At 50.0% G+C, this 70,800-nt stretch overlaps 2 protein-coding genes across 3 annotated transcripts; both read left to right on the top strand.

Annotated features, from left to right (window-relative positions):
• Positions 1 to 27,339: 27,339 nt before the first annotated feature.
• Positions 27,340 to 29,423, top strand: ID3 (inhibitor of DNA binding 3). Its single transcript, XM_080656986.1, has 3 exons — positions 27,340 to 28,197; positions 28,317 to 28,399; positions 28,935 to 29,423. Exons 1-2 carry the CDS (start codon positions 27,898 to 27,900, stop codon positions 28,374 to 28,376), a joined length of 360 nt encoding a protein of 119 aa, XP_080513112.1. The 5' UTR covers positions 27,340 to 27,897; the 3' UTR covers positions 28,377 to 28,399; positions 28,935 to 29,423.
• A 21,944-nt stretch (positions 29,424 to 51,367) lies between these two features.
• E2F2 (E2F transcription factor 2) lies at positions 51,368 to 68,760 on the top strand (the record flags this gene model as incomplete). Of its 2 annotated transcripts, none has more annotated exons than XM_080658437.1 (7): positions 51,368 to 51,619; positions 56,904 to 57,009; positions 59,207 to 59,426; positions 60,243 to 60,401; positions 62,572 to 62,686; positions 66,109 to 66,301; positions 68,495 to 68,760. In XM_080658437.1, the coding sequence occupies 7 exons, from the start codon at positions 51,368 to 51,370 to the stop codon at positions 68,758 to 68,760; spliced, it is 1,311 nt and encodes a 436-aa protein (XP_080514563.1). The 2 variants fall into 2 exon arrangements, with proteins under 2 accessions (XP_080514563.1, XP_080514564.1); XM_080658438.1 differs by having other exon boundaries at positions 60,243 to 60,403; positions 62,574 to 62,686; positions 66,109 to 66,330; positions 68,518 to 68,760.
• Between the last annotated feature and the right edge of the window lie 2,040 nt (positions 68,761 to 70,800).

The raw sequence follows: 70,800 nt of genomic DNA, 5'->3' as shown, positions 1-70,800 counted from the left end.
GTGCAGTTGCCATGTGATCCAGCAATCCCACTTCTGGTATATGTATAAGCACTGCAAGCAGGATCTCAAAGAGATATCTGTACAGCGATGCTTATAGCCGCATTATTCACAATAACTAAGCATGGAGCAGCCCGAATGGTCCCTGACCACTGAAGGGACAAACAAAAGGTGGCACATCACATAATGGAATATTATCAGCCTCAGAAAGGAAGGAAATTCTGACACATGCTACAACATGTGTGAACCTTGAGGACATTGTGCTAAGTGAAATAAGCCAGTCACAAAACAGCAAATACTGTTTGATTCCACTTATATGAGGTACCTAGAGCAGTGGTCAGCAAACTGCGGCTCTGTTGACTGATGAGTTTGCCGACCACTGACCTAGAATAATCACACTCATAGAGACAAAAAGTAGAATGGTGGTTGCCAGCAGCTGGGGAGCGGACATGAGGAGTTATTGTTTAATCGGTAGAGAGCTCCAGTTTTACAAATTGAAGAGTTCTGGAGATGAATGGTGGTGATGGTTGCAAATTATGAATGTATTTAATGCCACTGAACTGTACTTAAAAATGGGTAAGATGGTATATTTTATGTGTGTGTATTTTTACCACACACACACACACACACACACACACACACACACACACAAAGGCCAAGATTCACCAGGGCATGAGGGAGACAGCTGGATCTGGGACTGGTCTGTCAGCCTGCAAAGCCCTTGCCTTGCCTGCACCCAGCACCCATGAGCCTGGAAGATGGGGAGCATTGGCTTGGGGGAGGAGGGCCTAGAGTGGGTGTTGGGTGGGGGCCTGCGGCAGGACTGGTTCCAGAACTAGAGGCAAATGTGGGTGCAATGAGTGGAGGTGAACAGCCTGGGAGGCCATCTGTGACAAGCAGTGAACTTCCTCCCCCTCCCCTCACTTCCCAGACAAGGAAACTGAGGACCTGTGCTGTCCCCGGGCCTCCGGGCCTCCATACTGCAGTGGGCTGGCGCATGGCTGGAGCAGGGCTGAGGGAAGAAAGAAGAGGCAGGTTGAACAGCAGTTACCCCTCCCCCTGCCCTCCCCACCCCTCCCAGGACCACCCTCCACCCCCAGGTTGGGCCTGGTCACCTGACTTACAGGTAGGAGTGACTCAGGCTGGGGGCCTGCCCTGGTGGCCCTGGTCCCTGGGCGACAACAACTCTGGGCCTCTCAGCTGTGATGTCAGGGCCCTTCCTTCCTCCCACATCTGCTTGAAAAGGTCGCCTATTTTAAACTCTTTCTCACCCCACCCTGTCCCTTCCCCTCAAGAGGATGAGTTTTTCTAACCTGTGTCAACAGCTCCTTTCAATATCCCAACAGCTTTTCCTTCTGGTATCCATCACCAGCACCTCCACCACCAGAACCCCGAGCCCTGGCAGACTCCCCTAGATTGCGGGCACCCACCCTGGCCATTTCCAAGTTCATGAATGATTCCTGAGCATCTGCTACATGCCAAGCACTGTCCTAGGCCCCCAGGGATAGACCCTGCCTTCCTGAAGATTAATTTTTGAAAAAATTCTTGAAATTCTTGGCAGTATTACAGCTATCCCTACCCCCCCTCCCATTTATCCCCTTCCACCCAGCCCCCGCCCCGCCCCAGGCCTTTCCCACACTATTGTCTGTGTCCCTGGGTTCATCTCTGTCCCCATTCTTTGGTTAATCTCTTCCCCGTCCATCCCCCACACTCCCCTCTGAGATCTGTCATTCTGTTCCATGCATCCATGCCTCTGGATCTATTTTGTTCGTCAGTTTATTTATTTTTTTCTTAGATTCCACAGAAGTGAGATCATGTGATATTTGTCTTTCTCGAACTGGCTTATTTCACTTAGTGTAATAATCTCCAGATTCATCAATGCTGTCACAAAGGGTGAGTTCCTTCTTTTTCACAGCTGCATAGTATTCCATTGTATAAATGTACTACAGCTTTTTTATCCACTGATTTACTGATGGGCACTTGGGCTGTTTCCACATCTTAACTATTGTAAATAATGCTACTATGAACAGAGGGGTACATATATTCTTTCTGATAGGTGTTTTGAGATTCTTAGGATATATTCCCAGATGTGGGATTGCTGGGTCAAAGGCAGTTCCATTTTTAATTTTTAAAAGAATACATTTTATTGATTTTTTACAGAGAGGAAGGGAGAGGGATAGAGAGTTAGAAACATGGATGAGAGAGAAACATCGATCAGCTGCCTCCTGCACACCCCCTACTGGGGATGTGCCCACAACCAAGGTACATGCCCTTGACCGGAATCGAACCTGGGACCCTTCAGTCTGCAGGCCTGTGCTCTATCCACTGAGTCAAACTGGTTAGGGCTCCATTTTTAATTTTTTTAAAAAAATTTTATTGCTTTTTAGAGAGAGAAGAAGGGAGAGGGAGACAGAGAGAAACATCAATGTGAGAGTGGAACATCAATCTGCTGCCTTCTGTACCTACCCCTTACCGCCCCCCTCTCCCCCACCAGGGATCAAGCCCAAATTCCAGGCATGTGCCCTGACCAGGAATCGAACCAGCAACCCTTTGGTGCAGGCACAACACCCAACCATGCCACACCAGCCAGAGGAAACTCCATACTGTTTTCCACAGTGGCTTGCACCAGTCTGCATTCCCACCAGCAGTTCCCTTTCTCCACATCCATCACTTGTTGTTTGTTAATTTATTTTTTTAAAATATATTTTTATTGATTTCAGAGAGGAAGGGAGAGGGAGAGAGAGATAGAAACATCAATGATGAAAGAGAATCATTGATTGGCTGCCTCCTGCACACCCCCCACTGGGGATGGAGCCTGCAACCCGGGCATGTGCCCTTGACTGGAATTGACCCTGGGAACCCTTGAGTCCGAAGGTCAACGCTCTATCCACTGAGCCAAACCAGCTAGGGCTGTTGATTTATTGATGGTAGTCATTTTTGGCAGGTGTGAGGTGATACCTCATTGTAATTTTAATTTGCATCTCTCTGATGATTAGTGATGTTGAGTTTTTTTCATATGTCTATTGGCCATCTGTATGTCTTCATTAGAGAAGTGTCTATTCAGTTCCTTTGCCCATTTTTAAATTGAATTGTTTGTTGAATGAATTCTTTGTATATTTTGGAAATTAACCCCTTATTAGATGTCTCATTGGTGAATACGTTCTTCCAAAAAGTGGGTTCCCTTTTCATTTTATAGATGGCCATCTGGGGCCAGGCTGGCTCGGGGGAGGGGCCAAGGGAAGTTGAGGGGGGTCGATCAGGCTGGTTGGCTGCCGCAGTGCACGTCATAGTGACTGGTCCTTCCGGTCGTTCAGTCATTTCGGTTGCTTGGCTTTTATATATATAGATTATATCTCAATAAAAGAGAAAATAAAAATATAAGAACGGCCCTGACCGGTTTGGCTCAGTGGATAGAGCATTGGCCTGCGGACTGAAGGGTCCCAGGTTCGATTCCGGTCAAAGGCACCTACTGGGGTCACATGCCTGGGGTTGCGAGCTTGATTCCCAGTAGGGGTCATGCAGGAGGCAGCCAATCAATGATTCGCTCTCATCATTGATGTTTCTCTCTCTCTCTCCCTTTCCCTTCCTCTCTGAAATCAATAAAAATATTTTTAAAAACAAAAGAAAAAAATATAAAGGTAGAGTAAAAGACTTTCTTTTCATTGATGCTAATTTTGGTGTCTATTCATTCATACATTTCTTCACACAGACATATAGATGTACAGAAGTTTGAGATTTATTTTGTGTTTATTTTTTTTCCATACGTAAATGGAATCATATAGGTAATTATTGTTTCACAACTTCTTGTCTTGGAGATCATCTATGTCAGAACTGCTGTATTGTGTTCCAAAGTATGAATGTACTGTTATTTTGTAGTCATTCCCCAAATGTTTTAATCCTGTTTCTAATTTTCTCTGTTTTTTGATGGTTTCACATCCTAGGGCCTCGGTAATCCGGTAATCCGGGAGAGACTGCCCCTCCCAGGGCTAGCTAATTCCTAGGGATAGTAAACAACTTGCCTGAGGACACACCTTTCCCATTCAGAGCCCATATCCCAGGCACCTCCTTCATCTAACTCCATGCACCAAGTCAGCATTTCCCCTGCCCTAAGTCACCCGCCAGGTCCTGGAGAGCTTGAGACAGCCCCCTCTAGCCAGAGCCGGCTGACATTTTCAAACTATGCAATACTAAACTTGTTTAAACTTGCCTACCCTACCTGGCCTGTTCTGCCGAGAAAACCACATCCAGGCCACGCTTCCCACCCCCTCCCCCCACTCCCGGCTCCTTCTGCCTCCTGACCCGACCCTGGTGCTTGCCCGTGTGGCCTCCTGTGGTGGGAGATGCCCCTCCTCTTGAGAACTATAAGTAATAAAACTTCTTTCAATGTGATCGGCCTCACTGTGTTGTCACTCGGTCACCTCTATAGATTAAATCCCAGATACCGTTAAAACACTGAATGATGGACATTTAGAGGTTTTCCATTTTTCTCTGTTACAGAAAAAGCTGCAATGATCATCTCTATATATGCTTCTTTGTACATATGTGTGTGTGTGTTCCTCCAGGAGGTGGAATGCCAGGTGGTAATTACCTAATTGCTCACTGATCTCCATGGGCGATGCCCCTCCCCCGCCCCGCCCAGCCCCTGCTCCCCTTGCCTTATGGGGTTCACAGCTACTGGATCACAGAGCGAATGAGACACCCTCAGAGGTGGTCCTGGAATGGCTTGGTAAGCACCAAAGAGGCTCCGTGGTGTAAGACATCTTCCCTGTCATCAGTCCACCCTGTCCCCTGAATTTCCCCCCTTTTGAGTCTTAGCATCACCCAGTCCAGAGAGATGTCCCTGGGAAGTAGAACATAGCCTTGTCAAAGTTGTGATGCATGGAAAAAAACATGGATTTTGGGGTCAGAAGATCTGTCTGCATGATGCGGGGCAAGTGACTTCACCTCTGAGTCTTGGCTTCCTCCCTTCCCAGAGCAACTGTCAGAATATATGTCATACGTATAATCTAATAGTGTGTGTACAGCCCTTCACACACGCAGGTGCTGAGCACAAACACAAAGCCTGCTGTGTATTATCCACGTGCCCCTCCAGATTGCCCCCCCCCCTCCCCGGGGAAGCACCTGGGCTTCTCTGCTCTCTGGCTTCCACTTGGGTTTGTTCAGTGGAAACACTGGCAAAAGGCTGGTGTGTAAAGGAAGAGAGAGGGGACAGGTTTTTATTGCCCTGGCTCCCTCCTGCCCTCTGGGCTGGGTTGACTGAGTTCAGTTCTACCCAAGGCCACACCTTCCCCCTAGAACTACAGCTCTCACCACTCCTGCCCCTCACCCTTCAGGCTAAGGGTGGCCAGAGCTTTCTGCTGTGGTGCCCCTCCATCCCTTTACTTTGCCAATCCCTTGAGAGATGAAGGCCCCTCATTAAACTCTCTCTCCAGTTTCCTCTTCCAATGAGCCATCTGGTTCTTGCTGGAATCTTGACTGAAGCAAGAAACCAGTGTCCCTATTTTTATCAAGGTGTTCTTTTCTGTCCCTCACCCCACCCAACTGCAGAAAGAAGGTCCCTGAAGGTCTTGGAGGAAGACCCCAGTTGAGAGGAGAGGCCTGGGAGAGAGTGTCTGCAGGGCTGCCTGCCCAGCTGAGCCCCACAGGTAGCAGCCCTGATGCCCGCATCTTCCTCTTGAACTTGGCAAGATCAAAGTCTTGTCCGCCCAACCCCCTTCCACCAGCCCAGGTGTCCTGACTCACACTAGTGAACTCATCCAGGACCAACTGAAACCCGCATCTTCATGGATCCTGAGGGAGATACAAGGCTGGCCAGAAGGAATCCTGAGGTCAGCTGCTCAGGAGGTTCTCTTTCAGGAATTAGTAGTAATAATAACAGTGACCAGATGCTGAGCACCTACTATGTGTCTGGGCACTGTTTTAGTGCTTTCATTCATTCACTCATTCAGCAAATATTTATTAAGGGTCTATATGCCAGTACTATTCTAAGCTCTGAGGATGCAGCAATAAAGACCACAGACAGCCCTGGTTGGTTCTTGAACAAGGATATTAAGGTCCAGAAACTTGCCAAGGGCACTCAGCTGGTAAGTGGCTGAGCCAAGATTCAAACCCAGGCTTCCCAGCATCATCTTAGAAAACTACAGGAGGATCAGGTCGCAGCTTGGGAAGAGGCAAATCGAACTGTCATAGAGCGAGGAGGATGCCTTGAGCTTGGGGGGCGGGGGATGGGGTGTGTGCAAGGCTCCAATCTGTATTCCAGATGCCTGCAGTGACTCAAATATAGGGTCAGGGCCCAGGGTGACACAGCCAGGGAAGGACGCTCTGTGAAACGATGCTCCTGCTTATTACTTGTTTATAATTCCCTTCTTGACGTAAAATTTGTGAGTCATGGCCTCAGAACTTGTCTAGGTTTCACAATCTACACAGATGATTGCAGACACCATGCTGTCTCCTGCCAGCACATTTTAACAGTCATTCCCCACTCCCGTACCCAACCCCCAGCTGGGACATGGGGGATTTCCTTTGGGAGGTTGGTAGAAGCAAGGCAGGGAAAGGTAAGCACAAGACCCCATGCGCCACTCAAGGGCCAGTCGTGCCAAGGGTCCGGAGTGGCTGACCAGCTGGTCAGAGCTCCTGCTCCCCAACCCATGCAGACATCCATTTCACTGAGCACCTACGAAATGGTGCAGATGGTGGATTAGGCAAAATTGGGCAATATTTAGAACCACAGACCTTGGATCGACTGGATTCAAATTCCAATTCTACCACTTTCTGGCTGTGTGGCTTCAGAAAAGTCTATTCACCTCTCTGAGCCTCAGTTCCCTTATGTGTAATAAGGAAAACAATAATGTCTATCTCACAGACAGGGTTGCTGGGACAGTTAAGTGAAGCAACGCATCTAAATGCTTAGAAAAGAACACAGCACGTTGTGAGTGAGCGAAAAATGTTATTGCCTACGGGTAATAACACACGCCAATGCACACATCACATTTGTAGAGTTGTAATAGTAATTCGGTTGTAATACGGATGGAGGCTCATGCACATCGTAATCGATTTAGTCCTCCACGTGTTGCTCTTCAGCATTAACACAGCACCCTCATTAGCATCAGTACGATAGGTACTCACCTCTTTGAGGTCTCTGTTCAAATATCATCCCAGTTCAAATATCGCCTCTTTAGAGGATCTTCTCCAACCGCCCAATCTAATCAGGCATGTGCTCTGACTCTATATCACCTCCCTTTTTATTTTCATCAAAGAACTTACATTCTCAGAAATTTTCCTATTGACTTGTTACCTGTTTATGATTGGCTTCTTCCATAAAAAATGTAAGTTTCCATGAGATCAGAAACCTGGTATCTTGGTCCCTCCTCAATTCTCTCTAAAAAAAAAAAAAAATATATATATATATATATATATATATATATATATATATATATATATATATTGATTTCAGAGAAGAAAGGAGAGGGAGAGAGAGACAGAAACATCAATGATGAGAGAGTGTCATTGATCGGCTGCCTCCTGCATGCCCCTCACTGGGGATGGAGCCAGCAACCCAGTTTGTGCCCTGACCGGGATTTGGACCATGACCTCCTGGTTCATAGGTCAATGCTCAACCACTGAGCCACACCGGCTGGGCTCTCCTCAATTCTCAAAGCCAAGTACTATGTCTGGCACATAGTAGGCGCTTAAAGAAACACACACTTGTTCAAAGAACAACAGCACATTTGATGTCCCAGCAGCCCTCTTTAGGCACCAGTCCCTCCTTTTACAGAGAGAAGTGACAGAAGCTCAGAGAGACAAGGTGATTGGATGTTGAGCCTCCAGCTTGCTTATTTTAGTCACCGAGTTGGCTCCGCTTTGTATATGAGCTGTGCCCCAGAGAGTGACAGGACGGGCTGAGGCGGTGACTGTCAGATGTGGCAGTCAGAACTGTCTGCCCTCCCCGCACTCCTGGTAGCACATGGTGTAGAAACAGCATCTTGCTGTAGCGGAAGGCCTGGTTCCTAATTCTATCACTAAAGCATTGGGCTGCTTCTGACTTTAGCTTCAATCTCTCATCTAGCTTCAAACCCTCATCTAGACCGGAGGGTTTTGTTGTTGTTTTTGGGAAAAAAATTATGTTTTTATTGATTTTAGAGAGAGAAAAAAACATTGATTGGCTGCCTCCTACATGCACCCTGACCAGGGATTGAACCCACAGTCTGGGTATGTGCCCTGACCGGGACTCACACCAGTGACCTTCCAGTGCACAGGATGAAGCTCAACCAACTGAGCCACACTGGTCAGGGCTGTTTTTTGTTTTGATTCATATATATATAAATATAATATATATAATCAGAGAGGAAGGGAGAGGGAGAGAGAGACAGAAACATCAATGATGAGAGAGACTCATTGACTGGCTGCCTCTTGCACGCCCCACACTGGGGATCGAGCCCACAACCCGAGCATGTGCCCTTGGCTGGAATAGAATCTGGGACCCTTTAATCTGCAGGCCAATGCTCTACTCACTGAGCCAAACCAGCTAGGGCTGTTTTGATTTTTTTTTAACTGAGATACAATTCACATTCCATAAAAGATCAAGGTTTTTAAAACTTCCTTTTAGTTGCAGAATCCTTTTTTTCTAAAATTAATTTTATATGAAGATCCAATCTGTAAACCAGAGAAAAGGGGCTGTTTGGAGGATTGGAGGGGGTGGCTTGAGAACCCCACCTGCTTAGTGTACCCCTTTCTTCCACCGTGCTCCCCCGTCCACACCCTCAGAGCTCCCTGAGGCACTTCCACAGAATCCCAGGGCTTGGAGGAACCCAGTTTGAAAACCACTAGACAAGAGTCACTCTTTAGGGTCCCTCCCAAGGTGCAGGAGCCCTGGGGAATGGTGGGGGGCCCCTGCTCCCCCAACTTGCCGATGAGAGTTGTTCCTTGAGCAGCTGTCCAGCTGTGTCCCCAGGGTCATGAGAAAGAAGGCAAGGGCAGGCCCAGGGCGCAGGAAGTAGAGCCGGCCAGCTGGGAGGCAGTGACAGGCGCTGGTACCCTGGCCTCCTGGACAGGCTGGTGACATCACAACCCCAGGAAGCAGCTGCCTGAGAGGCCCTCGCTGTCCCTCAGTCCTTCTCTGGGAAAATCAGCCACCAGCTGCTGCAGTCCTCTTCTCACTCGCTGGCTGTTCTGAATTGTCCCCTCCTGAGTCATCCTTGGCAGCAGCCGCCACTTCCTCTTGTTAACAACCTACTAAGTGTCAGACTGCACTGTCCTTTATGGAACGATCTGTAATTGCATGCATTCCCTTTTATCATTTAATTCCAACATCACATCAACGTTAGGAAGTAGGGGACAGTACCATCCCCATTTTATAGGCAATGAACCTGAGGCTCAGAGGAGCAAGACAGATCGCACAGTTCACCCAACTGGTAAACATCACAGCCAGGATGGGCCCTGGTTCTGACAGACTCTGCCTAGGCTCTTTTCGTGAATTATCCCATCGTCAGATTCAAAGCAAAACAATGCCAGGTGGCGTTTTCTTCATACATGGCAAGGTAATTGTAAATTTCAAACCCAGCTTTCAAAAAATTAATGGTGATTCCTGGCCTGTTATCCAGACCAAGTCACAGGACGAATGGAAAGGGCTTAGTACACTGCCTGGCACTCTACAGATGTTAGCTATGACTATAATTCTCCCCATCTTACAAAGAAAACTAAGGCTCAGAGGAGAAAAGTGCCTTAATCAAGACCATAGAACAGGTGGGTGCCAAAGCCAGGTTTCTGTGACCCAACGTCAAAGCTGTTTCTCTTTGAGCCCTGCATTTCTTTTATATATATATATATATATATATATATATATACTTTTTATTGATTTCAGAGAGGAAGGGAGAGGGGGAGAGAGATGGAAACATCAATTATGATACAGAATCATCGATCGGCTACCTCCTGCACCTCCCTCTCCTCCCCCTCACCGGGGACCGAGCCTGCAACCCAGGCATGTGCTCTGACTGGGAATCAAACCCTGACCTCCTGCTTCATGGGTCAACTCTCAACCACTGAGGCACACCGGCCAGGCAAGCCCTAAATGTCTTAGCCAGGATTATCCTCCTGCTCAACCCCTGTCTCCTAGAGCTGCCGTCACAAACCGGGGGCTTAAAACAACAGAAATTTCTCCTCTCACAGTTCTGGAGGCCAACAGTCCAAAATCAGGGTGTCAGCAGGGCCGGTTCCCTCTGGCGGCTCTGCGGGAGAGCCCGTCCCGTACCTCTTCTGGCTTGGGGGGGTGCTGCCAGCAGTCCTTGGCGTTCCTTGGCTTGGAGCTTCAAGACTCCAATCTCTGTCTCCGTTTTCACGTGGCCTCTTCTCTGTCTCTCAAATCTCACTTTCCTTTCTCTTATAAGGACACTAGTTCTTGGATGTAGGGCTCACACTAAATACAGAACGTTCTCATTTTGAGATCCTTAACTTAATTACATTTGTAAATACTCTATTTCTAAATAAGGTCACATGCACAGGTACCAGAGTAAGAACTTGGGCATATCTTTGTAGGGGGCATAATTCAACCCACTACGTCACCAGTCCATTCAGCAAATCTTCATTGAGCATGAACAATGTGCCAGCCAGGGACATAGCGGGCACGTTACCTTAATGCTGCCCACACTCCAGTGGGAGAGGCGGGCAGTACAGGTAATGGAGGAGTGGTTTTAATAAAGAATATGAAGTCACAAAAGAGAGCAACTAATATCTGGGATGAGATGAAGTAGGGAGCCTGATGGATACCCTATCAATCTATAGCTGTTTATTAAGCACCTACTATGTGCAAGATACTTTAGGGAAGCATATATAGACTTGGAAAGAAGCAACACAGAGTAGAAGAACAGCCTGAACTTTAGCTTTGGGGACTGAAAGACCTGAACTTCAGGCTTTAACCTGTCTGTGCTTCCGTGTCCTCACTTCTAAAACGGGAACACGAAAAGCATTTGCCTCAAAGAATTGTTATCAGGTTTAAGTGAAATCGTCCAAGCATTCAGTCAGCGAATATTTATTGAACATTTTCTATGTGCCAGGTCCACAATGTATAGTAAGTGGTGAGCAAAAGGCCTGGCATCAAGAAAGCACTTAATAAATGTCAGTTCTTATCCTCTTTCCCCTGATTCACAGTTAGGTAAAAGTTGAGGACAGAAATGCAAGAGAGGTCACAAGGCAGGACAGGCGACAGGCCAAGAAAAGAGCACGAGTTCCGTGCGCTAAGGAATGAGTGTGGCCAGAGAGGTCTGCCAGTGCTTCCTGGGGGAACGGACTTTGAACCTGACCCTGGAGGACAGAGCAGGGGAAAGGGAAGAGTCCAGGTAGGCTTCCTGGTGTGAACATAGGATTGGGCCAAATGGGGACCCTTTCTGCAGGATTCTGGGGAGCAGCAAACTTGAAGCATCAGTGAAAGTTAGACGTTTTCTAAACCTCCGCCCTGGCTGGGTAGCTCCGTGGGTTAGAGTGTCGCCCCATATACCAAGGTTTCGGGTTCGATCACGAGGCAGGGCACACCCAAGGAGCAACCAATGCATGCATAAATAAGTGGAACAACAAATCAATGTTTTTCTCTCTGTCTTTCTCTTCCCCCTTCCCCCTCTCTCAAATCAAAACATAAAAATTTTTTTTAAAGTTTTCTAAATCTAAAACAAAAAACAAGGGTAAGCACAGATGAGAACATACTTAACAATACCAAAGAGGATAAGAACTGACATTTGAAAATGCGTTTGCATTTCTTTACATTTTGCTCCAAATTTGATATCACTTTTTATGCAGGACATTTCCTATAGGGAATTGTTTCATATGCTTTTACGAGATTTAACTTGTCTGCTTTTTCTATTCAATTCCTATTCCAATTTCCTTGAAGGCAGGGGCTGTATCTTAGCAACAGTCCATCTCTGGTGCCTAGCCCAGTGCTTGGTATATAGTAAGTGCTCAATACGCATTGCATTGAATGAATAAATTACTTTTATATTTCTGTTTTACACAACAGCACGACACTTTGAATGGTGTGCTAAAATTCGTGTTTCCTGGCCTGGGGCAAGCATAATATTGATATGTACGGTACACAAGCCAGGTAGGATTGATTAGTTGGAGACAGCTATGGGAATCACCAGGCCGGAACCTAGTAAGACAGAGCCTGGCTAAACAAAACTTACAAACTTGAGGTCTGTGTTGTAAACCCATTAGGCTCTGTTGCTTTAAACCCGGGTCAGCCAACCAAAGGTAGATGCAAAAGACTTTCTTTAAACAAGCCAGCAGCTTGAGACTTGAAATGGAACAGAAAGAGAATTCACAGGACTCAACTCTGTCTTCTGGCCGGAGCCCTTGAGACCTGGGGATGCTGGCTAGGCTAGCTCTGTGTTGAGATAAGAAATGGCAGCTTCTTTAAGGTTTATTTGTTTTTGGAGCCACCAGATCCAGTGGGCGGATCATGCCTTGAAATAGAAGCATCTCAAAAGGCCTGTGAATCATTTCTTAGCGCCGGCCTGCGAGGTTTCATATCCTGTTCTCAGAGTTACCTTGGGTGCTGTGTGTGTGTGCCCGCGCGTGTGCATTGTTTCCAGGGTGTTTGCTTAGGATTTGGTCTTGAAACTTTCACTTTCTTTTAATAGCCTTTTTCATAAGCTGGAAGAATTTTTCAAATGGCTTTTGCGAGAAAGTTCAAACCCTGGAATGACTAAGTCTCTGAAAGAATTTGGACTTTCTGAGGGGAATGTGTATTTGGTATGAATCACCCAGGCACTGATTTCTGCAGGGAGAAGACTTTTTGGAAAGCTTTTCGGTCAACCCCCTCATTGTACACGTGGGGAAACTGAGGCTCGGGGAGGAAAGGCCAAGGCCACACAGCATGTGAATGGGGGTGATGGGACCCAGATTCAGGTCTGACTCCTAGAACCAGCTTCGGGGGTGCGGGAAGCTCTCAAGCACCCAGCCTACATTTAGCTGGGCCCACCTTCAAGGTCAGAAAAGGAACAGAAAGAAAAAAGGCGTTCTGAGGAGTCAGAATTCACCGAATACGGGCACAGAAGGATGGGGAAAGGAATGAATGGAGCCAACTTATATGCGTTACCTCACTTAATTTCCCCCAGGTCCTGTTAGAGCAGTGGCTCTCAACCAGGGTTAACCTGACCCTCCAGGGAACATTTGGCAGGGTCTGGAGACATTTTTCTTGGTCACAGCTTAGGAGGGAGGGTTGCTACTGTCATTTCATGGGTAGAGGCCAGGATGCTGCTAACCATCCTATGATGCTCAAGACCGCCCCGATAACAAAGAATTATCTGACCCTAAATGTCACAGTGCCAGGGCTGAGAAATCCTGCTAGACGGAGGGCATTCTTATATACATCCCAATGTAACGGCCTGAGAAAGCTCAGGCTCTGAAAGTCTACCCACTCCCTAGCCATGAGGTCCTGGGCAAATGACTTACCCTCTCTGAGCCTCAGTTTCCTCATCCATAAAATGGAGACAGCTACCACTATCAATGGCTGCATTGAGGATTAAATAAATTAATATCTGTAAAGCACTCAGAACAGTGCTTAGCACATATTAAGTATTCTATGAGTACTTTGTACAAATAAAAATAAACAAAAAATCTGGCTCAGAATACACAGAAAATAAGTGGCAGAATTGTCATGAAAGCCTGAGGACATTTAAGGGCCCAGGGACTGGAAGATGGGAGACCTTCGGGGGGTGCGGGGGCCTGAGAGCAGGTGAGGCATGTGGCTGTGATGAAACATCCTACAGCCCCTGGCCATGAGGTTTCTTTCTCGGACAGTGCTATCTTAAATGCCGCCCATGGCACCTTTTTATGTTAAAGCTGAACTGTTAAACATGAAGAACTTCGGCAAGTGTGTCACAGTAAGCCACTGTCCGTCATCAATCACTTCTCAGGCGCTGGCCAGGTAGCTCAGTTGGTTAGAGTGTCGTCCCCATCAGTCATGCCCACACCAGCCAGCACCACCTAAAACAGCCTGGACCAACCCTGTGCCCTGCCCACCTTGCCGCTCACTTCAGGGCCTGCTCCTGATCCTGCCACCTGCAGATCTGATAGCCCTATTCCCAGCCTGGGGCCTGTTCCTGCTTTTCTGTTTTGACCCTCTAATCCTGTCTTCAATCAGGGCTCAGATTCCTCCACTGCCTGCTGACACCTGCCACCTCTCTGAGCGATGGCCGATTGTTGATTGCCGGGTGCAGCCCCCAAGGCCTAACTGCTCAGCCCCGCTCTCTCAGCGAGCCCTGGGCTCTGGGAAGGAAACCCGGGAGAGGGGTGTTATGAGAACAGAGGGAGAAAAAGCCAAAGCAGGAGTCACCCATGTCTTCACAGAAGGTGCCATTTATGGAGCATTTTAAGCTAAGTATCTTACATGCAACAGTTCTCACCAGCTGTACGCCACTTCCCAGCCCCAGATCTCACTGAACTAAAATCAAGCTGTCCGAAGGGCTGTGGCTTTTTCTGGAGGCTCCTTGTCTTCTCCACCTTCTAGACTAGGCTGCCGACATTCCTTGGTTCCTGGCCCCCTTCTCCATCTTCAAAGTCAGCGACATGGCACGTCTATGACCCCGTCTCCATAGTCACATCTCTCGCTCAGACTCTCTTCTGACTCCCTCTTCCCCTTTTAAGGGCCCTTGTGATTACATTGGACACAACAAGCTAATCCAGGATCAGCTCCCTATGTTAAGATCAGCCGATTAGCAACCTTAATCCCCTTTTGCCATGTAACCCAACATTCACAGGTTCTAGGGATTAGAATGCAGACATCTTTGGAGGGGCCCTTAATGTGCCTACCACATTGACTGACCGGGTGTGATGGGGGCCTTGACAATCCAGAGAGCACATACTCCTTCTCGAGGGGACAACTGCCACTCAGCCCCAGCTGGCTCCATCATGCATGAATCCAGGGGTAGTGGGCTGGATCTGCCAATATTTCAAAGGAAGCTGGGAAATCGGATTTTCAGGGAAAGTTTTCCCATTTTGAAATCACTGTGCAAAGCCCCCCTCCCCCCTTCCCCGCTGCCAACCCCCTCCCCTGGCAAAAAAAAAAAAAACAATTCTCATGGACTAGATTTGGCCTGAGGCCACCCAGGTGTGACCTCTGGGTCCACCTCCACCCCTTCAGCCATGGGGAGATGATGAGATGTTCTGTGGCATTTACAGGCTCTGTGGGCCCTGGGGGATGAGGAACAAGCAAGGGCCTGGAGGTAGGAGGGCATGTGGTCAGGAGCATAATGGGGACTGGAGGGGGTTCCTGGGGGAAAGTTTAGAGGGAGAAGGGACCAACCATTTCCCTACGGGACCAAGCATCACCTGCAGGAAGCAGTGATGCATTCAAGGGGACAGGAAATCAGGCAGAGGCCAACCTGCAGAAATCAACCAGAGTAAGGTAGGCTTTATGCCTGGTGGCTCCAGAACAAATCAAGCACAGCCTTTCTAATTTCAAAAAGTATCGGTTCTTCCCTTCACCCTGAAAAAACGAGCAATATTGGCTGGCTGTGGGGAGACTGGCAGACTGGGGAGGTCTGGGTGGGGGCGGGAAGGAGGTTTTCACCTTATGCCTTTTCACGTTGTGTTTTGTTTTTTTAATTTTGAATCGTGTGAAGGCGTTACCTACTTAAAACATTAAACTGAAATCCTCACGTTCATTTTGAAACATTTTAAAATACAATAGTTTACATTCAACATACATCCAACAGTTGTTATAGTGACTCTACTGCACTTCCATTAAGAGGGTATAGGATGAGATGTCATTGCAGGGCAGTTTAGAAATGGTGAGATGTTAATAAATTTGGCCAATTACTATGGGTCTGTTATCTTTTTTTTAAAGAGACTTTTTTTTTTTTATTGATGAGAGAGAGAGAGAAACGTCAATTTGTTGTTCCACTTACTTATGCATTCATTCGTTGATTCTTTTATGAGGCTGACAGAGGATTGAACCTGCAACCGTGGCATATCGGGATGATGCTCTAACCAACTGAGCGACTCAACCGGGGCCTGGATCTGTTATCTTAATCGATTTTCTTTTCCTTATCCTCACACACCAGGTCTTGAATAAATCAGATTGATGTCTTCTTGAGTTCTATTCTATTCCACTCTTAGTGGCAAAGGTTAAGGTTCTAGAGTCAGTCCGCCTGCCCCTTCCACACTGGATGACATGGAGCAATTATTTAACCCTCCGAGCCTCACTTTTCACCTCTGTAAAATGGGGGTAATAATGATACCACACTTCATGGACCGTTACAAAGAGTCACGAGTTAATGCACTTGAAATGGCATAAAGTCAGTGTCCATAAATGCTGACTCTTATCAACTATTTTTAACAATTCCCATTTAACTTCGTTTCTTTTGAGTTATTACAACTGTAACAACCTAAAACATGTAATGTAGGTGGCATAAAATGAAGTGAATTTCACCTCGGGTGCCCTAACTCCTTGCACCCACCCTTTGAGAGGGTATCATTGTCTCCATTTCCCAGATAAGGAGGCTGAGGCCTGAGAAGGTTCGTGATTGTTCAAGCACACTGAGTTTGGCGATAAGATAGGGGCCTGAACCAGGCTTTCCAGACTCTAAGTCCCACGACTTTAAACTCAAGTCTGTCCTCTGGTGTGAGTAAAAACAACGGGGCTGAGTGGGAGAGTTGTTTTTCGGTTTGTTAGTTTGGTTTGGGGACAGTCCCTCCTCCTTCATGGCCTCAGATCCAGTAGATTCCAAGGTGGGGGTCAGGTCAGAGCTCTGGCTCATACTCTGCCCTCAGCTATGGAGCCAAGTTCCTTGTCCCTTGGGACGGAGACAGCGTTGGGGAGGGGGTGTCAGAGCCTGGGGGTTGCTGGGATGACCCTGGCCAAGCTGCTGCCTGAGCTTTCTCACGAAGGAGGCTCTCCCAGTGTCCCAGGCCCTCTGCCACCTCCCCCTGACCCCCGGCATCTAAGAAGCAGTCGTTGCAGCTTGAAAACATGTCTGGCATCAATCTTGTGAGCTAAATGCCCCCAGAAAGAGAGGGCACTGCCCAAGCAACTCCCAGGAAGTGGGAGAGCCCAGCGGCCAGGAGCCCAGCTTTGCAGTTTGAAACCTGGCTCCTCCATGCCCCAGCCTTGGCCTCCACCTTTCTGAGGTTTCTGCAACTGTAAAGTGGGTTAATAATAGTATCTAGCACGAAAGTTGTTGGGAGAATTCTCTTCCTTTTTTTAAAGAGCTTCATTGAGATATAATTTACATATCATAAATTCACCGCCTTTAAGTACACAATTCAATGATTTTTTTAGCATATTTACAGAGTTGTGCAACCATCACCACATTAATTTTAGAGTATTTTTATCACCCCCCTTTCCTCCAAAAAACCCTTTACCCATTAGCAGTCACTCCACTTCTTCTTTCCAGCTTTGGGAAACCACTAATGTACTTGCTATAGATTTACCTTTTCTGGAAACTTCTCACAAATGGAATCTTACAGTATGTGGTCCTTTGTTTCTTTCTCTTTTCGCTGAGCATACTTTTTGAGGTCCATCCAGTTGTTGCATATGTAAGTATATGCAATAGACCACATTTTGTTTATCCATTCATTAGTGAAGGGAGCTTCGGGCTCTTTCTACTTTTTGGCTATAATGAACAATCTCTCTGTACATTCTTGTTGTTGTTGTTGTTGTTGTTCATCCTCACCCGAGGATATTTTCCCATTGATTTTTAGAGAGAGTGGAAGGGAGAGGAGAGACATAGAGAAACATAGATGTGAGAGACATCAATGGTTACCTCCTGCACTCACCCCAACTAGGGCTGGGGAACCGGCAACCAAGGTACATGTCCTTGACCAGAATTGAACCCGGGACCCTTCAGTCCGAGGACTGACGCTCTATCCACTGAGCCAACCAGCTAGGACTCTCTGTACATTCTTTAAAAAAAATTTTTTAAACATATTTTATTGATTTCTCTACAGAGAGGAAAGGAGAAGGATAGTTAGAGACATCGATGAGAGAGAAACATCTATCAGCTGCCTCCTGCACACCCCCCACTGGGGATGTGCCTGAAACCAAGGTACATGCCCCTGACCGGAATCGAACCTGGGACCCTTCAGTCCGCAGGCCATCCACTGAGCCAAACCAGTTAGGGCATCTCTGTACATTCTTTAGGTAGACATTTGTTTTCGTTTATTTTGGGAAGGTACCTAGATGGATAATTACTAAACCATATGATCGATTTTTGCTTAATTATTTAGGAAACTGTCAGAGTGTTTTCCATTACCTTCAGCAATGCATGAGGGTTTGTTGAGACATTTAAATGAAATAATTAACATAACTTAGCATAGTGCCTGGTCATAGTGAATCTTCAATAAATGGTGGTTAGTACCCACAGTACTGCTGCCTCCTTTCCTGAAAAGAGAGATCTCAAAGAGACAGTCACTCTGAAGAGTTAATGCCCACATTCTGTGTGCTCTTAGCCTGGTATTCAAGGCTCTCCACAAACCCTACCTCCAGCTACTTATCCAGTCTTCGCTAGCATCCACCCCACGCTCTAGCTTCTGCCCAACCAAGTTGATCAACATCTTTGCCCACACCATTCTCTGTCCTCTCCCTTCCTCCTGACTTCATGTGTTAAAATCCCACCTGGCCTTCAAGACTGAGCTCCGATGTCCTTTCCTAAGGTCTGTCTTGGCTTCCCAACTAACTAGATCAGCACTGTCCAATTAGTAACCACTAGCCATATATGGCTATTGAGCACTTGAAATGTGGCTAGTCTGAACCTCCGGAGATGTGCTGATGTATAAAACACGCCAGTGGATCGTCCTCACCTAGACTAGTAAGAGAGGTGCAATTTCTTTGTATTTCTGGATGCCATGTAATGTAACTGGAGCTATGCACATGCAAAACTAGCTAAGAAGGCTATTTCATTACCCATAAAATTAAGGGGGGCTCTAGAAATTAAAGTACATTTTCTGCTTTTAAAATAAATAAATAAATAAATAAATAAATAAATAAATAAATAAATAAATAAAACACATGCCAGCCCTGGCTGGTGTGGCTCAGTTGGTGGGAGTGTTGTCCCATACACCAGAGGTTGCCAGTTCGAATCCCAGTCAGGGCACATACCCAGACTGTGGGTTTGATTCCAAATCGGGTTGCACGTGGGAGGCAATCAACCGATGTCTCTCCCTCCCTCTCACTTCCTCTCTCTCTATAAGCAATTAAAGTATTTTTTCAAATAAAAATAAAATACACTCCAAATTTTGATGACTTAGTTGTAATTTTGATTTATTCACACCAGGTGGCTATTGTTGTGCTGGCTGTTATTCTTATTTTTACTTGACAATGTAGGGAAAAAGCGGTAAGTGCCCCTAACTAACTAGTCAGGTATTACATGTTTTAAAAATCATTGTAGCATACCTGTTGAAAATCACTGTATAGATCACCAACATGCTAAAGTTGCTATTTATCAGGTACCCATTCCTTACAATTTTTTTAAATGTTTTTATTGATTTCAGAGAGAAGAAGGGAGAGGCAGAGAGGGATAGAAACATCAATGGGGGAGGGAGAATCATTGATTGGCTGCCTCCTGCAAGCCCCCCCACTGGGGATCGTACCATGACCTCTTGGTTCATAGGCTATTCCTTACACGTTTATGCCTGTTATCTGACATAATGCTCAGCACAGTTCGGGAGGGTGGATATTATGAATATCTCCTTTTTACAGATAAGGAAACAGGGAAGCTGTGACCTCCTCAAGGTCACACAGCTGGACACCAGCAGATTCGGAATTCAAATGCAAGTCTTCCATGGGAGTTTGCTGCACAGATGAGTAAAGCACCCACGGTTTGGGGGGTCTCCCTGGGAGGTGTCTTTGGCTGGAATTAGAACCGCTCTGCATGGTAATGAATCATGCTAATCAGAAGCTCTGACTGAATGCTTGTCTTTTATAAACACAAAACGAGAAGGCGGATTAATTAATATAAGCAACACATTTGGAATAAATCGGTTCTTGGGATCTGTGGGTGGAAGAAAAGGTTGAGGGCGAATGCTGATCTAAACAACGACCTCCTTTTACAGGTGGGGACACTGATGCCCCAAGAGGAGGACGTGCCCAGGGTTGTCCGTCAGTGGCAGCGCCGAGTGCAAACCCTGGTTTCCAGGATCCCAGGCTGAGCTTCCCCCCGTGTACCTCGCTGTCTTGGCAGGGATGGTCCCTGCCCCCAGCCACCTGGAAGCCCTTTGTCTTGAACCAGCCCCCCTCCCTCCAGCCTGCGGGTCCCAAGGACTAGAGAGGAGGGGCCCAGGAGACCCAGCCCATTTCCCATCAGGGTCCCAAGGCCACCATCCGGTCCTGGGCCAGGAATTCCTTTCAGAGACTGAATTCAACGGAGCCGAAAATAATTCTGACCCCTTGGAGGCCTCCAAGAGCCCCTGTTTCGACTCAACCCCGGTCTAGGGGGCCAGGCCTCCCCAAGTCTCCCTGGGGCTTTCTGGGCTCCCCGCAGACTTTCCCTGCCAGCTCCCATCTGCGCTCACACGTGTGCAGAGCCAGGGATGTTTAAACAAACCGCCCACATTCCAGGTGCCCTCTTCCCAGCCCTCACCAGGAGGGAGGGAGAGTGACAGAGACGCTATGCGGCCGCATCCCTGAGCCAGCGAGGAGAACGGCCGCAGGAGCCGCCGAGACAGGCACGCACAAAGAGGCAGGGAGTGTGTCCGAGACAAAGAGCGAAGATAAAGGATGGGTGTTTAGATCAAGATAAAGAGACGGAGACGGACCGAGAGAACAGAAATGAGAAAAAGAGAAAGAGGGGGCTCGCGAAAAGGAAAATTAGAAGCGAAATAGGAAGAAGATAGAGAAATCAGAGTTTGAGAAAACGGACTGTGGGGAGAGAGACTGGGAACCAGCGCACGAGGAGACGCTGGGCGAGCAGGGGGCGCGGCCGGGCGGCTCCGGGGCCGCGGGGGACTCGGGGTCCCGGCGGTGGGCCCTCCTCCCGGCGGCTCGCCCCGCCGCGCCGGTCCCAGCAGCCGCATTCCTCCGGGTTTCCCACACACTCGCCATCAAAGAGCCCCAAAGCCCCAGCTTTCCCGCGCCCCTCCCCCGCCAGGGCTGGAGCAGCTATTTTTCACCCCCTCCTGGTCTTTAATCTGTTGTGGGGAAAGAAAGCGGCTTTTGTTGGGCGAGGGGCTGCGCGGGGGGCGGGAAGGGGGCGCCGCGATTGTGTGTCCCGCAGCTGCGCGCCTGGGGCCGCCGGGGGTGGGGGGCGCGGGGCGCGGGCGGGGAAGGCCGGGAGGGTCGTGCCGGGCCGGAGTGGGGGACTCTAGGGCGCGGGATGCGGGCGGGGAGGGTCGTGTTGGGTGAGGGAGTGGAGGAAAAGGCCACCCGGGCGCACAAGCCCATTGTCCTCTTGGCCCTGTTCTGCACCTGGCCCGGAGATTGGGGGACGATGCGCGCTTACTGAAAGCGGGTACCCAGGCAGCGCGCTCGGAGGAGGTCATACACTCAGGCAGGGGGCCACAGCACTTGGGGAGACACCCCACTCACAGGCCTCAGGGAGGGTTCCACACTCAGAGAGGGAGGTACACACACAGAAGAACCCCTCACTCAGAGACTCACACACACCCACACACACCCACACTGCTTGACACCATCAGAGCAAAATGGAGTTCCCATATGAATCTATTTCTTCTTCCATCTCCAATTTCTCCTTAGTAGTGTCCCATTCTCCAGCGTTTGCTTCCTCTCTCCCTGCAGTTGGTAGTCTGGCTGCAGAGCACAAGCTCTGGACTCAGGCAGCCCTGCCCTGCCTCTCCACACTGTGTGACCTTAGGCAAGTCACCTCACCGCTCTGTTCCGATCGATATGAGGATTGAGGGAGATAATACCCGTGAGATGCCTGGCTCCTGGTTGGCACTCAGCAAAAATTATCCTTTACAAGCTCGCTGATGCTTGGCCGCTGTAATGATTACATTTAAGGACAGCTTAGGCCCCAGAACTCACTGCAGAGTTCCGGCCAGGCTAGGGGTGGAGGAGCCCTTTCCTCTCTGGCAGGGTCAGCTGGGTCCCCAGGCCAGATCTCTCCCCACTACCTCCCTACCTACTATCCTCCAAGCCTTTGAATTGCTGCTGGGACCTAGGCCAACACAAGATAATATCTAGGCAGGGTAAACATTGCTTTCCAAGGCCCTTTTTTTTTTTTTTTTTTGCCTTCATCTTTTCTTGCCTTGGACTCCATCATCTTTCTAAAGAGTTTCCTAAAACCTGTTAGTGGGAGTCCAAATCCAAATGTCAGCATTTGTCTGCAGCAAAGAACACTATGCCTGAGAGTCACAATCAGAGTCATCCGGCTTGGATTTGAGTTTTAAATCCCCCTCTAAGTGGTCTCCCCAAAGTGATGACTGTGGTGGAACCTAATTCAGTACATTTTCCAGGCACCATGACACTGAGACCAGGGAGACAAGACTTGACTGACACTGACTGAGACTGACACTGAGACCAGGGAGACAAGCTCTCTGCTCCTTAGGGTATTTGGGAGTGTTCAATGAAACCATGAATGTATGTGCTTTGGAAATAGCAAGACCACTTTCTATAGCAATATAGTCTTGTTAAGTTAGAGTTAAACTCTCACGTAACCTACTGATGCTTTCCAGAGTCTAGAAATTCCAAACTTTTCCTTTAACAGAGAAAGGAGGCTGTCTGGTGTGTCCTAGTTTCCTCCTAGGGCGAGGAAACTAGTCCTTGTGTGTCTGGATACTGTGCAGTTTGGATGTCAAGTCTCCATCCTTGTATGTGTCAATGTTTCAGCCACAGGCCTGGGTTCAAATGTTGATTGTTGGAGTTTTTTCCCTACCAGCTGTGTGGAAAAATCTCTTTGAACTTCAGTATATATGAACTTCATAATAATACCTACCCCTAAAGACTCTAGAGAAGATAATACAAGATAGAATGTATAAAGCACCAGCACAGGATAGGGTCTCAGAAAATAAACCCCCTTCTTACTTCCCTATGGGTGGCCAACCCCCACCCCACCCCAGATGCCAAGCTAGCTCCTGCACATTCCATGGTCACTGCCTACCAGCTGAAGCAAGGGGTTCGTTACTTCAACTTTCTTTGAGTCTCTGCATTAAAAAAAAAAAAAAAAAAAAAAAAAATGTTGGCCCTGGCCCTGGCCAAGTAGCTTAGTTGGTTAGAGCATTGTCCCAATATGCCAAGGTTCTGGGTTCGATCCTGTACAAGGCACATACAAGAATCAACCAATGAATTCATAAGTAAGTGGAATAACAAATCTGTTTTGATGTTTTTCTCTCTCTAAAAATCAATTTAAAAAAATTAAAAAAATTAAAAAAAAACAAACAGCATGGGCACAAAAGAGGATACTTTGAGGACAGGCAGACCTGATTGCAAACCCTAGATCTGCCACTTACTAGCTCTGAGACCATGGTCAAGCACATTAACCTCTTGGAAACTCAGTCTCCTTGTCCATAAAATGGGTCAATGAAATAAGATAATGTGAGAGAAGGCAAATAGAACGTGGCAAACAGTTAAGAGTCACTAAAGTATAATGATGATGATGATGGCACCAAGTATTTCTGAACTGTAGAGTAGCCCATCTTGGAGGCCCCTGACATCCCCACCCCTATAAGGACTCATGCCTGAGCTCCAGATGCTCCCCACACTCTCCTTCTCAGTATGGCCCAGATTCCTGAAAACCCAGGAGGAACCATTAAACTCACCTGGCACCATCTATCCCACTCAGCAGGGGACTACTTTACATCATAACACATAAAAATAATGACAGTTCCCACAGCACTTTCCATCCCTTGTCCCTTTTGACCCTCCCAGCTGTGAGAAAGATGGATATTATTCTCCTCCCCCCATTTTTCAGAGGGGACAACTGAGGAACAGTGAGGGAAGGCAGTCCATGCAAGGATTTGAGCCTGACCTGGCTTCTGAATTTCCTGTGCTTTCTTGTGTAGCACTACTCTCAAGCAGTGCTTTGAGGCGTAGCATTGCTGGGGTGAGAAGGTATGGATATATTCTACGTATACAGCTAGGAAGTTTCCAGCAAACCTTTACAGGTACTTTGTGAGCAAACAGGTATATGTTGGGAAATGCACAGTCTGGGGATGTTGAGACCACAGCAGACCACTCTAATGCTAATGAGAGTTAGAGGGCAGAGGGGACAGGGAGCCAGAGGAGGAGGAGGTCTGGGCTTGGCCACAGGTGGGCAGCTGACATCCCAAGTAACCTTGGGCAAGTTTCTGATATTTCCTTGATCCTCACTTTCAACATAAATGGGGGGGGGGGGGGTAAAAAAAGATAGGTAGATAGATAGCTCAGTTTAGGTAAAAAGACATCTGCAACTCTCATCATCATTACTTTGGCTTTGAAATCACCAGCTCAGAGACCCCCCACCACTTTAAAAAATTTAAAAGACAAAACAGTATAACTTAATAGTTCTGCCAACGCTTCAAAAAAGAAAAAAAATCAGAGAGCACAACACTGATTTTCTTCTCTCTCTCTCTCTCTCTCTCTTTTAAATTTTGGCAAAGGAAGATTCGGTTCCTGGAAATGCTTACAAAATAATTCCTGACACTGGGAGGAGATAGTTAAAAAAGGAAGAAGATGATGACTACGAAAAACTATATACATATATAGATAAAGACGGTGGAAAGAAAGAGAATAAACAAAGAAAGAAAAGAAAGGGGGGAGGGAGAGACTTTAAAAGACACCAATTCAAGGAACGTTATCAAGTTCTCAGCATCTGCGATTCACAAGCCGCTCCCCGACCGGCGGCGCAGACTCCGCCCTTTCTCGGGTGTCGGACGCTGATTGGTGGGGGAGGCCGTCGCCGGCCGGTGACTGCCCGAGGAAAGGTTGCCTGGGACACGCATCCCTGTGTGAACGCATGACGTCCCACCCTGGCGCCAGGCTGTCTGGGGCTGAGTCTTAGATCAACACAGCTGTGGGACCGGGACCCACAGCTGGGCAAAGGAGCGGATTCCTCAACAAAAAATAGGATTGTGAGAAAAGTTCTGAAACAAAAACAGTGCAGACAAAAGCCTTAATGACATCCTTTCATAAAAATAAAAAATGCAAGAGGGGGGAAAAAGCTGGTAAAAGAAGCAGAACTGGGAACAGAAAGTTCAGAGACATTTGGAATAAGAGGCTGAGGCCCCGCCACCGCTAAACAAGTTGCAGAAGGCCTGAGCTAGCCCTCCAGTCTGCTGTTGGGAACAAGAAGTCTTTGGGGTTCAAACTTCATTCAGTGTTCCAACCTTAACCTGCTTGTTCAGAATTAGAATGTTTGATTGGAAGGACCCTTAGAGGTCATTTGCTCCCCCCACCCCCAATTTTACAAAAAGTGAGGCCCAGGAAGGAAGGAAATACATCTAGGGCCACACTGCAAGTAATGGGCATGGCCAGGACAGAATTCAGCTTGCTTCCCCCACTGCATCCCTCTCTTGCCTTATGTCACACAGCCCAAAGGCATTTCAGTCTGAAAGCATCTTGGGAAATAATAAATGTGAAGGTGTTTTGCAAATGGCTTTACAAGCCTGAGGAGAACCTGTGAGGACCTGTGGACCGTGCACCTACCACACACCTGGCCCATACTGAGTCCCCAGGCACCAAGGAGACTAGCAGATCTGATGGAGAGAGCATGCCAAGCGCCTCTCAGAGAAGAGGCATTCAACCATTATTTGTTGAAAGGAATGAGGTTGGTCTAATTAGGTCAATTTTATAAATTAGAAATTGAGGCTCAGAGAAGTGACCTACCCAAAGTTCACATCATTAGTAAAAGCCAATGGGGATTTGAACATAAATCTGCCTGCCCCTGAAGACCATGATTTTTCCAGAACCTCCTGGGCTTTGCCATTTTGCACAAACCACGGAAATCTGCATGATAGAAAAGAAAGGGGCTTTCTATTTGGTCATTCAGGAATTTCCATAGCCACCATTTTCCCTTTCTATGACCAAATAGCTGACATGCTCTTCATTTCATGTCTGTAAGTATATATAGATTGATTTGTCCATTCACTGGTTATTTTCCTCCTTTTTCTTATATTAAAGAGGCTAACCTTGAAAATATTCATATCTTTCAAAGATCTTTCTTGGCATACAAGCCCTGTGGTATGACAGCAAAGAGCAAGACTTCAGGTCTGGCTCTGCCATTATTTGTGGTGTGACACTGGACATGCTTTATAGCCCTTCTCTGTACCCTTTATCACTCCACACCTGCCCGCCCCAAATCATAAAGCCTTAGACTTCTAGAGTTGGAAAGAATTTAAAATAAACACTTAGCACCATCTCCCCCTTTTATTCATAAGGCAAATGAGGCTAGAGTAGCTGGACTTGTTCAAGATCACATGACAAATTTTTGGCAGGGCTGGGATATTGAACCTAAGGCTCCTGATATCCAGTCCCATGTCCTTTTTACTATGACTCTTTTGAGACTCTCCTAGCTCTCAGCTTTCATTGTCCTGTTAATCAGTGCCACATACTATAGAACTCTTAATTGCTTCCTGTGTTAATCTTGTCTCCCCAAATTGTGACATTCTTGAGAGCAGAAGCCACTGCTTCCAAATGGTTAAGGAAGCAACCATTGGGGGATCCCACTTGGTCAGTGTCAAGATGGAAACCTGCATTTTAAGGCTGCAAATTCCCAAAAGTTTTGGGAAGTGATAAGAAGACGAGCAAAGAATCCTGGATGGAATGTCCTTTTGCAATACAGAGCTTAACTTGCCTGTCCTCTGGTTCCTTTCCTGGGCTCTCAGATAGAGCTGGAGCTCTTTTAGCAAGGCCTAGAATAATCAAGTCCAGGTGGCTTGCCTTTCCATAGCAGAAAGGGATAGACAACAGAGCTTATGGTATCACCAAACTATTGTTTTCTGCATTGCATAGAGCTTTTTGGAGAGTGGGGAGAAAGGAGGAAGCAAGAGTTAAGAGATTCTTGCTGACTCCATGGGGGGCTCCTAAAAGGTTATATGGAAATCATCCCTTCTGTCACACACACACACACACACACACACACACACACACACACTATTCAAAACCCTGTCCAAAATTCTATTCAAACTCACTTCCAACACATAACTAGGCATATATTTGGCTCCTTATGGAGTGCATGGGGCCAGAAGATGGGAGCTCTTTTCCTTCCCCAGGCAAAAAACATGGATTCAGGCTTTTTCCCCCCCTTCTTTTTCTCCCCCCCTGTTGCTCAAATAGTGTTTTTTGCTCAAACCCCTTCTCCCTCCTCCTTCTGTAATCTCAGCGCCTAGCCCAAATCTGTTTTCTTCATTGTAACCTCAGCTTCACCGCAATTAATTTTTTTCCCCTCTGGTCACAAGATAATTCCTGACGCCAGTGAGTCTGGAGGTCAGACAACAGCAAATTGGGGAACAAGGCGGCACTAATTCCTTACAAGTTTCCCTTGAAAAATCTTTTGCTTTAAAAAGAAAGAAAGAAAGAAAAGCTTCTTTGCTGTTCAGGGATTTATGACCTCGGAAGAACTGTGGGTTCGAAGTAGTGTTGGGCTGTGGGTGGACTGGCAGGGGGGCAGGGGAGCTCAAAGAGTCTGAGGCGCTGCCAGGAAAAGGCAAATTCTTAAAGTTAATGGTTTTAAGTGATTTTTGAAATCCTTGCTGGCAATGAGGCCCGCCTCTCCCCAGTATCAGCGCTTCCTCATTCTTTGAATCCACGACTCCGCGGTATTCGGCGTCAGACCAGCCGAAGAAAGCCTGTTTGCAATTTAACCGCGTTGTGAACGCCCAGGGTCGGCGGAGGAGGGGCCTCGGCGGACTGTTTTGCATAAAGGGGCGTGCCTTCTAGGCAGGCTCTATAAGTACCGGCCGCGGCGAGCGTCCACACAGAGCAAGCTGCTGTAGGAATTTCTTCGGCTTATCCGACCTTGGGCACTTCCAACCTCATTCCTCAACATGAAGGCGTTAAGCCCGGTGCGTGGCTGCTACGAGGCGGTGTGCTGCCTGTCGGAACGAAGCCTAGCCATCGCGCGGGGCCGCGGCAAGGGCCCGGCAGCCGAGGAGCCGCTGAGTCTGCTGGACGACATGAACCACTGCTACTCGCGCCTGCGGGAGCTGGTACCCGGAGTCCCGCGAGGCACTCAGCTTAGCCAGGTGGAAATCCTGCAGCGTGTCATCGACTACATCCTCGACCTGCAGGTGGTCCTGGCCGAGCCCGCCCCTGGACCCCCAGACGGCCCGCATCTTCCCATCCAGGTATGCGTGGGCGTGCTCGGGAGCAGGGATAGGGCTGAGGTCGAGGGCTGGGATGCTGCTGGACCCCTCGAAGTCCCAAGTGCCATGCTTAACTTTTACCTCTTTTTTTTTTCTCTCAGACAGCGGACCTCTCTCCGGAACTTGTGATCTCCAACGACAAGAGGAGCTTGTGCCACTGACCTGGCCGTCCTGGCGCCTCCAGGTGAGTATTCACACCTTCTCGGGAGTTGTGGGGATGGGGGCGCGGTGCTGATTGAACAGTAAATCTTGGAACTGGAAGGCCTTTTAAGGGACTATACGCTCTCTGTTTAGAGAACCCAAGGCCAGAGAGGGGCAAGTAACTTGACCGTGGTCACATCAAATGAATGACGGAACCAATTTTCACCCCTGTGTGCGTTTCAACCTTAAACGCACGTTGCTATTGCCCTCCCTCAGTGGCCAAAGATCCAAGAAAGGACGCGCAAGTCCGACTAAATAAAATAGGCGTTCAGTTAGTAGTTTGGAGTCGTAAAGGGAGCCCTCCCAACTAGTGTCAATTCCAAGAGGGAGGGGTGGTGCAAGCTCCGCCTGTGGTCCTTTGGCGCCAACTGGGTGGGGGTAGCGTGGGGCGCGGAGTTATCAGCTGGAGGTAGAGACCAAGTTTCCTCCCTGGCGCCGGCCAGTCTGCGGACGGCCCCCGCCTCGGCGCGCTCGGCGGAAACTGACGGCTCTCTGGTCTTTTTTCCTCCCCCACCCAGAACGCAGGTGCTGGCGCCCGTTCCGCCTGGGACCCCAGGACTCTGTGGCCGGAAGCCCAAGGGCATGGATGGACCCCAGCCTCTCCCTGCCCACTTCACTTCCCAAACCCCTGCCTCGAGGCTGGACCTGGTGCCCGGGAGCGAAGGACTGTGAACTTAGGTGGCCTAAAGAGCCAGAGCAAGCTCTGGGCACCGACTGGGCAACGTCACCCAGCCCCACCCCACCCCCAAGTTCTAAAGACTGTCAGTGTGGAGGGGTGTGTGGTGGGGAAGAGTGGCTGCTCCAAACTCTGCCAAGGCCAGCAGTAGAGCTGGTCTTCTGGTCTCGGAAAAAGGCTCTGTTGCCCTGATTATGAACTCTATAATAGAGTATATAGCTTTTGTACCTTTTTTGCAGGAAGGTGACTTTCTGTAACCATGCGATGTATGTTATTAAACTTTTTATAAAAGTTAACATTTTGCATAATAAACGGTTTTTAAACACTTGTGTATATAGTTTGATTCCATCAGTGCTAACATTCTCACAAGGCTGAATTTAGGTTAAATAAATGTTCCTGGAGCCTGGGAAAAGCATTTATTCTCTTAAAAGAGAGATGGGAAAATTCGCAGCTAACAGTGGGGTGGAGGGGAAATAGTATAAGGGTTCAGGGCGGCAGCTCTACATTCATTGAGGGTGCAGAGACTATCCTGGGCCCCTGGCTCCTCACTTGACAGATGAGGGATGGCCGAAGAGGGGCTGTGACCCAGCACTAGATCACCCAGCAAGTTGGGAGCTCAGGATAGAACTCAGGTCTGCGGTCCCAGTTAAGTCCCTTGGGGTTTTGTGCTACAGAGGCAGATGCCTGTGGCCTTCAATCCATTACTTATTCACGCCTTTCTAGCAGGGGATGTGGAAGAGCAGAGCCTCACCTGGTGACCAAGCAGGTGGTGCTTCACAGACCCACTTCAGAGATGAACAAACGGGCCACTGGGTCTGGTTTCACTTCCCTCCTCATGCGCTCTGGTTTGGCTTCCTCTTGGGCTTCCCAAATTGGGAGACAAGGGAGAGGGGTTTCTTCCCTCAAGTCCCCAAACATCCTGATCAGGATTTCTGGAGCTGGTTGGGAAATGCACCAGTCTCTCCTCTACCATCAGGTAGTTGGAGACTTTGACCCTGAACTGGGAATTGGATAAAGAGGCCCTCCAGCCTCATTCCTTCTGGCATTCCCTTCCCAAACACCTGCATTGGGAGCCTTCTCTGAGAGCAAGCATCTTTATTCCTATTTCAGAAATGGAGAAACTGAGGTTCAATGGATAATGGGTCGGAGCCAGACTATCACAGCCCCTTGAGAGGCAGAGATGGAATTTTAATCTTAAGTACAGTGACTAACATGGTGACAGGAGCAGGGCCTGAGACTGGATATTCCACCGGGCCAGGCCCCCAACCCATGCCCCTTTGCCCCCTACCTGGCAGCTCCCCAGGTGGGTTCCACAGGCATCTGGCCTCACTAGATTCCCGTTTATGATATGATGTCATCTGTGTGTTGGCTGCTGGCATGAATTAGTTCAATATTTCATAACAAACAGCTCACGTCATCACCGCCCATTAACGCCTTAACCCTGGTGAGCTTTCAGGGGTGAACAGGGGCATGTGGTGGGGAGGCAATCACTCTGTCTTTGCCAGCCATCCTCCCAGCCAACCAGTGGTTCTCAACCTGTTTTCTGGTCTCCTCTGATGATCTGATGGAAGGTATGAACACGCTTCAGAACATAAAACACATACAACTTTGCAGAGCAATAGCAGATCTCCAATCCCCTGGGAAGCCCTCAGTCTTCATATGAGGAACTCTTACCTCAAAAGGAGAGGTACAAGACCCAGGCTGGGTCTGTCTACCTTGGATCATTAGTTGGGTAGAGCCCAACTAATGGGCTCCAGTGCTGTACTGGCTCTGGAGACAGCCACACCAGGGTGCAAATATTTGCTCTGCCACATACTGGCTATATAACTGAGCCTCAGTTTTCACATCTGTATAAACTTGCTGATCTTGAGGACACATTACACCATTAATTGCAGTAGAGCCAGGCACTGAACTCAGCATTCTGTACCTTTTTTTGCCCCAGTATGCAGCTTCCTGCTTGCTCAGAAGTTTGGGGCTGTGGAATGCTAGAAAGAGCAAGCCACTTCACCTCTCTAAGCCTCTCTCCTCCCTTGCCCAGCAGCTGGTGGTTCTTTTAATGCTGCCTCCCTGGACAGAAGATAATGGTGGGAAAGTTCTTTGAAATGCATCACACACCTACAAGGTATTATTAAGCTAATTCCAAGGAAATTGCCTGTTAGGTCTGCTGAGACTGAGCTGTTCAGGTGGCTGAGACAAAAGCTGAAACCAGCACACCAATTCATTAGTCCTTAGAGAGTGAAAGCAATTTAGCCCTAAGGTCAGAAAACGCTGAGCGTAGTGTCTTCTGTCATAATCACCTATGCAGTGCCTACCAAGTGCCAGGCTCTGTTTTATCTTAAAATTTTTCTAATCCTTATCAAAATCCATAAAAGCATCATTATTTCCACTTTACAGAGAAAACAGACCCAAAGAGGCTGAATAACTTGATCCAGGTCACACAGCAAGGATTTGTAAACCCATCTCCATCTAGCTTCAAAGCCATGTTCTCGCCTCTGCTCCAGGCCAGCTCTTTGCCCTCACCATCCCCTGGGCCTGGCACAGACTTGGTCTCCAGAGGGTGCTTGCGGAACAAAAGACCTAAGACCACCCTAGGCCTCCTTTTCATTTGTAAAAGGATGATGCTACCGCCCTTGCAGGTTTTGGTTCATATGAAAGATAACACGCCTACAGCATCTACCAGGCTCTCTGAAATACAAAGTTCACTCTTAATTGCGTGTCTTAACGTGCAGCAGCTCTGATATGCGGACATTTGGAAGAAATTTTTACTTTGTAAAAAAAGCCCAACCAAACACCCACACAAAACATACAAAAGAACAGACTTGGAACAGGCAAAGTAACTTGCCCGCGTCCACATAGCTCTTAAGCCACAAGACAGGGGTTCGAATCCATGTCTGTGACACGGGACATGGTGGTGCCCACTGGAGAAGGCCATTTATAGAGCTCCTCCGAGCCGGGGATGCGCTGGACAACCTTCAATTATCTGTCTCCCAGGCCTCACCACCTCTCACAGCCACCACTCTTCTCCATTCCCCAGGCTACACCCTAAAACCTCCTGTCGCTCCTTCCCTCAGCGATGCTGCTCAGGGTCCCCTCCGGCCGCTCCCTGCCCAGCAAGAAGAGAGCCACTCGGCACGGAGGGCTGCTCGCAGGCGGGCAGGGGCGGAGCCTCGGCCACGTGGCCCCGAGCCGAGCCCAGCGGCCCCGCCCCCCGGTCCGCCCCCGGCCCGGGGACCGCGCTCCCCCCGCGGGCCCTGGGGGCCGCTCGCAGGTGTTCGCTGGCGCCCGGATGTCTGAGCTCTGGCTCCGCTCTGGCTCCGGCTCCCTCCGCAGCTTGCGGGCGGGGCTCCCAGCCCATCCGGAGTCTCGCGGCGCCCCCGCCGCTCTGCCAGCAGCGTGGCCTCCCGGTTCCCAGCCTCCCAGCCTGGGGGGCCCCCCACCCAGCGGAGTCGCTGACCCAACTGCTCTCCCGCTGCCCCCAGCTGCGCCCGGGCCGCTGCAGCCTCGGCGCGCCCCCACCCTGCTTCCTGCCTCGGCAGTTTTGCAGCTTTGCCCAGGCCGAGCGGCGGCCCTGGATCGCACCCCGTTCCTTCCTTCCTTCGGTCAGGCAACTCGCATTCCTCGAGCGCCTGCGACGTGCCCCGCACACGGCCTCTCTGACCTTCCTGAGTGTGGCCGAGGCCCACGGGGGTCCTGCGGGAAGCCTCTGCTCCCCACCCCGACCTCCCTCCCCACCCGCCTCGGTCTCCTCTCTCTGAGGTCCTATTGCACTCATAGAGTTTAGGATTTAATTGCTATCTGATTATTTCTCCTGTTAGGAGTCAGTTAGTGGCTGGGCCGGGGGGCCGGTTTGTGACCAAAATCAGGGGTCATTCTGAAAGAGTGAGGGCCAGAGTTGGGGTTCAGCCTGACTGAGGCGGAGTTCGGGGGTAAGTGTGGGCAGCAGTCAGTCTGTGGCCAGGGTTAATAGGGTGTGAGGGTTAGTCTGAGTAGCTTCAGTGGCCAAGGTTAGTGAGTCAGTCTTTGGGTAGGGTCAGTGGACGGTCTGGATCAGGGTAGTAAGTCACCCTGAGACCAGGATTTGGGGGTTTCCTTTGACAACCCATAAGGGGGAGGGGGGCGCTGTAGCACATCCTCCATAGTCTCCCCCTGCATCACCGAAGCGGTGGTGGAGCTGACCTGCCATCCGGGGACCCTCCCTCTGCTCCTCAACACTATTCTGCTCCTGCCTTGGGCCAGATTGTGGCTAAAGCGAGCCTAGACTGGCAGTAACACCGGAGACCTTGGGCTTCCCCGGACCCAAGCCTGGAGCCACCCATATTTAACAGTGAAGTAGTGCCCTTCCTTTTCCCTTGTCATTTGTTCATAAATCTAAAGTCTGTCCGGGATGGGAGGGCCCTTAGGGGTCCTAAGTGTGATCGGAGAGGGGAAGGAGCCTAGTCAGGGACACACAGCAAGTTAGTCCCGGGAGGACTAAAACCCACGCCTCCTGGCTTCCCGTGATACCCTGCCTCCCCTGAGCAGGGGTCGTTATTCCCCGTTAGAGATAGAAGGCAGAGCGGAGGCCTCACCCACAGCTCTCACAGAGGGACTGCAAGGGCTGGTGGGCTGCACGGCCCCTCCCCCTGAGGCTCTGGAAAAGTGGAGGCAGGGAATGGAGATTCCCTAAGCCAGGCATTGTCTCCTTGTCATTGCCACCCAGCCCCCTCCCTCCCTCCCTCCCCTTCTCATTAGGAGTAAATGAAACAAGGGTGGCCAAGCATGAGTTTGGAAGCCTGGGAGGGGAGAAAACACTTTTTAAGAACTGCTGGGGAAAAGCTTAGCTGGTTTCTTATGGAAACATATGGAACTCATTATCCTAAATCGAGGTGGTCGCTGGCCAGCTGGCAGTCGGTTGGTTTGGGGCTGAGTGTGTGTTGTGTGGCAATGAGGGTACCTAAGGCGCAGCAGACTCCCCAGATAACCCGCCCACTCCCTGACCCAGGTTCTTCCTAGACGTCGTTTTGTTTTCAGCCTCTGCCGCCTCTAGTCTTTAAAAAGGGGGGAGAGGGAGAAAGGGGTGTTCAAGACTGGGATATGGGACCTCTAAGTTATGCAGGAGGAGATGAAGACTTGGGGACCATCAGGACAGACAACTCCCACCCCCCACCCCACCCCACATACCCTGAGTCATACCAGGGGCCCTTGGCAGGGTTTGCTGTGGGTCCAAATGTGTGAAGGGTTGATCCCAGCTTCCATTGAGGATTCATCCAGACGGACCTCCCGGGACCTAAATGTTGGACCTGTATTCTATCAATTATATTTTCCACTACAGATTTGACTCCGTATACAAAGTGAGTGGCAAGAAAGTGTCTATTTGGTAACAGGGCGGGTGCGGTGGGGTGGGGGGCTGCCTCCATTTCACCCCTGTGAGGTCACAGATATGAAGGGACCACCAAAGGTCACCCTGGAGTAAGTGTCAGAGCCCAGGTCTCCAACACAGCCTGCACATTCAGAGCTGTTGCCGTCTGCTGCTCATTTAACACTCCGTACAAACCGATGGGTCATACAGAGTTGGCCTGTCCTAGCCACTGCAGCCCTCCTGGAACTTTCTGTGAGTCTGAGAGTCAGAGAGATGCCGATGGAAATTCTAGCTTTGTCCCGCATCAGCTATGCCACCTCAGGTAAGTTACTAACGGTCCGAGCCTCACATGATTTGCAGTGGGGATTAAATGAGAGGACATATGTAAAGCACCTGGCACTTGGTAGGTGCTGGCTGTGTGACCCCAACTTCATTCCTACAACTATGGAGCTGGCTGGGCATCATTGTCAGATTCCTAACATAATTCCTTCCTCAGTGTTGTTGGCATAATCCAGTCACAGCACCTCAGAGTGGCCTGGCCAGCATCTGTGCTCCTCGGAGCCCTTTCAGCCGCACCCAGGACAGCCTGGTGCCTTGAGAAATAGCACAGGACGAAAGGGGGTGGGGGGCATGGCCTGCACTCCCAGGCTCCGCTGCCGTGGCAAACTCTTCACCCCTCTGAGCCTCAGTCTCCCCTTCCCCCCAATAATACTGCCTGGAACCTGTCCACAGAGTGAGGATTTAGTGAGGAACTGATGTCAAGCACCTAGAAGGCTGCCCGCATGTGGCCGGCACTCAGTAAGTCACAGCTCTTCCTATTTCACAGATGGAGAAACTGAGTACCAGAGTGAGGAAGTGACTCATCCAATGTCATGTGGAAAGATTCCCGCACAGTGCTCCCAGCCAGGGCCCAGCTGCTACCTTCTCATTATTGGGATTTGTCATTACTTCATGGCAAGTGTGTTATCAGCTGGTGGAAGGACAGAGCTTGAGACCTGGGAGTCTGCCCAGGCTCAGCCTGATGCAGAACCAGCTCACTCATGAAAGCACCCCCATCTAGAAGAGAATGGGGGGTGGGAGTGGGTGACCCAGAGGCCAGAGGACCTGGAGGCCAGAGATGGTACAATCATGGGCACGAGCGGCAGCTTTGTGATCAGACAGACCCTGTGCTCAGATCTGTCTCTGCCACTTCAGAGCTGTCTGAACAGCTTTCTGAGCCTCAGTGTTTCATCTGGAAAACTCCAAATAGCAACTGTTTATAGAGTTGTTGTAGGAATGAAGACAACAGAGGTAGAGAACCTGGCGCAGGTGAGCTGCTAGTAATTGGTAGCCCTTATAATTGTATCACGAGGAAGTCAGGCGGCTGCTTCCTCATCATTCTCAGCCCAAATCTGTTTGTAAACTTTCAACCGGATAAACAATGGATAATATAGGTGTTCTAATATTGGCTATTGAAATGTCTGTGTGTGCCCAAACTCCTCTACTTACTAGCTGTGTGAACTTGGACAAGTTACATAACTTCTTTTGTCCTCAGTGTCTGCATCTATAAAATGGGGGTAATAAAAGTCTCTGCCACAGACAGTTGTTGTGAGGACTGAATTAATTAACATATGAAGCTCTTAGACTAGTGTTTAGCACATGATAGCGACCCCCAAATGCCAGTTGTCATTCATTCTCTTAGCATTTTGTGTTCTCAGACCTTCTATAGCCATCTGTGCTTTAATATAAAACCATGATTCTCTCTCTCTCTCTTTTCTTTTTTTAGTAAAATTGACATCTCAGGAAGATGTACAGATTTTTATCACATGGCTTTGTGAGACCCGGCACCCAGCCAACTTCTCACACAGTCACACGTGTGCATGTGCATGCACATACGCACAGAGGCACACACTTTGAAGGCCGTGCTACGCTATGCTGCTTCCCAAATGGGCTGAAACAAGCTCTCTTGCCTTGGAGAACTGCCTGCACTCTTCCTCCCACTCCTCATGCTCTGTGGAGTGAGGCAAGAAAGGTGCTCACCTCTCAGCAGGAGCGTAGTCCTTGGCAAAACTGACGGGGGAGGAAGTCCTGGCTCTAGCTCTTCACCTGAGTGTCAGAGGCCGGGTCCCAGCCCTGACGCTCTCCCCTCCTTACTGTGCAACCCTGGGCACATAGTTTCACCTCTCTGAGCCTTGGCTTCTCATCTGTGAAAGGCAGCTGACCATGTCTACCTTGCAGCATTTTTGTGAGCATTAGAGAAACACATAGAAGTGCAAGGCACAGCCTGGCCGGTGTGGCTCAGTGGTTGAGCATCGACCTATGAACCAGGAGATCACAGGTCGATTCCCGGTCAGGGCAGATACCCGGGTTGTAGGCTTGATCCCCAGTGTGGGTGTGCAGGAGGCAGCCGATCAGCCGATAGATGATTCTCATCATTGATGTTTCTATCTCTCTCTCCCTCTCTGAAATCAATAAAAAGATATTAAAAAATAAGTTCCAGGCACATAGTCATTGCTCCATACATGAGAGCTCTTAAAAGCCTGGCTGGTTTTATAGTTCTGTAAAAGCTATCTTTTCTAGATTCTTTAGTAAAACAGGGCGATGGTCTCTGTGCCTTACATAATCCATATACTCTATTGCTTTATAACACATCTATTACTCCAATAAAGGTGGGGGTTTTTTCCTTCTAAAATTATTTCATTTCATGGTTTTATTCATATTTTACAATGTCTGGGCAAGTCATTGGAGTCCTTTGGCCTCAGTTTCCTTATCTCTAAAATGGGAAAATACCTTCCTTACAAGGTGGTTTTGAGAATTCATGAGATGGTGTATGTAAAAGGGCTTTGTAAACTGTAAAGTTGAACAAGTGTAAGAGATTATGTTTTTGCACCCCCACCCCCCCTTCCCTCTCACTAGGCAGAAGTCCTCAAAGACAGGAAGGAGTTTTATGAGCCTTTGTATCCTCAGCATTGAATGTGTAGTAATAAGTTTAATAGTAATGGTGATATGGTGATAGTGATAAGAACTTTTATTTCTTGAACACTTAACTGTGTGTGGAGCTCTGAGCTAAGTGCATTTAATGGAAAGGTGAGTGATAGACATTTAAAAATGTTTGGTTCCCTCTGCTGATTAATTAAAGGTGAAGCAGCTGTTTTACTTTCTCTTGGGCAAGTTCTGCCTTCCATACCACAAGCAAATGAATTCCTTTTGTGTGTTTATTTTTATTTTTTAAATTTTGGAGACAAATTTATTTTATTCTTGGGTCTTATACATTGTCTGGCCAGTCCAGAGGAGTAACAATAAGAGCAATCTTTAGTTTCTTTATTTTTAAAATGGGGCTAATGATCAACTTGCCTCATGGAAATGTGTGGCATAAATGACAGTGACTTTCCCTTACTCCTCTCCCATCTATACACACCCTTCCCTCGGAGAAGATGGTGGCAACAGGGCAAGATGATTAAACTGGGCAGCAGAGAGCCGAGTCCCTTAACCATTTTTTTCCTTTCGGCACAAGGTGGCAGGTCTTTCTGGAGTAATTCCCCAATTCAGAGGCCCTCCAAGTCCTGCCTCCTTCAGAAAATCTCCCTTATCTGCCATAGCACCCAAGATTCAACTCCCCCAAATGCCACATGCCCACCCCCTGTAATTATGTGTTGCATATTCCAAGTAGATACAAGTCCTGGAACACAGGGTTATGTGTCAATGGTTTGATTTCTGTTTTTCCAAGCATTTTCTTATATCATCTTATTAAATCTTGTATAAACCTTTCAAAGTCCCCAAGTCACAGATGGGGCAGCTAAGGCCCAGCGAATTGAAGGCCTTGTTAAGGCCGCAGAGTGAATGACAGAACCAGGCATGTGATCCCAAACATGCCATGAGCCTGCCTGAGTCTAGGGACTCTGAGCATCTTGACACCAGGCTTTGTGCTTGGCGCTCCCAGTGATTTTGTAAAGCAGGCGTTGTCCCCATTTTCAAAATGAGGAAACTGGGATTTGCACAGGCAAAATAATTTGCCCAAGTCAGACAGCAGTAAGGGACAGAATCACGATTTGATCAGGGCTGACCCCAAAATGGGCGTTTTACTTACTACCCTGAGGCCTCCGCAGCTCTGCTGTTTTGGGGCCTCAGAAAGAGGGGCCTTTCAGAGTCTCTGCAATAGTAATGTACCCTAATGCAAGAAGCGATTACCGAGGCTGACCCCCACGCCCCCATCTCTCAGCCCCAGCACAGGGTCAGGGATTCACAGAGCGGGACACACAAGGCCCCTGCTGCAGCAGTGATCTGTATGGAGCACCCCCCCCCCCAACCCCAGAGCCCATTGTTTCTCCAGGAGACAATACAGATAAAGGACCCAGCCTAGTGGGCTGCCTGCATCAATCTGTAACCATGGGAACCCATAGGGAGACAATTCCAAAGCCCTCCCTGTCCCCCTCCACCCTGCAGCTGTGGCTCCAGGAACCCAGCCTCCAGCAGAAGGGGCATGGCTGATAATTGCCACTCCTCCCCCCGCCACACACCACCACCAAATAGGACACAGCTGGGCTCCCCTCATCATACATCCTCCCCCACATCCCCCAGTCCCAGAACTGTTGTTGGCAAAGGGGCCTTGGATGCGTTTAGGACCCATTTCCATTGCAATAAGGTCAGTTCTAAGAGGTTCAGCGCTGGCTAGGTATGTCCTTGGTCCCAGGGTTGGGCACAGGGAAAAAAGGGCCCAGCAGAATCCCTAACCATTGAACAGTCAACCGGGTCCCTGGGAAGGGCTTCGGTCCTCAGTGCGTGACTTCCCCCTGGTGGCCAGTTGCTGCAATTGTCAGCTGAGGCTCTGGAGAGGAACAAACATTATTACCTCTTCTTCCTGGGTATCTACTACTGCGCTCCAGATGCCCACGCGTATTAGATCTCATCATCACAACCGCCCTGTGAGCTGGGTGTTCTTATGCTTAGACACGCTGAAGACAGGGCTTTCAGAGGATATCCAAAAGGAAGGATACGGAGCAGAGAGGTCAAGAGGGTGAACCCAGACTACCCTGGCTCAAATCCTGCTCCACCAACACCAGCCCCGTGACCTTAGGCTAATGACCTAAACTCTCTCAGTCTCAGTTTCTTCATCTCTAAAGTGGGAGTGACAACAATACATACCTCATAGGGATGTTATGAGGATCCTATGAGTTAAGATTTATACGGCTTCAGATCTGGGGACTGGCACATCTATACTAATAATAGTCTGGGTGGCATACGCCCTCACGTCATCACAAGATGGCCGTCACAAGATGGCTGTGTGCACAGTGGAGGCGGGTCCCTGCGGCCACTCCATGCGGTGAGGCCTGGGGGTCCCGCGGCTCTGTGCGGTGCAGAGGAGGCAGGTCCTGGCGGAGGAGGTGGGTCAAGGCAGGAGAGGGCATTTGGGGGCGATCAAGCCAGTAGGGGAGCAGTTAGGCTTCAATCAGACCGGCAGGGGAGCAGTTAGGGGGCGATCAGACTGGCAGGCAGAAGCAGTTAGGGGCAATCAGGCAGGCAGGCAGGCGAGTGGTTAGGAGCCAGCGGTGAGAGGGATGTCCCAGGTTGGAGAGGGTGCAGGCCAGGCTGAGGGACACTGCCCCCCCCCACCCCGTGCACGAATTTTGTGCACCAGGCCTCTAGTAGTAAATAAACAAAACCCCAGGCCCTGACGCTCAAGTTGTGTGCTTTCAGGCATATCATTGAACTACACCTGGCCTCAGTTGCCTCAGCTGTAAAATGGGACTAATTATGACTTTCCTCATAGGGTTATGGTGATCACTGATGTGGATTTGGGGTGCTGCTGACCTCGCTTTGCTACTATTAACATCGTTTGTTTTGGATCTGCCTTTGGGGGGAGGAATGATTGTGGGGCCAGGGGGATGGATGAAGTTAGAAATTGAGAAGTTATGCTTCTCCACAGGCCAGGAGAAGAAGGTACCTGAGACTTTGGCCCCCCATTTTCCCACAGGCAGAATCACAGAGAGACTCTGACGGTGTGGCCAGAGACTTTTCTGGGATCTTTCAACTATTCCAAAAACCTTTCACTGAGTTCACTTCAATGATCAATTGTTGAGCTTCTACTCTGCAATGGGCACTGGGCTGCATATTGGGGTGTGAAGATAAAGAAGAAAAGGATCTTCTTAAATCTGGTGGAGAAGATAGAACAGAAAAACAGTTGTCATGTTATTAGAGGGGAGCATTCCTTGTCCCCACCTGTTGCTGAGGAGCGTGGATTTCTTGGGGTGCCACTGGAATAAGAATTTCCAGAGGCCCCCACGGGAGGATGAGATATTGTAGAAAGCTTTACTTCTCTGGAGTTACACCCTGACTTTCCAGGGTCCCATTTCCCTTTGTCCCACCACAGGGGAAGTGTCGCTGTGACTTCAGTAGGGCTAGAATTAAAGCCATTGCCCAGAGTTCTCCATGCCCGCAGAGTCCAATACAGCACCAGGCTAGCTGAATTTGTGTCCCCAGTTGCAGTCCATCAGTCCATTGCGTGTGAAGTCCCTATGGCCATGGGGCTGTGGAGAACGTGGGTGAGTGCAAGGAAGCAGGAGCAAAACCAAAGGAACCAGAGAGCCAAGAGAGAGAGAGAATTCCTTTGTCTAGGCCCTAGACCAGGGGTGGGCAAACTACGGCCCGTGGGCCAGATCCGGCCCGTTCGGCTGTTCTATCCGGCCCACGGAGCCGAAAGAGCCGAGGGTTCTCTTGCTCTCCCCTCCGCTCCTTCACCAGCAGCAGTGTTAACATGGCAACGTCGGGAAACACGGCTGCAGCTCCTTCTTCTGAGTGGGCGGATTTATATCCGCCCATTCAGTAGAAGGAACAACCTCTCAATCTTCCAGAGGCTCCTTGTAATGCCCGCAGACGCGTCCCCCGACATCGCCCTGGGAATGTTTAGACATGTTATCGTGGTGATGTAGGGAGACAAGCCCCTGGAGAGCACAGTATCAGAGCATTAGCTAAAAAGGAGACCAACAACACTGTTCCCACTGAAGTTGATGTTTTAAAGACCAAAAACCTTTCAACCCAGTCTACATTGCCATCTACATCTACGTCCCGGGCATAATTTGGAAGTTGCACTAAAGAAAATGTTTAATTTACTGTTTACACATTTTGTTCTTTTCTATTTGTTTTAGTTTTAAATTATTTTATTATATTTAAGTTTAATTTGAAAGGCTTTTGTACCTTTCCTTTGTTAGGCAATTTTATTTTGCCTTTGCCATCTTCAATATAAGGTGTGTTATTGTGCTATGATTCCTCCATTTTTTGAAGTTTCAAATTATAATAATTAGTGTTTACATTCTTCTTGTTAAAATGTTTGAAATGAATAAAACTATTGAAATAAAAAAAAAAGACCGTACCCTTTTATGTAATGATGTTTACTTTGAATTTATATTAGTTCACACAAACACTCCATCCATGCTTTTGTTCCGGCCCTCCGGTCCAGTTTAAGAACCCATTGTGGCCCTCGAGTCAAAAAGTTTGCCCACCCCTGCCCTAGACTCTAGGGGATTGTGTATTCCCAAATTTTCGAGGGTTTGCAGTGGCCCTGTCCCCTCTGGCCAATATCTCTGTTCCCAGGTTTGACTGACGGGCATCTTCCCTTGGTCATTCTGACTTTACTGCATATCCATCTATCTTCCCCTTCGCCCAGTCCCTTCCCCCAGTAATCTGCAGGGAATGGGCCGGTGGTTCCTGGGGTGTGTAAAGCTGCAGCTTCCTGGTGAAGCTGCCCAAATGGCAATGCCTATAATATCTGGCCTCTCTTTGGCTCATTTCCTATCCTACTATATAATAAAAGGCTAATATGCAAATTGTCCCCTCAACAGGGAGTTCGGCCAGGGGGCGGGGCTGGTGGCCAACTGCCTGGGGCCTCTCCCCTCCCCCTGCCCCCCGGCCACAGACCCTCCCCCCCAGCCAGCCCGGCCCTATTGGGGCGGGCTGGCTGGACCCCACCGGTGCACAAATTTGTGCACCAGGCCTCTACTAGCAAATCACAATGGTATCAATTACAATGTGAAATGATGACAGACTGAAATTCCTAACAGGAGGTGAGGAGCAAGGTCAGAGTCAGCTTTTGAGCCAGATTCCAAAAATTGAATGTTTTACTTATTTCAGATGAATTCTGAATCTTATTTTTCAATGTAATTAATCTGTATTATTTTTAAAAATATGTTTTTTTATTGATTTCAGAGAGGGAGAGAGAGAAGAAACATCAATGATGAGAGAGAGTCATTGATCAGCTCCCTCCTGTACCCCCCACACTGGGGATGGAGACTGTAACCTGAGCATGTGCCCAAACCAGGAATCAAATCATGACTTCCTGGTTCACAGCGACACTCAACCACTGAGCCATGCTAGCCGGGCTGTATCCTTTTTTTTTTTTTTTTTTTTTTTATAAGAGACAGTTTATTTAGAAAGTTACAGAGTTGGTAGAAATGAGCCCACTGGGCTGTGTAGGCTCAGGAAACAAGTTACAGAAGCAAAAGAAGGGCCCTTGGAGCTTAGAGAGAAAAGCAAAGGTAATGCACCTGGTGGGGAAGAGAGGGAGGAAGGGAAAGGTGCAGGCAAGCTCCTGAGAGGGAGATCGCTGGTCCGGAGTCTTGCTTTTGCTGTCCCAGGTTTCAATTCTGTTAGCCTGAAGAGTTAGAACATACCCATTTTTACTGATATTATGTGAGATCATGTGTGCATATGGGGTGCACAGCATTCTCAATGACTTGTGTCTGAGGGCAGGCCTTTTTTTCCTGGTGGAGAACAGCATGGCTAAACAGGGAGAGCAGGAATGTCTGAAAGAGTGGGTATGATCAGAGCCTAAGCCCTACCCCCACCCCCCATGAAGGGGGCTGCAGATCAGACAGGCTGGGGGTGCGGTGGCCAGGTCTCAGTGGGGAACTAAGATTTTAAGCTAGAGAGTAACAAGGTCAGGTCCTCATTTTAAAGAGTTCCAGCAGGAAAAAGGAGGACTACATTGGTAATCACAGGAATTATAGTGGCTTCCCCCAAGCTCCTATGGGCAACTATGGGGACCTGAATCCCATTGCCCCCCTCCAATGTGGGGCTACTATCACTGGACCAACATCTGTGAAAAACATCTCCAGAGTCTGGAAACCTCTGGAAAGAATCTGGCCAATCTGGTAGCCCTGCCTTCCTAGCGGGGTTGCATCTTTCACACCCTTTCACATCCTTTTCCTTCTCCCCAAGCGGGTTAACTTGACTAGAAAATCTCACAGGCTTTTGGCAGGTGGGGTGTTCACCGCTAGATGGCAGCCTTAGCCCTTAAACCCCATCAGCTTCCACCCAAAGACTGGAGGGAAGGGAAAAGGAACTAACAGGGAAGATATGCAACCAGCCTCTCCCGTGTGCATCATTGTCTCTGTTTTTACAGTTGAGAAAACAGCCTCCAAGAGGGTGAAGCCACTTTCCAAAGTCTCATAGATAAGCAGACACAGTATAGCTCTGCTTTCTCTGACCTCAGTTTCCTTACCCGTGAGATGAAACTGATCTCCTCTGGCAACACTAATTTCCTTTCCGTCTCTATAGATTTGTCTATTCTGGACATTTCACATAAGTGGAATCGTACAGTATGATTTTTGTGGCCTTTTGTGTCTGATTTCGTTCACTTAGCCTCATGTTTTCAAGGCTCATCCGTGTTGTAGCATGTTTCAGCGCTTCATTCCTTTCTTATGGCGGAATAATATTCCGCTGTATGGGTACACAACATTTGTTTATCCATTCATCAGGTGATGGATATTTGTTTTTTTCTACTTTTTGGTTATTTTGAATAATGTTGCTGATCATTCATGTACACGTTTTTGTGTGAACATTCGTTGTCAGTTCTCTTGGGTATATATCTAGGAGTAAAATTCCTGGTTTGTCAAACTGTTTTCCAAAGCGGCTACACCAATTTACATTCCCACTAGCAATATATAGGAAGGTTTCAATTTCTCCACATCCTGGCCAAACGCTTGTTATCGTCAGTCTTTTTGGTTATAGCTATCACAGTGGGTGTGAATCTTGTTGTGGCTTTTATTTTCATTTTCCTAATGACTACTAATGTTGAACATCTTTTTATGTGCTTATTTGGTCTCTGTAGATCTTCTTTGGAGAATTGTCCATTCAAATTATTTACCTTCTCAGTATGTTTTGGTAATATGCTAAACACACACACATACACACACACGTACATTCACATACCATCCCAGATTTACTTCAGCCGTCACAATAGCCCTATGAGGCAGCCCCATTTCTCAGGTGAAGGAATTGAGTCCCAGGGTAGTGCAATGATACGCTCCAGAGCACACAGCTTAAGGAGTGTCAGGCCCAGAATTTTTATTTAACAAACATTCATGTCGTATTTACTATGTGTCAGTCCAGAGAACCCATGACCCTCACATTCCAACCATTTTCCAGTAAAAGTATTATTATCACTAACAGAGCTACTCTGAAGTAGCAACTTGTTCCTTTTAAAAAATAATAATAACCTTTCTCTTCAATTATCAAAGGAATACATGCTTATTGTAGAACAGGCAGAAAAACTATACAGAGAAGCACAAAGAAGATGGCGCAAAGATACCTCTCCCTTCCTTCCCACAGCTCCGGTATGGCTTCTCTCTGATTTTGGATTTGTGTGAGCAGGTGATACCCTGGGGAGCCCTGAACAGGAGATCTGTGCCTTCGGGAAGCGAATATTCAGCTTTTTGTATTTTGTTGGTTTGTTTGTTTCTTAATCCTCAGTGGAGTATATTTTTTCCATTGATTTTAGAGAGAGTGGAAGGGAGGGGGAGTAGAGAGGAGAGAGAGAAACATCCATGTGAGAAAGCCACATCCATCCGTTACCTCCCACATGTGCCCCCACCAGGGTGGGGAACCTGCAACCCAGGTACAAGTCCTTGGCAAGAATGAACCCTCAAAACCTTGGGTTTGAGGGCCAATGTTCTAACCACTTGGCACACAGGCCAGGGTTTTGTGTTTTGTGTTTTGATATGTAGGACTTTGAGGGAACCTGAGGCGTTTTCAGGAGGAGATACACCAGAGATGAGGAAATTTGCTATGGGCGCTTTGCCAGGGCATTGGGCCTGACTGGGACAGGGCTTCTTCCTTTACCAGCTGTGCAACCTCAGGAAAGTCACTTAATATCCCCTAAGCCTTGTTTCTTCTTCTGGAAAATGGGACTATGCACCCCTAACTTATCTAGTTGTGGGCACACTGTCCATGCCCAACAGTGTCTGCAGCACTGGAACCCCTGGTTCATTGGCAGAACTTACCCTCCTTTACATGGGTATTTTATTTAAAACCAGAGGCCCGGTGCATGAAAATTCATGCACTGGAGGGGGGGAGTCCCTCAGCCCAGCCTGCCCCCTCTCACAGTCCGGGAGCCCTCAGGGGTGGGAGGCAACCCAGCGATCAAGGGAAGGCAATGCCCCCATCACACCTCTGCTGCTGCCACTGCCGGCAGCGCAAGCCTCGGCCAACCCTGGTTACCTGAGCCTCGGGCAGCCCTGGGCGGCTGGGCAGCCGCCATCCAAGGCTTGCCTGTGCCTCGGGCCAACCCTGGGCAGCTGGGGGGCTGTAGGGACTGGGCGCCGCCATCTTGTGGCTGTGGGCACCGCCATCTTTGCAATGGTGTGAGGGTCAATTAGCATATTCCCTCTTTATTAGATAGGATGCCTCAGTGCCTTGGGAGACAGATCTGAGTTCTGATCCTGGTTTCATCCTTAATCAGCCCTCGGTCAAGTCCTTTTACGTTTTGAGCCTCATTTCCTCATCTGTCCAAATTGTCCCTATGTTATAGAGTAGTTAGGAGGTTTCAACATAATAATGCATGCAAAGTGCCTGTCTGAGTGCTTTACACTGAGAAGGTGCTTGGGAAATATTAGCTACTAGAGGCCCAGTGCACGAATTCGTGCAGCAGTGGGGTCCCTCGGCCTGGCCTGCGGGATCAGGCCGAAACCGGCTCTCTGACTTCCCCTGAGGGGTCCTGGATTGTGAGAGGGCACAGGCCAGGCCGAGGGTACCCCACTGGTGCATGATCAGGGCCGGGGAGGGACACAGGAGGTTGGCCACCCAGGGAGGGACCATGGAAGGGCTCCAGGGCATGTCTGGCCTGTCTCGCTCAGTCCAGATCAGCAGGACCCCAGCAGCAAGCAACCTACCAATCGGAGCGTCTGCCTCCTGGAGGCCAGTGCATGTCATAGCGATTGTTCAACCAGTTGACTGTCTGCCCCCTGGTAGTCAGTGCACGACATAGCGAGCAGCTGAGCGGCCTTAGCATATCATTAGCATATTGCGCTTTGATTAGTTGAATGGCTGACCGGCCGACTGGACACTTAGCATATTAGGCTTTTATTATATAGGATTACCACCATCCTCACTGACTTACTAGCAATCACCACCATCCTCAAGCCCCGCATGTCTGGCACTCCCTGGGAGGAGGGCGCAAAGGTGAAAACAGAGCCTGGGTCCTGCTTTCAAGGTTTTTTTTTGTTTGTTTGTTTGTTTTTGTTTTAATATATTTTATTGATTTTTTACAGAGAGGAAGGGAGAGGGACAGAGAGTCAGAAACATCGATGAGAGAGAAACATCAATCAGCTGCCTCCTGCACACCCCCTACTGGGGATATGCCCGCAACCAAGGTACAAGCCCTTGACCGGAATCGAACCTGGGACCCTTCAATCCGCAGGCCGACGCTCTATCCACTGAGCCAAACTGGTTTCGGCAAGGGGTTTGACATTTCACTGGATGTCGGAATTCAGACTCCTCGCTCCTGCCACCCTACCATTGGCATTGGGCCTTGACGGATGGATCAGATTTGAGCACATGGGGATGAAGGGAGGAGAGGCCTTGTGGATATGAAGCCATGACAGCAAAGCCTGGGAAGTGAGGAAGTGTGGAGCATGTCAACATGAAGAAACGTCCAAACCTGTAGAGAATTTTTATGAGTTTATTTGAGCCAAATTCACAGCATCTGCTGGGGAGCCAGATCTCAAGTGCTCTGGAGAATAACAGTTTTGCAGCTTCTTTTGTGCATGTGAATGTACATGGAGGTGAGAGAAAGCAACAGGGAGCTTGGACTTAGATTATAGGATGGTTAGCAAGATTATGTGCTCTCTTGAGGGTTAATACCCCCTCCCAGGGGTATTACATCTGGTTGAGATTAAAAGTGTGTTTACCTAGCCGAAACCAGTATAGCTCAGTGGATAGAGCGTCGGCCTGCAGACTGAAGGGTCCCGGGTTTGATTCTGGTCAAGGGCATGTACCTTGGTTGCAGGCACATCCCCAGTAGGGGGTGTGCAGGAGGCAGCTGATCCATGTTTCTCTCTCATCGATGTTTCTAACTCTCTATCCCTCTCCCTTCCTCTCTGTAAAAAATCAATTAAAAAAAAAAAGTGTGTTTACCTAGATGCTCAACAACAATGGACAGGACTTGCTTAAAACCTTTCACTAAAGAAGTTACAAATTTGGGGCGTGACTACCCACCATGATCTGCCCAGTTAGAAATTTATGATCAGATCGCCCTGTGAGGTTACTTTCCATAGAACCCCCCTTTTTTCATCCACAGGTATGAATGGAAAACTGCAAGTATTTTATTTTTTAAATATTTATTTTACTTATTTTTAAATATATTTTTATTGATTGCAGAGAGGAAGGGAGAGGGACAGAGAGCTGGAAACATCAATGATGAGAGAGAATCATTGATTGGTTGCTTCCTGCACACCCCCCACTGGGGATCGAGCCTGTAACCTGGGCACGTGCCCTTGACCGGAATCGAACCTGGGACCCTTCGGTCTGTAGGCCAACGCTCTATCCACTGAGCCAAACCAGCTCGGGCAAACTGCAAGAATTTTAGTTTGATTCCATGTGAGGGCCTCATCTGGTTCATCTCACACAAACTTAAGCTAAAACGTAAGTACCCCCTATGCACGCACCCCTCTGAGGATTTTATATCCAATACCTTATGGATCCTCACAGTAAATGAAAATGTCACCTTTGCCATTCCCATTGCAAAGATGAGGAAGTTGAGGTTCACAGAGGTCCAGCAGCCAGACCAAGAATATAATGCTAGGGGTGAATGGGGCAGAAATTCAAGTTCAGGGAGACAGACTGCAGATCTGTGCCCACACCTTTTGCAGGAACTAGTTCCCAGGCAGTGAAACTCTAAAGCCAGCCCCAACGGGCCGAAACTCAACCACAGAGAGCTGGCTCCCAGCCCCCTTGCTGGCTCCCTTCTTTCGTCTCTGCCCCACCCTGCCACCCCCATTTCCTTTCCTCGCCCTGGGGCTCTGCCTCTTCCCCAAACCTGCTCTGCTACAATTTCTTCCAGGTTCCCACATCTGTAAAATGGGAATAAAAAGAGTGCCTGGGTAATAAAGAAAGACAAAGATTCTTAAAAAAAAAAAAAAAAAAAAGAGTGCCTGTCTCAGAGGGGTGTTGTAAGGATCAGGGGAGATGCCCAAGAGCTTGAAGCCTGGCACACAGTAGGTTCTCATAAATATTAACCGCCACCGATTTATGTTTTTTCTGTCTTTAAAATTTTACCACCACCATTTACATAGTGTCTCTGAAGTCCTGTGAAATAGGCCGAGAGTGAGAGCATTATCCACATTTGATGGTTGAGAGGTGAAGAAGCAGTTCGTCTAGGGTCACTCAGACAGAAAGAGTGGGACTTGAATCTGGGCCTCCTGGCCATTCTTTGCTGGGAAGATGAGTGAATCATATAGTCAATATTTATTACCCACCTTCTGCATGCAAAATCAGGCCCTGGAGGCTAAGGGGCATTCAGGGAGTGTTCCCACCTATCCTTTGAGGTTGAAAGTGCAAGAGACATTCTGGTCAAGGGGAGGCAGTCAAGGAAGGCTTCCTGGAGGAGTTGAGGTTTAAGGTGGGCCTTGAAGGACCAGCAGAATATGTAGACTGGAGTAAAGGGGTCTGTGTCCTGGAGATGGCAGAGATGTAAACACAGCCGCCACTTCTTCGAGGTTCCTTATGAACCAGGCTCCACTCCCCAGAATCCTACAAAGTGGTTGTTACTGGGAATGAGAAAAGCTAGGCTCAGAGTTTACAAAACGTGTCTAGGGTCACACAGCTAGTCAAGTGATAGGGCCTGGGTTGAAACCCAAGGCTGTCTACCACAAAGTTTGGGCTCATAATCATCACACATTATGCCACCTCAGCCTCACTATCTGAGGATGAGGACTAGGTATTCAGCCGGGGACGGACTCTGAAGGGCTATAAAATGCCAGGCTCAGACATGCAAAAAATCACAGCACCAGGCGGGATCAGCAGACCTGGAATTTAGCAGCAGCTTCTAGCAGTACTGCCATTCACTAGCCAAGGTCACTTCTCTGAGCCTCAGCATCTCTAAACTGGAGAGAAGAGGAACATAAATGTATTATCAACGATGAAGGTTTTAAATGAGGGAGGGAGGCTCTTGTAACAAAAGGATTGTTCGGAGATATTCAAATATTTACTGAGTGTTGGGCTCTGGGAAGACAACTGTGAACAAGACAGCTCTGCACTCTGGACCCCCTCCCACCCCCACCTATGCCTACAAGGGGCAGGGCACAGCTTGGGAGAGTTGGGGAGGAACCTTTTATTGGAACAAACAAGGGTTCAGGAGCTGGCCTGTCCCAGATTAGACTGCTAGTTCTCAAATCAGCAAATCTCTCCAAGTGACCTGGGGCAAGTTACCCCGCCTCTCAGACTACGTCTCCATCTTCACCAGGAAGATCCTCATTCCTCTTCCCAAAATTGTTGGATTAAATAAAATAAAACAATATAGCCCTGGCCGGTGTTATTCAGTGGTTAGAGCACCAGCCTGCACATCCAAGGGTCGTGGGTTCGACTCCAGTCGGGCACATACCAGGGTTGCAGGGTGCAGGAGGCAACCACTAGGCAACCAGTCCACGTGTCTCTCTCCCCATCCCTCCCTTGCTCCCTTCCACTCTCTCTGAAAAGCAATGGAAAAAATATCCTTTGGTGAGGATTAACCAAAAAATAAATTAATAATAATAAAACAATACATGTAATTATCTAGCAGGCGCTCAAAGAGGTATACCTGTTAGGCTCCGTTTCTCCCCTGCCAAGAAAGGGAACAGATTCCTGGCTTTCATTTTAGTGAGGAAAAGGATAGACATGCATACATGCTAGCTGAGCAACCATGCCAGCTAACAAAAAGTCCTCCAGCCTGGGTAATGTACTGCTGTCTGGGCTCAGGTCAAGACTGTTCCCGCCCCACCCCCAGGGACCGCGGGCGCACCCCCAAGCGCTCCACACCCCGGCCGCTCCTTCTTTCCACCAGGACCGCCCTCATGGCCTGCGCAGCGGGTGACGGCGGGTGTGGCTGTCCCTTTAAGCAGCAAAACTGCTGCAATCGCCGCCCGGGGACCGGTCCTTTCCGGAGGGTGGAGCCTATATTTGTTGCAGCGACCAACGGAAGCGCGGCATTTTCCGCGGGAGATCCGAATTTCGCGGCACGCAGTTTGGCGCTAAAAAAAAAAGAAGAAAAAAAAAGTGGCGGAGAAAGACGCGGGTACTGCATAGCGAAGCGAGAGGGAGTCGGTGCAATCGGTCCCCTCCCCGTCCGAGCGCATCGCCTCTCCGTGGAGCCCGCGGGCGCGCCAGAGACCCCTCCCCGGAGGCAGCCGGACCCCGGGCGCCGAGGCCCTCCGGGGCGTGGGGCCGTGCCGGGTCGCGGCCGCCCTTGGGGCGGGGCAGCCCCTGGCGGGGCCGCCGCCGCTATCGCAGCCGCGGTTCGATCTCCGAGCGGGGATCTCCAAGCGCTGCTCCGCTGGGCCGCAGGCCAGGAGGGGAGGGTCCGGCCTTGCCCCGCAGGCGTCCATTGGCGGCTTCCCTCGGCCTCCGCTCCATGCCCCGGGCCGGGTGAGCCGCCGCAGGCTCCCGAGCGCGCCGGTGCCCGCGGGCGCGCCTGGGGAGGGGGCTCCGCGCTGGCCATGCTGCGAGGGCCCCGGGCCCCGGCCCCGGCCGCTGCGCTGCCCCTGAAGGGGCTGGCCGCCTTGAGCCCCACTGAACTGTGGCCGCCTGGCCTCGGCAGCCCCCACCTCTGCCCGGTCACCACCACCTACTACACCTCGCTGTACCCGCAGACTGTGCCCCCCGCTACGGTGCCCGGCACTTGCCTCGACGCCACCCCCCACGGACCTGAGGGCCAAGCTGTGCGATGCGTGCCGGCTGGCCGGCTGCCGGTAATTCTGGGGACCCCGTGCACCTCTTCCCCCTATGCTTTCCGGGTGTGGGAAAGGAGGGAGGGGCGCCTGGGACCCAGTTTGAGTTGAAGCTGGTTGAATCTGGGGAGGGAGAAGGGGAGCTTTCAGATTCCAGAACAATCCAATACCCCCACTGGAGAAGAGCCCTTCATTTTCAGGCTTGGGGTGAAATAACCCCATCCACTGGAATGGAGTGGAATGAACACTGGATTGGGAGTGTGGAGACCCAACCCACTATCCCGAGTGCACCCTGTGACCTTGGGGAAGTCCAGGGAGCCAACTGTGCGTCATTCATTCATTCTTCTTCATTCATTGTTTGGCCCAGAAACCATTACTGGGCACCTGCTATTGTGCTGGCACAGAGCTAGGCCTGCGGATGCTGTAGGGACTTTAAAGTGTGTGGGGGGGGGGGGGTAGGGGGGAGGGGTGGTGGTGGGGGTCTCTCAGGTCCAGTATGGCTTGGACAGAATCCAAATTTTCCGTCCAGCCAACTCCTTCCCAATTATCTACCCTGGGTCCTCCCCCAGGCCCAGTTTTCTCTCCCAGACAGCCAGTAGCAGGTGCAAGTTGGGGGCAGCTTGACTATTCCCTCCTCAAGCCCCCAAGCCTGCTGCCAGGGAGGGCCCAAAGTGAGGTGGCATTAGGCACAGGATGTGTTTTGTGGGAGTGGAATTCCTGGATGGAGTCCATGAGAATCTGAACAACCATTGGGTGAGGGTGGAGTGGGAAAAGTCCAAGGGGAATGGGGGGGCAGGGGCGGGTTGGAGAGCCTGGTTTCTGGTCTAAACTGCCACCAATTCAGTGTGTGTCCTTGGACAAGTCTTAGCCCCAGTCTGGGCTTCAGTTTCATTTTCTGGAAAATGCGTGTGTGCTTACTCATCTCAGGTCACTTCCAGCTCCAGGTCCTGGGTTTGGGAAGCAGGCCCCAGGGAGGGGGTGTTGTAGGTTGGCTTAGTTGTGAGTGGTGAATAGGTTCAGGTACAGGGGTCAGGCCATGCCCTAGAGCAGTGGTCGGCAAACTAGGGCTCGGGAGCCACCACTGCCCTAGAGGCATCTGGTCAGACAGAACCCTCGCCATTGCTGGATGCAGGCAGAGCCCCAATTCTCTGCTACTGGAACCATGCTTTGCCCGTTTTCAAGCCTTTCATCTTCCCAGAGCCCCTTCCTGCATGCCATTTCCAACGAGGAGGAAGGAGAGCTATTTTCATTTTACAGGTCAAGCAGCCAAGGATAACTAGGTCTGGGTGTCTATCTTGTGTTCAGCATTTTACAGCCTAGAACAGTTTTGAACCCTGTGAAGTAGATGGCATGAGTAGCTCCCTGTTACAGGGGGAAATTGAAGCTCCTGTCCAAGGCCATACAGGGATTTGTGTGACCCGCAGGCAGGTGACCCTTCGTCTTCTCTGAAGACTACGTTCCCCAGGAAGGGGCTTAGTGGCTGGCCCAGTCTCCTCTGGCCCGCTGCTTGCAGGCACCCAGGCGGAGTTTCAGTAACAGCTGTGGTTTTGAACTGCTTCCCTCCCAAAGGAGCCTGAGTGCATCTGTTTGTACCTCCCTCCCAGAGGGGCTCAGTAATCACAGCAAGAATGGCTCTCTTACCGAAAGCCTGCTGTGTGTCAGGCACTGCTTGTCACTCTTCACATTCGTTATCTTGGTCAAGATGCCTGGGATGAGGCATCTTACAGATGAGGAAACCGAGCAGAGATGAGCAGAGACACAAGGTCACTTGTCCAAGTAACAAGCCAAGAGGTGGGAGAGTCTCCTTGCATCAGACCACCCTAAAGGCTTACCAGGCCCAGAACCCCCGCTCCTGTCAGTCCTCAGATGCCCAGTGCCCAGGCCCTGTGTGCAGGCCTTGGCCCCCTGCTTAGTCATTTTACCAGGGTGTGACCTGGAGCAGCTCCAAACCCAACCCTGGGTGTGGCCGCTTGCTTTGTGGCCAGGCTGCAAAGTGCACGGTGAGCAGGATTTGTCAGTGAGCTGCTCTTTAAAGGGAACCTCAGGCACTGCCCAGACATGGCAACCAAGTTCAATGGCAGAATGAAGACCAGAGCCCAGGACTCTGCGCTCCCTGTCTAGTTCCTTTTCCACCACTTTCTGGGGATGCGTGGGACATTTGTCTGTTGAGTCCCTACTCCAGCCAAGCACACTGCATCATTGCCTTTCATCCCCGAGGGAACCTGTGAAGAGGATGGCGTTCTGCACTGTTCTCCTTTCCCTTTAGTTTCTTGATATTTTCCAAATTTCCTCTGAGAACCGTGAAAGAAAAGGAACATTTTAACGAACAACCCTACAAGACGGGTCAGATGAGGAAATAAATGTCGGCTCAGAGAGGCAAGGCCGCGAATCCCAAGCTGGGATCTGGAAGTGAGGCTCTCAAGCAAGGCCTTACACTTGCTCCTACCCCCATCGTCTAACTTAGGACGTGGGGCTTAGGAGAGGCCTGGCTCTACTCCTGGGTGACCTTGGGCAAGTCGCTTCTCTTCCGCCCGGTTTCCTCGCCTTGCTGGTTGTGTCTCGTGGGCTCTGGCCTGAGAAAGGAGCTCTGGTCTTCTGCCTCGGTATTGGCTGGGTGGCCTCTAATCTTAACTAGGCCTTTAAGAAACAGCCCAAGGGGCTGCCTACAAGGGTCTAGGTTAGAGCCAAGCTGGCCGCTGGGTGTGGTCCCAGACGTTTGCTCTTGGCACGCCCCTCTGTTTTCAGCTTACCTCTGAACTTCCCCCCCTTCTGCTGCTCCTGGCGCTGTAGTGATAGCACCTCCCCTGCATGAGCAAAGGGCTTTGCTGCACTGTTTTTCTGAATCCTGAGCAGAGGTTGAGCAGCTTAGCTTCATTTGACAGGTGGGACTCCAGAAGGCAACTGACTTGGCCAGCTAAGAAGTGGGGTGGGAGGGCTGGATGGGAGCCCAGGTGCATCTGACTCCAAGGCTTGTGCTCAGCCTCTCCTTGGTCCTCATCCTTCTGGCCTTGTCCTCTGCCACGTGCGTTCTGCAGGCTCAGGCCCACGCATGAGCTGACCTCTCTGGGCAATGCATAAAGGTGACAGATGTCCTCTGGTGGAGGGACACTTTGCTGCTTAGGGACTCTGAGAGTGCAGGATAAGGATGAGAGAAGGGAGAGGACGTGTGTGTGTGTGTGTGTGTGTGTGTGTGTGTGTGTGTGTAAAAGCAATGGGGCAGGAGGGTATAGGCAGGCCTTGGCCCAAATTCCAGCAGATTCTGAGGGAATGGGAGTGGGATGGAGCTGAGGCAGCCTGGTGCATGGCTTTGGAATCAGACAGACCTGGGTTCAAACTCTGGCTCTGCCCTTTGTCTGTGTGACCTTGGGCACATGGCTTAACCTCTGTGAGTCTCCACTTCTCTTCCAAGAGAGATTGCCAATACCGATGTTGCAGGACTGATGAGCACATGATAGGCCCGGCACAGGTACTCTGTTCAAGGCCCTCCCCTCCTTCCCATCTGCAGGTAGTGGGGACCTTCCTGGTATGTTCTGGGAACTCAGCAGGGCTGGCTCCTGTCTGGTAGGGGAGGTGGTTGGGGTGGGGGAGATTCTGGCTTGCCCTACCTCTGTCTCAGGGAGAACTCAGCCTGACTTCCCTTCTCCCTGCCCTTGGCATTCCTTTTGAGGACTAGATGAAGGATTCTGGGATCAATAACTTTTATCTGGATTGATAAAAGGCCTTGGAGCTCAAGTGAGGAATGCAGGGGCACTAGAGGCAAAATGAGGCTGGAGAAGGTCACCTTCCCTAGAATCTAGGATGTCACCAGCTGGGAGGTTAGAAAAGGAATATTCCAGAGAGACTTAAAGAGGAATGAGCAGGGAGGCATTTGGATTATGTCCAGGTCGGGGTAGGTGTGGAGGAGAGAAACCCAGGAGCAATGCTCCTCAAACCAATCCAAGAAGACTTCCTGGAGCAGGTTGGGGTGGGGGTGGGTGGGTGCTGGGGGGCAGCCCAGAGGGGAGCTTAGAGCAAGAAGAACTGTCCTCACCTCCCACACCTGTCAGCCCAGCTGTGCTCAGCAGCGGTTAGAAGTCTCAGCCCTGCCGAGCATGACCTCACCACCAAAGGTTAAAATAGGCCTCTCTGCTCCAACCAGGGTAAGGGTGCGGGGGGAGGGGGGGGGGCCGGGGAGAGGGAGAAAATGGGCTCGGCGACCCCCGCAAGTGTGTGGAGAGGCTGAGATTGGATTTTAGAGAAGGACATCACAGTGTTTCCTGGACATCACTGTGTGCTGAGCCAAGGCTGAGCACTCTTTCTGCCCCATTGTACCAAGGAGGAAACAGGTCCGAGGTGTGGAGCCTTTCCCCAAGTCACACACTCCCCTGTGAAGGAGCTGCGAGATGCAAGCCCAGGTCTCTGACCCCCGTGTCCCAGTGCCCCAGTGCCCTAGCCCTGCCCCTGCCCAACCCTAACCAGGAGAGAGGCCCCTTCCGGGCCAGTTCAGCTTCTGGGCCTAATGGGGCCGGGTGGCAATGGGGTGTAGAGGAGCAGATGGGTCTGTGGTTTGATTTCCCCAGCAGGTGTTTCCCAAGCTTGGCAGGAACAGGGAGGGGGGCAGGGGACCTCAGCTGCTGGTCCTTAAGACACAGGGGAAGGATTCATTGTCTGCCCCTCTCCACAAAGAAAGAATGGCAAATGGAGTCTATTCAAGAGGCCCTGGGCCCTTGAGCTGGAACCCCAACAGGGGGTGGGGGATGTTTGCACTGCTTCCCAATGCGGGCACCTCCCTGAGGTGTGGCACTGATCCAGGAAGTCCCCTGGGCCTGGGTGGATGCCCGGCCCCACCCTGATAAGGGCCAGCTGTGGAGCTGTGATGGGTACCCAGTGTGGCTGGGCCAGCTGCTTCTGCAGAGGGGGGGGGGGAGGGGCTCTCCCCAGTCTGATGTGGTTTAGGCCCCACCCACTCCTTCCTGCATCATCCTCCGTGCATGGGGGAAGGGGCAGATGTGGAAGTGACTTTGTGGCCTGTTATTAAGGAACTGTGAGCTCTTGGCCACACTGGCTTTGGCAGGGTCTCAAGTGCCTGGGCCTCAGAGGATGGGAGTGTTGTGTGCCTCTCAGAAAATAGGACGTCCTTCCCTTGAAAGGTCACTTTTAAGGTCATTGATATTTCCTTACCAAGTACATCATGTTGCAGCAGGATTGGTGGTAAACTGAGGCAGGAAGTGGCTGCTGGTGGCCTCAGTGCTTTGGCCCCAGGTTGGGAAAAGTCTGAGGAGGAATGATGCTCAAACTCTGCCTCTCCCTCCCATCTCTCTCCAAGGCCAAAAGGAAGCTGGACCTGGAGGGGATCGGGAGGCCTGCGGTCCTGGAATTCCAGACTCCCAAGGGGAAGTTCATTAGAGTGGATGGCCTCCCCAGCCCTAAAAGTAAGTTGTGCTGATGGGGCATCTGGGGGCAGACTCAGGAGACCGGGGGTGGGGTGGGCAGGGGCAGAGGGCAGCAGCCCTGCCCAGATCATCAGGAGTAATATTTGTAGCACACTTCCTGGTGTATACAGCAGTTCCCTGTGTGTTCTCTCGCTGGATCCTGCCAGGTAGGTAGGGTCACCCCACTTTTACTGATAAAACAACTTGAGACTCAGAGCTAGAGTGTCTTGCCCAAGGTCACACTGCTGGTAAGTGGAGTCCGGACTACAACGTAGTCTTACACTGCTTCACACTGCTCTTGGGTTCCAAACATGATGACCCACGATTTGTTTGGGAACTTACTATTTTTGTTTGTGTTTAATTCAATCTGACCTTTTCTAAAAGAGAGAATCCAGCTCAAAGAGGAGCGGGGTCTTCCTCCCCCATGCAGACAGAGAGCTAACTAAGTGATGCAAAGGAAAGTGAAGCTCAGATTAATCCAACTTCAGAGGTTGAGATCCAGAGGAGAGGTTTTCCGCCTCGATATTTGCAGTCAGTATTCTGGTTAGAGTGGGAGTTTCCGCACCTGTGTTAGAGAGAACACTAATTTGGGGGACAGAAACCTAACGAAGAAGGTATGTGACTGGGTGGGAAGCATGAGGGTTAGGAATTTGGGGGTCCTGGCAGGGCTGTGCCCTGACCTGACTGGCCACTCCTCTTCTGTGAACCTTTACAATGGTCTCATCTGTAAACTGAGGTACAGCTAGATCAGGAATAGTAAGAAGGTTTTCTTCCCAGTTGATTGGTAGAAGTGCCCAAGCTCTTTATCAAAGGATCCTACGTGCACTGGTTGAAAAAGCAGCCTGTGTGCCAAATACTTGTCATCCATATGTTAAGGGATTCCAAAGTCTCCTTCGCGGTGGTTCTCAGCCTTCCTAATGCCACGGCCCTTTAATACAGTTCCTCATGTTGTGGTGACCCCCAACCATAAAATTATTTTCGTTGCTACTTCATAACTGTAATTGTGCTACTGTTAATGAATCGTAATGTAAATAGCTGTGTTTTCCGATGGTCTTCGGCTCTACAGCAGCGGTTCTCAACCTGTGGATCACAACCGATGGTCTTAGGCTCTACAGCAGTGGTTTTCAAGCTGTGGGTCGCGACCCACAGGTTGAGAACCGCTAGCAGGGTCGCCTAAGACCATCGGAAAACACAGCTATTTACATTACGATTCATTAACAGTAGCACAATTACAGTTATGAAGTAGCAATGAAAATAATTTTATGGTTGGGGGTCACCACAACATGAGGAACTGTATTAAAGGATTGCGGCATTAGGAAGGTCGAGAACCACTGTTCTAGAGGAATCTGAGACTCTCTAAAACTCAGTTTCCTGAACTAGTTTGGACATCCACTTGCTATATGACTTGCAAGTCATTTTATTGCAAAAGTTCTCTTGTGGTTTAAGATGTTGCAGCTGAGATGTGGTGTCTTGTGACATCAGCTTCATTAAGAAAGGGACCTTTTCATGAACCTGCCCCATTCGATATTATAGGACTGATTCCTCTCAGATAACCACTGGGCTGCACATGGAAAGAAAAGGCAAGTCTATAAGAATGTTCTCAAGTCCCAGCTGGTCATTCCCTCCCTACCCTGATTCCAAATTCCTGACATAACTGGAAGGATAGGGTAATGGTTAAGAAGGTAGACTTGGAGCCAGACTGCCTGGATTTAAATTCCAGCTTTGCCACTTTCTAGCCGAGTGAGCTGAGCAAGTTACTTAACCTGTCTGTGCCTCAGTATTCTCATCTATAAAATGGGGATGGTTATACACCAAATTTATAGGGTGTTGTAAGGATTAAATTTGTTGTCTGTGGAAATTGCGTAGAACAGTGATCTACACACAGTAAGCATTTGGTGGTGGTGGTGGTGGTGATGACGGAGCTGCCTAAGCTGTGGTGGAAAGATCCTCTGAACTAGGTATTAGGACATTTGGTTTCTAGCCCTGACACTGACCTTAACTGTGAGACCTTAAGGAAATCACTTTCCCTCTGGAGGTATCAGGCTTCCAGTTTAGACAATGGCAGTGAATGACCCCCAGCTTCACAGTGGAAAGTGGGTGCTCATGTGAAGGGTGGTACTGAATGGGTCCAGGTTCCTGGAGGAAGCTCCCCAGGGTGGCCCCCTCTGAGCAATGACTGGGCCCCTTTCCTCCTTAGCACCCAAGTCCCCCGGGGAGAAGACTCGGTACGACACATCCCTGGGGCTGCTCACCAAGAAGTTCATCTACCTCCTGAGTGAGTCCAAGGATGGGGTCCTGGACTTGAACTGGGCTGCTGAGGTGCTAGATGTGCAGAAGCGGCGCATCTATGACATCACCAACGTGCTGGAAGGCATCCAGCTGATTCGCAAGAAGGCCAAGAACAACATCCAGTGGGTGTGAGTGCCTGGGCTGGGGCTGGTGGCACCAATGACTGCCCGTGCTGGGGGCAGAGCCAGGAGCAATATCCAGTGGGTGTGAATGCCAGGGGTGGGGCTGAGAGCAGCATCCAATGGGCATAAGCAGCAAGGGTGGACCAAGAGCAACATCCAATAGGCTTATATGCTGGGGTCGGAACCAGTGTATCTAAGAGCAGAGTGGAAGAACAGGTGTATGTGCTGGAGCAATATTAGGCGTGCGTGGGGTGGAGAATGCTTTTTAGGATGTGTAAAGGCCTCAGAGGACTGCATTCTCTTGAGTCAGGGATCCCAAGAGTTCCCTCTTCTAGTTTAGGAAAGTCCCCAGGGACCTGAGAGCTAATAACCCAGACTCCTTCCAGCTCAGAGATATGAGTACTTCAGGCTCCTCTCACTGCTACAAGGTCTTAAAGAGCAGACCGCCAGCCCCTGGCATGAACCCTAAGAGAACCGAGGCAGGGGGGTCAGGACTGAGGTCATTCTAGCTCCCTGACACATGGGGGAGGCTGGGGCAAGGGTGAACAGAGTGGAAAGCCCTCCACACGTGGGGTAATGCCCTGACTTGTTACTTTTCCCTAGCCCAACCCTCAAACCTCAAGGTTCACTTCCTAGCAGCTCCCTGGGAGCTAGACAGGACTGCTGATTTGCACAACCCAGGAGCACCCTTGTAGACCATGAGAATGGCCTCATCCTGGGGATTTACACCATCTGCACATCTGCAGCTCTGCGCAGCGGTGCTCAGGTTGGGGTCCCTGGTTGTGCACTGAGACTGACACTGGGGGGCTGCTCTGTTCCCAGAGGCAAGGGAGCACTTGAAGACCCCACCCGGCCTGGGAAGCAGCAGCAGCTGGGACAGGAGCTGAAGGAGCTGATGAGTACGGAGCAGGCCTTGGACCAGCTCATCCAGAGCTGCTCTCTGAACTTCAAGCACCTGACCGAGGACAAGGCCAACAAGAAATATCCTCTTTGGTTGGGAGACGGTTGTCAGGGAGCTGGGCCTGTTGCATGCTCTCATATCTATCCGGAGTTGATGCAATACCTCCCTCGGGGTCTGGCATATCTGCATATCTGCTTTTTCCTTTCTGGGTGGCTTTTCTTCTTGACTCTGTTGAAGTTACTTTCTCATAGTGCAAGTAAGACAAGCACATTTCTTTAAATCTGCAAAATGGAGGAAAGAAATAGCAGCCACCATAACATTGTTCTTTATGCATACACAGGTTGTGTATTATTTAAATACTAGAGGCCCGGTGCACCAAATTCATGCACTTGAGGGGGGGTGCCTCAGCCTGGCCTGCACCCTCTTTCAGTTCAGGAGCCCTTGGGGGATGGGGAGTGGGCCTAAGCTACCAGTCGGACATCCTTAGTGCTGCCACGGAGGCGGGAGAGGCTCCTGGCACCGCTGCTGCGCTCGCCAACCGTGAGCCCGGCTTCTGGCTGAGCGGCGCTCCCCCTGTGGGAGCACTGACCACCAGGGGGCGGCTCCTGCGTTGAGCGTCTGCCCCCTGACAGTCAGTGCATGTCATAGCAACTGGTTATTCCGCTGTTCAGTCGATTTGCATATTAGTCTTTTATTGTATAGGATAGTGTGTGACTGCTGTGCATAACACTTTATATCCTTCTTTTCTCCCCTTAGTATACTATCATAGACAGTTTTTTTTTATTATATTTTATTGATATTTTACAGAGAGGAAGGGAGAGGGATAGAGAGTTAGAAACATCGATGAGAGAGAAACATCGATCAGCTGCCTCCTGCACACCTCCTACTGGGGATGTGCCCGCAACCAAGGTACTTGCCCTTGACCAGAATCGAACCTGGAACCTTCAGTCCACAGGCTGACGCTCTATCCACTGAGCCAAACCGGTTTTGGCCATAGACAGTTTTTATGAGTTACAAATCCTTCCAACTATGTGGTTGATCCACATGAAGTTGTTGATATTGAACCATTTTTTATCTTCAAAAACAGCAATCTCATGTGGTTTAACTTCATATTTAAAATAGTTTGTTTGAGAATATCCTACTCAGATTACGCTCTGGTTTGTTGATAAGGCCTACAATCGACATTTAGATCTATTCTAGATTTCTGCTCCTATGAAGCAACAAAACAATGAATGCCTTTTTGTGTATAGAACATTGTCCTATTTTTTTTTTTAAAATATATTTTATTGATTTTTTTACAGAGAGGGAGAGGGATAGAGAGTTAGAAACATCGATGAGAGAGAAACATCGATCAGCTGCCTCCTGCACACCTCCCAGTGGAGACATGCCCGCAACCAAGGCATGTGCCCCTGACCGGAATCGAACCTGCGACCCTTCAGTCCGCAGGCAGACGCTCTATCCACCGAGCCAAACCGGTTTCGGCCATTGTCCTATTTTTTTAAAAACTTATTTCCTTAGGTCAGATTCCTAGGTTTGAAATGATGAGGTCACAGAGTATGGACTTTGCTAAGGCTTTACTTTTTTTTTTTTTTTTTTAAAATATATTTTATTGATATTTCACAGAGAGGAAGGGAGAGGGATAGAGAGCTAGAAACATCGATCAGCTGCCTCCTGCACACCTCCCACTGGGGATGTGCCCACAACCAAGGTACATGCCCTTGACCGGAATCGAACCCGGGACCTTTCAGTCCGCAGGCCGACGCTCCATCCACCAAGCCAAACCGGTTTCGGCTGCTAAGGCTTTTCAGACATTTTCCCCAAGTAGTTTCACCATCTAATTGGTTTTTGGATATGGCTTTGTATTTTTGGATGGATGCTAGGCATTGTGAAAAATTTAAATAAATAAGACATCTTCCTTACTGAAAATCAGCAAGTGCAATAAAGACAGAATTATAAAAGGGGGGAAAAAAAGACATATCATCCTGCCTTCTCTAGTTTGAGAGATGAAGCCTTTTATGTAAAACCTGATAAAAGGCAGCATTTTAAAGAAATGATTTATATCCTCATTTGCTTTCTAAAGGGATTCAAGGTAACTTAAGATATTAAAAGAACAGGTTACAGTTTGGGGTTATTTCTGGGGTTTTATAAGGAGTGAGAAAAAAATGTTCAGAGGCTGAGGAGAGGTGGATTGGACCCTGCCTGGCGGGCTGGGGTGCGGATTTTGACTTCCTTGACTCTCCTGCCCCCTACACTGGCCTATGTGACTTACCAGGACATCCGTGCTATCGGCACCTTTAAGGAGCAGACAGTGATTGCTGTCAAGGCCCCTCCGCAGACAAGACTGGAAGTGCCCGACAGGAATGGGGTGAGAGGGGAAGCATTTGGTGGAGAGCAGGGTTGGGAGGGTCCCGGGAAGCTCTGCAGGCTCTGTCCCAGGCACTGCCCAGCCCCCAGCTACCCCAGTCCATGGTGGTACCCACGGCAAGATCGGTGTTCTCTGAGCTGGTGCAGAAATGACAGAAGCTGGAAAGGGCAACAGAGTCTGGCCTGAGAAAAACCTGTTTCTGGTTTCTTTCTGCATCCCACCAGCCCTGCGGTCCTGGTTTCTTTCTGCATCCCACCAGCCCTGTGGTCCTGGTTTCTTTCTGCATCCACCAGCCCTGCGGTCCTGGTTTCTTTCTGCATCCCACCAGCCCTGCGGTCCTGGTTTCTCTGCATCCCACCAGCCCTGCGGTCCTGGTTTCTTTCTGCATCCCACCAGCCCTGCGGTCCTGGTTTCTCTGCATCCCACCAGCCCTGCGGTCCTGGTTTCTTTCTGCATCCCACCAGCCCTGCGGTCCTGGTTTCTTTCTGCATCCCACCAGCCCTGTGGTCCTGGTTTCTTTCTGCATCCCACCAGCCCTGCGGTCCTGGTTTCTTTCTGCATCCCACCAGCCCTGTGGTCCTGGTTTCTCTGCATCCCACCAGCCCTGCGGTCCTGGTTTCTCTGCATCCCACCAGCCCTGTGGTCCTGGTTTCTCTGCATCCCACCAGCCCTGCGGTCCTGGTTTCTTTCTGCATCCCACCAGCCCTGTGGTCCTGGTTTCTTTCTGCATCCACCAGCCCTGCGGTCCTGGTTTCTTTCTGCATCCCACCAGCCCTGCGGTCCTGGTTTCTCTGCATCCCACCAGCCCTGCGGTCCTGGTTTCTTTCTGCATCCCACCAGCCCTGCAGTCCTGGTTTCTTTCTGCATCCACCAGCCCTGCGGTCCTGGTTTCTTTCTGCATCCACCAGCCCTGCGGTCCTGGTTTCTTTCTGCATCCCACCAGCCCTGCGGTCCTGGTTTCTCTGCATCCCACCAGCCCTGCGGTCCTGGTTTCTTTCTGCATCCCACCAGCCCTGCGGTCCTGGTTTCTCTGCATCCCACCAGCCCTGTGGTCCTGGTTTCTCTGCATCCCACCAGCCCTGCGGTCCTGGTTTCTCTGCATCCCACCAGCCCTGTGGTCCTGGTTTCTTTCTGCATCCCACCAGCCCTGCGGTCCTGGTTTCTTTCTGCATCCACCAGCCCTGCGGTCCTGGTTTCTTTCTGCATCCACCAGCCCTGCGGTCCTGCACACATGCACGTGCGCCCGCACACAGCGGTGTTAGTGCTCACAGTAATCCTTTCATGCCGACCATGCTGTCCTGGATTAAAGACCAAAATCATTATTTTTTTTTTAAATATATTTTATTGATTTTTTACAGAGAGGAAGGGAGATGGAGAGCTAGAAACATCAATGAGAGAGAAACATAGATCAGCCGCCTCCTGCACACTCCCCACCGGGCATGTGCCCGCAACCAATGCACATGCCCTTGACCGGAATCGAACCTGGGACCCCTGAGTCCACAGGCCGACGCTCTATCCACTGAGCCAAACTGGTCAGGGCCAAAATCATTTTTTAAAAAAAATTAATTTTAGAGAGAGAGGAAGGGAAGGGAAAAGAGAGAAACATCAATGAGAGAGAGAGAGAAACAATGATCTTCTGCCTCCTGCATGCCCCCATGTGCCCTGACCGAAATCGAACCAGTGACCTCTCAGTGCACCAGTGATGCTCAACCAACTGAGCCAGGGGCAGGACCAAAATTCTTAACACTCCCCAGGAGGCCCTCCCTGCGCTTATTTTGCCAACCTCCTCTCGCATGCTGCTCCTCTTCTCTGTCTTTGCTTCAGCCACCGACCTGCCTGCGGTTTCCCCACCACGCTAAGCTCGTCCCCAGTGCAGGACCTTCACACATGCTGTTCCCTCCAGCTGAAATGTTCTTCCCTCTCTCTGCCTGGTTTACTGCTATTGATCCTACACGTCTCAACTCGAGCATCACTTCCACCAGGAAGCCTTCCCTGATCACCCCCAGACTTCATAACCAATATCTTGGTGTTTACATGACTATGTTCTGCTTCATCCATTAGAGTGTAAACTCCACAAAAGTACGTTCCTCTCATGTGGGTTATTTCTGAGCTATATAAAGAGTGAGAAACCTCCAACTCAGAGCCTGATAAAGGCTCAAGAAGTAATTTGTTTAATGAAAGAACATTCAGATAAATAAGGCCCCGCCCACCACCTCAGCGGAGCTCAGAACCTAGAGGGGTCAAGACCCAAGCAAGCAGGGATGCTGTGATTTACAGATTTAAGATGTGCTTTGAGGGCCGGGAGGAAGGAGAGTTGGAGGATGCACCCATAGGTGGTGACAGTTAAACTGGGTCCTAAAGAATGAATAGGATTTTTTTTAAACATTAATATTTCAAGAAAAACAATTTTAAGTATGTTACATGCAATAAGCATTAATATTTCAAGGAAAAAAAAGATTTTGTTTTTAAATTGTCTTATTTATTTACTTACATGTAGTTGTACACACTATTGTGTTAGTTTCAGGTGTACAATATAATGACTCGACAGTGATATACCTTACAATATGATCGCCACACTAAGTTTAGTAATCACCTGTCAAACTTACCTCAGTGTTACTGAGCAGGACGTTTGCCGGGTGGAGCGGGGGAAGGAGGGTACTGCAGGAATGGCGTGTGTGTGGTCAGCTGCCGCTTTGCTCCTGACCTGCCTGGAGAACTGAGTGCCTGCAGGAATGGCGTGTGTGTGGTCAGCTGTGGCTTAGGCTGCCGGTGTGTGGTGGACAAGAGGCAGGGGTGGGAAAGCCAAGTATCAGGACTCATGGTTCCAGGGAATAGAAAGACAAGTCCAACTGGCTTCAGGGCGAGGGTCCACGGGAAGATGTGGGTTGCAAGCAAGGCTGGATCCAGGGGCTCACATTAAGACTCTAAGTTCACCTCATGCTCCATCTCTCACTGTGCCATTCTCTGTGCTGACTCAGTTCCCAGGTGGGCTCTCCCCTTTGCGGCAAAGATAGTGTTCATGGTACCAGCTCAGCAACCCCAGTGCGAAGGGAGCGTCCATTTCCAGGCCCTGGGCCGGATGCTCGGGTGGACTGACCTGAGTCACGTGCCACCCTGCACCGTCACCATCATTTTCCTTTCTCATCCTGCATCTCAGGCTCACCCATTGGAGCTGGGGCAGGGTGCTGCCTCCGCTCCCAACACCATGATGAGAGTGGAGGAAGAGTGATTTCCCAAAGGGAAATCCAGGCTTTCTCCCTAAAAGAAGAGTCTTGGGGGCCAGAAGCAGCGGATGTTGACCACAGGCCTCAGGGCCCAGCTCAGGAGTTGAGCTTGCTCACGTGTGTCGGTCCATATACGCTGACCCGTGAGTAAGTGTGCAGCTGCCCAGAGCCATGCCCTGGCTTCTCTTCCTTCTCCAGGAAAACCTGCAGATCTATCTGAAGAGCACACAGGGGCCCATCGAAGTCTACTTGTGCCCGGAGGAGATGCAGGAACCAGATAGCCCTGCCAAGGAGCCTGTCTCCTCCACGTCCACCCTCAGCCCCACTCCTGACTCTGCCCAGCCCTGCAGCAGCACCGACCCTGGGACCCTGGGACCCGCGGCATCCCCAGGTAGGGCCCTCTGTCCAGAGGAACAGAAGGTGGGGAGTGCCACTGGCCTTCGTTTCCTCTTCCACATCAGCATTTGTTGGGTATCGATCTTCTACCTTGCGGCCAAGTATAGTCCTCCAGCAGGTGTGTGCATTGCACTCTACACTCTAAAGCACGTGTGCATTCCCTGTCTCATTAGCAGGCTGAGCCTGCTTCGGGGCAGAGGGGCTGGGATTTGAATCCCAGGTCTTCCACTTACCAGCTATGTGACCTTGGACAAGTTATTTGACCTCTCTTTGTCTCAATCTCCTCATCTGTAAGTTGGGCTTACTAATTAATAGTATCTACTTCAAAGGTCATTGTGAAAATTAAATGAGTTAATATATGTAAAGCACTTAGAACTGTGCCTAGCCATAAAAGAAGGCGATTATTATTATTATTATTACTGCCACTGCCACTAGTACTGCTGCTTCTGTGGCAGCTACTAACAGCCAAGCTCCTGGCACTCAATGAGCCCACAGTAAATGGAAACTATAGGTTTTATGAGGAAGGCTCAACACTTTCTTGGGCGAGAATAACTAAGGTTTATTGAACCACGACGGTACCAGATACACCTATTCTTACATTATCCTCACAGCAATTCTTGAGGTAGGTTTTATTATTCCCAGTTTAGAGAGAATAAGCTGAGGCAGAGAGATGTGACTTGCCCCGGGTCTCCCAGCTGGGAGACAACAGAGCTGTGTCTTGAACCTTAGTCTCTGCATTCCTAGCCCAGTGCTGTCTCCACACAGCACAGAACAAATCAGGGCAGGGGATCCTGGCTCAGCCCTGGCTGGGATGTGGACGGAACAGCGAACAGCTGGCTACTCTTGGCAGGAAGTAGTAGGAGGCAGCTGCCAGGGAGTAAAGAGGTAGGAGAGGTCCCTGTGGACTTCCCAGGGGGGTGGGAGTCCGGAAGGAGTGGAAATGGGAACCTGTGAAGGCCCCTCCACTAGAATGATTTTTCCCTTTACTGGGCTCATGCGCTGGGTCAGACTGGCAGGATTCTTCGAGGCCGTGTAGGCCATTGTTCCACTTTCTGTGTTCTCAGCAGCAGAATCTCCTTAAGTAGAACCCTGGTGTTTAAACAGATGCAGAGCTAGAACCGGCCTGAAAGAAGAGGTGTGTTTGGGACGATCTACAGAACATAGATTGGATTCCATTTCTTTATTTAACTCAAGGATTGACAAACTATTGTCTGCAGGTCAAATGTAGCCTGTTTTTATATGGTTTGTGAGCTAAGAATGGTTTTCCTATTGTTAAAGAGTTGTAAGGGGGAAAAGAAAGCGACTGTGACAGAGAACATAGTGTCCTGCAAAGCCTAAAATACTATCAGCCTTTTACAGAAGTTTGCTGACCCCTGATCTAACGCAACCCTTCCTTTTACATTCAAGTAAAACGGAAGCCCAGAGAGGACAAGTGACTTCCCTAAGGTCACACAGCACGTTGGTGGTAGAGCTTGGGTACTAGCCCAGACTCCCAGCTCTTCTCTAGTGACCTCTCCTGAGCCCTGGCCTGGCCCCGGGACCAGGGCTTCTCCCTGCACCAGCCATCTGTCCCTCTGGGCACCTCCCAGTGCCTATCACCCACTCCAGACCTGTGCCCCACCCTGTCCTCCCTCCTGCCTCGTCTGCCTTCTCACTCCACTGTCAACAAGTGCACAGCTGTCCAAGGTTCAAACCACTTTCGCTTCAGCTGTCCTCTGAGACCTTGGGCAGAGGGGGGGACCCTCCGACATAAGCCAGGACAAGGTTTTCAGCTCAATTTTTGTACAAATTAACAGCCTGAGGCCCAAAAGGAGCAGTCGGCGGTGGGGCCAGCCCAGAAGCCAGCTCTGGGCCAGGGCTAGTGCCATGGCTGTGCCTCTCCACATTTGCCACGTGGCCTCTTAGTGTTATCCCTTCTGAAGGGAGCAGGAGGAGCTTTCTGGACGGTGTACACCTATGGAGTGTGTGTGAGAGGAGAGGGGATAGTGCGGGAGAATGAGAGCAGTTGCTGGAGCTGGTGCCGGGACAGGGAGGGTGTCCCGGGGCCACTGGGTGTGGGGCAGGGTGGGAGAGAAGAGAAGGGTACACAGTCATCCGGAGAACCGGAAGGCTGTTCTTGTGCTCTGAGGTCTGACCAGAGGCTTCTGGGCCCGAGGGCCAGTCATAACCCTTGTCTATTTGTCTCCAGCGCCATCGCTGACTTCCCAGCAGGTCCTGCCGCCGCCGCCGTCCCTCGTCCCTCTGGAGGCCACGGACAGCATGCTGGAGCTGCCACACCCCCTTCTGCAGCAGACCGAGGACCAGTTCCTGTCCTCAGCCCTGACCGACAGCTCCCCTCTGATCAGCTTCTCTCCGCCCTTGGACCAAGATGACTACCTATGGGGCCTGGATGGGGGTGAGGGCATCAGTGACCTCTTTGACTCCTATGACTTTGGGGACCTGCTGATTAATTGAGTGACCCTGCCTGCCCCCAGCAGCTCCGCCACGGTCTCTACCTCCTCACAGGCAGATTGACAGGCCCTCTGCCTGCACGGGGACGTTGGACACAGATGCTACCCTTAGGGCATGGGGGGTCTCTCCTTCCTGCCCCTGCGTCCTGCCAGCCGAAGCTGTCTGAGGGGTTTGTGGAGGGTACGGGTGAGGATCGTATCAGGGGTTGGGTCCTGTCCTTCCTAGTGGAAGCTGGGCCTGCGAAGGCCCGTTCATCTTCTGACCTCTAATGTGAAGGGGCCACAGATGAAGTGACCAGGTCCAGGGAAAGGCCCTGCCACTGCCTTCTGAGGGGTGATTAGGATCTTCAGTTGATCGCAGAGCACTTACTGCCTTTGTATTTATTTCAGGTTGAGTTTTGTTTGTGTGTCTTCCCTGAGTTTTAGCAGGGACATCGTTCTGGTTCCAGTGAGACCTCAGACAGGCCAGCACTGTCCGCTGTGCAAGGGCACCTGGCTTCCAGGGACCCAGGCCAGCTCCCTGGCCTCCCCGCCGCGTGGGGACGGGGCCTCTGAGAGCCTGTCCAGGCTTCTGGACGTCACTGCACTTCGGCTCCTAATTCTAGATGGTTCCAGGGAGCCGTCCCAGCACAGGTGGCACTGGAGCTCCGAGGAAACAGGAATAGCCAGTTCAGGAGCCTCGCTCCCTGTGGGATTCCTTATGTCCCTGCCTTAGAATGTAAAAATGACCCCCAGGGAGACAGCAGGGGTGCTCCTGAGGAAGAGGGACAGGAGTGTTGGAGGCAGCCGCAGTGGCTGCTGCAGGCCCCCTCCTCGTTTTGGCCTCCTCTCGCTGGGACTGTGTTACACGGAGGACCAGGGAGGCAGAGGCTGCAGGTGAGATTGAGACAGGGAACCGTCAGCACACATCCCCTCTGTAGCTGCAGGTATCCCTCTCCCCTCCCCTGGAAGGATTTTGGGTTGTTTTTTTCTTTGTTTGTCAAAGGGGTGATTCTTTAAGGAGTCCCCTCCCCCCAGCTCTCACACAGACCCCCAGCGACAGGTGACCAGGGCTTGATGGCGTGTTGGCTCCTTTGTCACAGGAATGCAGAAGGAGTGGTAGAGGGGGGGTCTTCATTGCAACCAGACTTAGCAGCTAATGGGGAGATGGGCTCATGTTACCTCTTCAGACCTGGGGTTCTGAGGTCTTTATCCCTCACCCTGACCCCCCACCCCACCTGCACTGAACCAAGGCTGTGCCTTCTGGAGGGAGGCAGCAGGGGCAGTGGTCTGAGAGGCCTAGACCCCCCACCCTCAGGGAGCTAGGTTTACTTAGGGTCTCAGATGGGTAGCACTTTTGTTTTTTAAGTTTGTAGCATTAAATTGGTTTAAAATATGAATTTGGCTTCCAGGGATTGCTCCTGGCCTGGCCGATGGGCATCTGAAGTTTGGGAGGTGGGCTTCTTTGGGGCTGGGGTCCCATGTGAGCTGAGGCCCAGCTGAGACAGGTGTGCCTTGTCATTTGCAGGTCAAAAGGGCCGGTTCTATAATTTTGTAGGATTTACAGATGCTTTTGGCCTCCCCGCCTCCACAGGTCCGCAGGGCTCTCATCGAAACCTGTTCGGAAGCCAGCATGGCAGGGCCACCTTGGCCCTTGCGGGAGGAAGGCGTGCTGCATGGGATCTGGTTCGGGGCATGTGGGGCTGGAGGGGTGTTGCTGTTCTGCGTTCTTGGCTGGGCTGCTGTTTAGCCACTCTGAGGACAGGGATGTTGGTCTTCCCTGCCTTGGGCTCTATCTAGAGCTTTCTCCTAGATTTAAATCAGCGAACAGGGAGGAGAAGCCTAGAGGACCCACCGGGAATGAGTTTCAGGGCGAAATCTGGCCAGGATTTAGGCTCATTCTCCGAATGCCCAGCCATAGAGTTGGACAGAGGGGCTGCCCCTTGGGTCCATGGCCTGTCTTCTGAGCAGCTGCCCTGCCCTCTCCTGTGTTGTCCCCTGCCTGGCCCAGGGGCTGGCCCACCAAGGCCAAGCCTCAGGCTCCGGGTAGGACACAAGTTTGAGC

The sequence above is a fragment of the Plecotus auritus genome, assembly GCF_963455305.1.
Source record: "Plecotus auritus genome assembly, chromosome: 2".
Classification (NCBI taxonomy): domain Eukaryota; kingdom Metazoa; phylum Chordata; class Mammalia; order Chiroptera; family Vespertilionidae; genus Plecotus; species Plecotus auritus.
The sequence above is the reverse complement of the archived record's forward strand: the minus strand, read 5'-3'. Positions and strand labels throughout refer to the sequence as shown.

Excerpts from the sequence above, each read along its gene's own strand:
- ID3 (XM_080656986.1), top strand. The coding sequence starts at position 27,898 with ATGAAGGCGTTAAGCCCGGTGCGTGGCTGCTACGAGGCGGTGTGCTGC. Across the intron at positions 28,198-28,316 it reads GCCCGCATCTTCCCATCCAG|ACAGCGGACCTCTCTCCGGA; the intron begins GTATGCGTGGGC and ends TTTTTCTCTCAG.